This window comes from Alosa pseudoharengus, unplaced genomic scaffold (assembly GCF_046254945.1).
Source record: "Alosa pseudoharengus isolate Yale_2024_CS ecotype anadromous, Long Island Sound unplaced genomic scaffold, YU_APseudo_1.1 YU_APseudo_1.1_scf_12, whole genome shotgun sequence".
Classification (NCBI taxonomy): Eukaryota; Metazoa; Chordata; class Actinopteri; order Clupeiformes; family Clupeidae; genus Alosa; species Alosa pseudoharengus.
Genome location: NW_027468587.1, coordinates 9,461,764 through 9,532,495, shown reverse-complemented (window position 1 = coordinate 9,532,495; position 70,732 = coordinate 9,461,764). Strand labels below are relative to the sequence as shown.

The window sequence follows — 70,732 nt, the reverse complement described above, 5'->3', positions numbered from 1 at the left end:
CCCAGTTCCGCTCATCTGTGAAGTTAGGATTGAGACTTTCAGACACTATGTGACACCACTGTACTGTAGCTCCCCTTTCATCTTAGAACAAATGTGTTCACTGTGCTTCTCTAAACAAAATGGACAAGAACTCATCACAAAGAAATGCTCCCTCCCTGAAACCCCTGAACTGTGTCTTTGTGACTACCCGGTGCGCTGACCTGCTCCCATCGTGTCCACAGAATGCCATGCTCCCCGCCGGATACCGTCAGCGCGACCAGACCAAGAAGTCCCCGACGGGCAATTTTGACCGGGATGCTCTGCTGGACCACCTTGAGAAGCAGGCCCTGGATCACAAGGACCGCGACGACCTGGTACCCTTCACAGGAGAGAAGAAAGGTGTTTATTGATAAAAAAAAGAGCATTGAGGGCCTCCTGTATGAAAAATAAAAAGCCTTTATTAAATACTGGCTACATAGCATAGCATGCTACATAGCATAGCCAGTATCTAATGAAGGCTTTTTCTTTTTCATTCAGGCCTGCCTCAATTCTTTTTTTTTCCCATTGATGACCTGTTTTAATGAGCACCTCGCAACAAATATTACTGACCCAGGGGAATTGTTCCCCTTTCTTTAAAGGTGTTTACTAGCTTAATTTATCATCAAGCTTATTTGGCAAAGGAGTAGGGCAGAACTTCCACACATACAGTACATGATAGTCCTGCCCTTTTGCCCTCATTCCACCTACCTGACAGTGTGTAGATGGGCATCTGGGGTATTTGGGACACTAGCGGAGCCATCGCAGAGATGCAGAACAACTCAGGGTCCACTAGCCATGAAAACACAGAGGGTGGACAATAAAAGAGTAACTGATGGCTGCTGTTGACACGCTGTGGGTCACATGGTTTTTGCGAGCCCAGAATTGACGCTGGGGTGGCGATGTATCACTCATCTGCTGTTCAGGTGCCAGCGTGCTGTCAGCTCGCGTCTGAAAGGGCTTGGCACATTAGTCTCGTCTCATTCAGAATAGATATAGGGACACATAACTGACTAATTCAGCTGCGATCAAAAGATTACTTTCAATGTAATACCTTTCAGTTCAGCTAGTTACCCACCAGGATCCTTGACTACATGACCTACCTGTGACTACATGAACATTGTTTAGAGGAAGAGGAAGAGAAGTTACATTTTGATATCCTGATCATTTATTTTATTTAACAGTATCTGTATGGTATTTATTAGGGGTGTAACGGTTCATGTATTCGTATTGAACCGAAACGGTACGGGCGTCACGGTTCGGTGCATGAATTTACACGGAGAATACACGGTATAAAAATACATAAAACTCGTGTGCGGATTAATTAATGTCATGCGCAATTACTGTTAAGTAGCGAGAGTTACGGGAGTTCTTTAGCGACACCTAACGCTAATCTGTAGCCTCGCCTTAGCTCTGAAGCTCTGATTGGCGCCTATGTTTTTTTTGTCAGGTCGTCGGTCGAGTCCGTCAGTCATTAGCAGCACTAAGGTTAGACCCACAAGAGTTAGAGGATCCGCTGGTCTCTTTAAGATCGCAAGTTTGAGAACTTCAGTTACAGTAACGTTAGTACAGGCGAAAGAGTGGTGGATAAGATGAAACTGTGTGTCGACGTTGTTCAGCAGTTGTTGGGTATGTGAGTGGAAAAAATGCTACACATATTCGAAGCCATCACCCAGATGATGTAGGCTACCAATCACTGAAACGAGGGGAAAACACTTTCCCTGCGCTTCAGCAGCCTTTGGATACACATACAAATAGGGCCAAAACCTATGGCTTAAATTAAATGATTTCGTAATGACAGAAAGCTATGTAAATCGCGTGGTAATTACCTTTATGTTGGGGTAACTTGTAACTTCTCACATGAGGAGCTGGTAGTGTTAAGTGCATAGACAGCAAAATAAAGTGACAACGCTATAACCAGGCTAATAAACAAACCATGCTACGGTGAGTTAACGTCAAAGGGCAAAGTCACGTGACTTCTAGTTGTAGTCTGTTTATGAAATGAAAGGAGCAATTTCGTTTTTAAAAAAAAAAGGCAAAATAGTGTGATATTTTCACAGTTAGTAGGCTAGATTATTACTTTACACACAATAAAAAAAATATTGAGGCAAATTGTAGACCCTTCCATATACAACTAAACACAGATGTTGAAGGTCTTGCTTAAGTGGATTTTTAAAAATAATTTTTCTATGTAATTTGCACTTTCAGAAATAAGAGATGCTGTAGGCCTATTTTCAGTTTTATAGCTGATTGTCTTATTTTGTTTACAAGTTACAGATGGAGTCTTAGTACTTATTGTACTGTTTAGCCTACATCTTACACACTTCAGGCTGTTGCAGATAGCTCAGGGAAGAGACTGTATGACACTATAGGTAGTACAGCCTGAGACATGTACAAAAAAAAAATGCTTTCTGCATTTTTGTTTTGCTTTTCCCTCCATTGTACCGAACTCGTACCGAACCGTGATGTCCGAACCGAGGTATGAACCGAACCGTGACTTCTGTGTACCGTTACACCCCTAGTATTTATTGTTAAAGACCTGAACAAAAATGACCATTTCAGAAGGCCTCAAGCTCCCCCTGTCCATGTCAATGTATCAGTGCTTTCAAGTGTTCACTAGTGGCCTCTCTGGGTGTTGGCCATTTAGCAAACTCTTTTAGCAATGCATGCTGGGTGTTGTTTTGCAGCGTTGTTTTGGCTTGACCCTGGATTTAGCAGGCATGCAATACTCAATTACCAGTCCAGGTGCTGAACTCTTGCCATGGGGACTGCCAGTTGTTTACTTTCATCTCTCATCTGTACTCTTGACTGACATCCCTCCTTGTTGGCTTGTGTTGTCGTCTCCAGGGAAGACATTTGTTCCTAAGGAGGGGTCAGGAAAGATCCCCGATCACGAGCAGATTACCCTAGAGCCCGAACTGGAGGAGGCCCTGAGGAACGCAACAGATGCTGAGATGTGTGACATTGCAGGTAACACTTGATAGATTTGACACACATACACGCACACACACACACACAGGCAGACAGACACAGACACACAAACACACACATTAACTCAGGGGAAGCTTTTACAGATCTAAATTGATGGAATTATGAATTATGTTACACGCTTAGACCGGTCTGACCAAACAGAATGCTTAGTGCTATTCATCCTTTCTGCACTAGTGGTTATGGGTACACATGACATCATCTGTACTAGTGGTTATGGGTAGACATGGCATCGTCATCTCCAAATGGATACACTACCTACTATTGCAGAAATGGAGCAGTACTTTGCTAGTCTTTTTGCATTTGGCTTGCTTAGTCGACACACACACACACACACACACACACACACACACACACACACACACACACACACACACACACATACATGCACACTCACAAACATTTGTGTACACACACAGTGCAAATATATGTGTACTTATACATGCTCCCTCCAGAGGCTTATTCAAGCAGAGTTTGTAAACAAACAATGGCAGCCAAGCACAAAATAAACATGTACCGGTACTGCAGATTCTCTTCCTTATTAGATAGGTATTTTTTAAGTTAAACATGAAATCGTCACTTACAAAACATAATTACAGAAATCATTGAAATTGTAAGGATGTTCTTATGTTCTACGTCCATATATTCTGCGTTCTTCTAAAATATAAGCTCATGCACTGAATCGTATGGGAATTGCAAGGCTCACAGATGTACAGCATGAGAGCCAAATACATGATACAGGGTCTCCGATTCCCAAGCCTCAGCAACTCACTAAAATAAGCTGGCCAAGGGCCACGGCTCTGACAGGAGCGGGGGGGGGGGGAGGGGGAGGAGAGAGTCGGATAGCATGGCATGGGTTAAACATGTCTGCTGGACCATGATACTGTATCGATTTACACCAGAGAGGCAAGCAACCACTTACAGGAAACATTCGCAGGGAGCTCAAAGCAAAGGCTCATGGAAAAGATAGTCGATTATGAATTGACTATATTATCCATATGATATGAGATCTGTGAAGCATTCATTAGGTTAATCCACCAACAAATTGAACCTGTGTAAACATGTCAACGAAATAAGATATTTCACAAAATCACAACCAACTTAAATTTGTTTTACGAACCAAGAATACAGTGCTTGTGTCAGGTTGATACAATTATTTCACAAAATTTGAAATGAAAGAATCACACATAGGTGTCTCGCAGAGCAAAGGGAGTAGAACTTTTGGTTTGGTGGAATTAACATTCACAGGAATCTCAGAACATTAGTGTCAAGTCTTTGGGCACAGTTGGATCCAGTCCACTACCAAGGCAACAGCACCCTTTTCCCTGTCTCTCTGGTTCCCTTCTCCTCTCTCTCTTTCTCTCTTTCTCTCTCTCTCTCTCTCTCTCGCTCACACACACACACACACACACACAGAGAGAGAGAGAGAGAGAGAGAGAGAGAGAGAGAGAGAGAGAGAGAGATAGGACAGCATAATGTGAGTTTCCGGATGGTCTCACCAAGTTTGTTATTGGAGTCAAGCTCACAGGGCAGATTAGTGTGTCACAGCCCCCTCATTGAAAATACAGTTTTAACTCTGGAAGGGGTCCAGATGAGGATTAAAGCTTCATTAGCCTCTGCTATTCTCTCTGCTTTGTTTTTACGGCTGAACCCACTCACACCGAGTTGGCAGGCAGACAGTATACATAGAATGACAAGCATAACATTCACTAGAATTATTCAAAAGTGCATTTCCTGCTTCCTGCTGAAGCCCAATGCTTGTGTTTGGGAGGTCAATAAAGGAGGCTGCGCTGTGGATTTACTCCTGAGTACATTTGTGTGATGTTATCTGGTGCCCCCTCTTCTGACCAGCTGTCCTCTTCCCTTCTGCTGTCCAGAGCCACCAGAGAGAGCCTTCGGGGCTCTGCTGTCACAGCAGTTGCTGTCACACAGTTCAGTGGACCCTAGGCTTTAGGAGGACCGCAGGGCAAGCCACGTGCTGCCCTCTGGTGTTCATTGGTCAAACAAACCTACCTCATCTTCACATCCACAGGGATAAAAGTCTTTTCGGAGCTCACTGTCATTGTGAATCATTGTGCTATAAAAACTCCAAACATGACATACATCAGTGAAATTTCGTAGTGTGTCTCGAGGGATGACTTCAGTGCAAAGCAACGCGCAAAGTTAAAATAGGTTCAAAGCTAAAGTGAGATGAAAGATATCCATAAGTTGGGTGCTGGAATTAGAAATGTAATTAGAAATCCATCACATTTCACTAAGACTTTGTCGATATACTGGGACAGTGATATCACGCCTCAGTATTTGGGTCATGAAACACATGCTTTCCATGCTCTGTCATGCCATTAATTATTAGCATTTAAGCCACCCACCTCACAATCATGGAAAAAAAATCAACTAACAGATCCCCGTCCTATTAATTCAGTGAAATGTGTTTTGTCTCTTTGCAGCTATTTTGGGAATGTACACACTCATGAGCAACAAGCAGTACTATGATGCCCTTGGGGCAACTGGGAAGATTGCCAACACAGAAGGCATCAACAGTAAGTAAATACACACAAGAGCACTTATATGTACATAGTATGTGCAACCGGTAAAATTGAAAAAAAAAATGTCTTACTTGGATGCAAAATTGTGTATTCATTATTTTAGGTGTAGTGAAGCCAGATGAGTTCAAACTGTTCCCAGAGGAGCCCCCAAATACCACCAATGTTGAGGACACTCTGTCAAGAATTCAGAAGAATGACAGCGGTCTGCAGGAAGTCAATTTGAACAACATACCGGTGAATCTGAATATATGTAATAATCATATCTTGAAGTAGACACAGGCCAGTTTTGCGATCTCCCACTTTCAACAAACTAACCCTGTATTTGTGTGTTGCTTTCATGACAGAACACAAAGCTAATTCTTGCCTCTGTACAGTCTTAAAGACAAATCAAAGATGAATGGCATGCTACACATTCAGTTACTTGTCAAAGATATCTCTGAGACACAAAGCTATCTCAAAAAGTGAGCTCATATATTGGTATTCCTTTAATCAGAACTCATGCATCAAAGTTATAGTCTACCATTTCAGTTAGGTGCTGTGTATGTGCAATAGAAGCATGCCTGTTTACTGTTGAGGGTTTACTGATAATATTTGAATGCTTTATAACACTCACCATCTGCTTATAGGACATTCCCATCCCAACGCTGAAAGCGATTTTTGAGGCCATGAAGTCCAACTCTCATGTACAGGTCCTGAGCGTTGCCGCTACCCGTAGCAATGACCCTGTTGCATACGTGAGTGCTCACCTGCTTACCTAGTGGCTTATTCACCTGTTCTTACGCACCCTTACTTACATTTCACTCATTTATACTGACTCCATATTGTAGAGGCTCAGTAATGTACAAGTAAAACAAATGAATGGAATTTCACAATAAGGCATGTTTATGTTTATGTTTACATATGATCGTACCGTAGTACTCTATTTTGTTTGTCACATAGATTGTAGGTAACTAAATGTTCCTTTTGTGTCTATTCTCCAGGCCATTGCCGAGATGCTTGCCGTTAATAAGCACTTGTATAGTCTTAACATCGAGTCCAATTTCATCACCAATGAGGGCATGATGGCCATTGTCAAAGCCTTGGGCTCAAACTCAACACTTGGAGAATTAAAGATTGACAACCAGGTCAGTGATTAAAACTGCACTGGAATTGAAAATTGAATTGAAAAACATTCAGCAAAGCAAAACCTTACTCAAGAGAATGTATTTAGCAGTGGCTCATGCAATATCTGCCTCACCTTTTAATACCATCTTCCATCTTTCCACAGAGGCAGAAACTGGGAGACTCAGTGGAGATGGAAATTGCTACCATGCTGGAGAACAATTCCAGCATTATCAAGTTTGGATACCATTTCACCCAGCAAGGCCCACGAGCCAGGGCAGGGATAGCCATCACCAGGAACAATGATTTCAGTGAGCACCAGCACTTTTCATCCGATAACTTCATCCTTACATTAACACTTTCATACATTATTTGAGGCAGGAAATTGATATCTCTTTCAACTTACTGATGGACTCCTCTCTGTGTCAGAAGAGAGCCAATATACAGTAGATATCTCAATGCAGCTGATGACAATTTGTTTTGGTCTCTGCAGTTCGTCAACAGAGAGTAGGATGAGGGGAAGCAGAGGTCGTCTCCTTCCAACGGTCGTCGAAAAAGCCTCCGAGGCGTCCCTCTGACATGACTGTGACTGGCCCGCGCCGCTCAATGTAACCAAGGACTCCAACACCTCTTATTCTACCAGCATTGGTAGTCCACTGTGAAAAAATGCCATTTAACAAAATGTCTTCTGTGAATATGAATACCATCATCATGCTTTGCTGTCTGTAGCCCTTGGGATTCATACAGCCAGTGGAATGGATGCAATAAAGGCGCTGTGCTTGTTATGCTGTGAGAGAAAGCTTATGCATATTAGCCGTGTAGAAACAACAGGGAAAATGTTTGTTGTACGTCAACTCATTTCACCCATCCATGCCAATTCTTCAGTACGGTGCTTCTAACAAACGTTCTTGTAAATACTTTAAATAAAAGACGCTTTTAAGTTTTGTATTCCCATTAGGCTTCATAATGTCTGTGAGAATCTGGAGACCTTCAAATGACTGAAGACAGTAGATTTGTTTCTTTGCAGTTGCTGTTTAAAGTTACACAGACCTTAACCCCCCACCCCACCACCAACCCCATTCTTCCCGCTGTGATGCACTAAGACAGTCTAGTTAACCTCATTCCCTGGTCATTGTCAGCTGGGTGGCCATGGATTTATCCCACAGTTTCTGCAGCTGGCCCCTCTATGTGTCCTGAGGCGGAACTCTTCAATCCTGTTCCAGTGGGTCCAGCAAATCCTCACGTACCTTATCTATTTTTACCCATCTGTCTGTGGGTCAGGCAACCCAGCCCCCGTGGGATTGGGTTTCAAATGCTCCAAATAGACCCTCATTTAGAAGTTTATGGACAGCAGTGCTTGCGGGGAGGGGGTTAGTCATGTGAACATAAGATTATTTATGCTCTCAGAACAGCTGTTAACCTCTTTGGTCTTTTTGCAGTTTGGAAGTGGATGTGGAACGCACCTTGGTATAAATGCATGCTATTTCAGAAATGACCAAAGGTACAGAGAAATATTTGCCCTCATCTGCAATGACTTGCTAGAGGTCCTAATAAGGACAGAAACGTGCTCACTGTAATTGTGCTCTACTGTAATGTGGAACACTGCCTAGTAGGTTGGTTCAAAATGGAACACCATCAATAAGGCATGTTTCACAGTAGATGAGAACATTTTTTTTGTTGGTATTTTACTTGGTAATTTACACAAACTTACCCCAACACACAAATATTAGCAAATATTTTACAAAAGTGTATTAACAAATATATAGAGAAATATAAGACTGAGTTTCCAGCACTCGTTGGTATAGCATTAATACATCACTCATGAAAAGAGTCAACAGCATGAAAAGAGTTCAACAGCAGCCTTTGAGGTCCAGAGGATTTGCATGGCAAATTGAATTGATTGCATCAAACTGGATCTGTGAACTCTGGTATCACAGAGGAATGCACAATGTTTATGTTTGGGAAACAGGAGGCGGTTCATCTTCATCTGAATCAAACTCCACATTTTCGTCCTTAATCCAATTGCCACTCCGGTCCCGCAGCCAGCCATCGCTGTAAGAACCAAAAAGCACACAGACACACACTTAATAAGACGTGGGATAACACTGACCCTTAGAGGAGGACTATTACAACTGCAATTCATCTGGGGTTCTGGATAATTGGTGTATATTAGAAGTTGTATGTATATTATAGTATTATAACAAAAACGTTAAGCAGAGTCAAAAAAACAATTACGGTAGTAAAAAAAAAGAAAGAAAAAAAAACAGTAGAAACAAATTTGACTAAGATCTATCTGAGAGAGTTAGAGTAGAACCATACCTTTTCAGTTTGAGGTAGTGTTCCAATTCCTTCCGGTGCTGTTCTGTCATTGGCTCTTCATCTGGGGGGTCATTCTGCTGTGGCCCTCTCTTCTTTACCTCTCCCTTTCTCTCACCATGCTGATGACCTAAGCAGATTAAGAAGGACGTCAGGCCCACTAATCAAGCATGTGGTGAAATCATAACGAGTGAAATCCTTCAGGAAAGGAAGCAGTACTTTGAGATTATAATGATGATGATGAGGAAAAGGAGGAGGAGAATGAAGGCAGAGCAGTCACCTGCAGCAGCACTTGTGTCAGAAGCTGTGGATGACTTGGCATTTGAGCTGGCACCATGTGTTTGGTGTGATGAATGCCTGCTGCCATCCTGGATAGGCTGGCACATGGAGGAAACATTGCTCTGTTCCTGTTCCTGTTCCTGTTCCGTCCTGGTGCTAACACCACACAAAAAAGTGTGACACAGGAAGTGAAGCACACATACATTTACACTGCAAACTAAGAAGCACTTAGCACAGATGAGTTTACATATCGTTTCTTCATGTAATCAAGCTACAAAAATTTTTAGGATTAGTGATCAACACCTGCTTCTTTTGTGACAACTGCTGTACGGAGTTGCTTTCAGCAATGCATGATGGGTAATTTTTCTAGTTTGGGTCAAAAGAGGGGCAGAACTGGAAGCCTCCTATGAACAGACAACCAGAAAAAATTTTATGTGCTACAAGTACCACACATTCATCAAAACAAAGTTTTTGCTTCTGCATCTTCCTCACCTGCTGTTCTTCCTCTTTGGCAACATAACTGTGGTGATGATGCTTTTCAATATCTCTCTGCAACTGTGTTTTCTTTCGATAGAACCACTTCATTCCTAAAGTTAAAATGGTCACAAATTTGAACTATTATAGATATTTATTTAAATGACAAACAATTCCCCCACCTGTCCTGACCAACCCACCTTCCAAGTGCTTTTTCCCCTTTCGATGAACTGTCAGCATGTCGACAGTATCAAAAATGGGACGATGGGAACACACTAAACAAGTGTACCTGTACAGAGAAAACAGAGGGGACACTTAAAGAGACTGATTTGTGTCAGCAGGCCTACATTACATAAAAAAAGGCTGTCTACACATTATCTTGGAACAGTCCCTTACAGAAAATAAAAGTGTCAAAACTGCAGTTTTCTGAGGTTCAAAACTTTCCGGGGGATTATTTGCAGTCCTTATGCAGGAAATGCAATATTTTGGATATGGAACTATTATTGTACTGTATTGTAGTATAACTGCACTATACTTCGAAAAAACTGCAGTATATCTGCAGTTATTTTTTTGTAAGGGGTTAAAAACTATTTCAAAATCAATACAGGCACAGGGCAGCGGTTCTTTGAGACCTCACTTCTGTCAACGAAAACTGACAGAGAACACATTGTCAGTCAGTGATAGAGAACAAGGTTGACTTATTTGAATAACTGTTGTCAAAAAGAACCTAGCACAAGTAGGCTAACGTGATGTAACTTTAAACATCACCTTCCATTCTTCATTAAAGCAGCTTCGTCTTCTGGAATGAAATTCGCGAGAAGGTCAGCGACACGTCGTTTCTAGAGAGGGACAGATTGGGACGTGGAATAAAACACCAGAAAGCGTAACAACATTGGCCTATCTGTGGCTGGCTGGCTGGCTTAGGCGAGGTTAGCATTATGCCCACTAGTTAATTCATAGACTTTCTGTATGGTACATGTTTCTTGACATGACGAAACCGTTATTCCTGTTACCTTAAGGACATTCAGTTGACTTTGATCGTTCCCTTCTCGTTTAAATGACATTTTGTAAGCGTAAAACAGTCAAATCCCAGACAGTAAAAGAAAATCCACAGCCAACTTTGTTGTGTTGTGTTTCCTTCTACATCTACCTTACGTATCAGCTGACTACCATACTTACTACTGCCATCTATTGTAGTGGAGTATAAATTGCAGGCCTTATGCAGTTTGGGTAGGTCTGACAAAGAAGCTTCTGGCAGCCTGTGACGTTGTATGTCAGACCTCAACAACTTGTCTGAAGAGAAATTGGGTCGGCAATCGGCATGACCATTCTACAATCTGCCCCGCTTCTTATTTAAGTCTTCCTGTGGCTATCCTATCAACAACTGTCCTCAAGCAATCAAATAAATGTCTAGAAAGCTTTTGATTTTAATGTTCAACAAAGAGCATTTGACTTCTTGAAGAATACACACTACAAGATGAAACACTAAGTTCTCCTTTATTAAATACTGTGTAAAAAACACATACCCCCATACTGAGATATCAAAGGGCACTAATCAAATTAAAATGTTTAACGTTTCCATGAAAAATTAAGACTTTGTTTGTTATAGCTATATCACAACAAGAGTATCATCAGCAACCACAGGAAGACCTGAAGAATCCATCTCATTTGTGAAAGCCATTTGACCGATTCTAAAAAAACAAACAAAACCAAAAACCTATATAAATGTTACTGTTGGTGTGAGAAAACATAACAAAATTAATACTTTTGGTGTAAAAGACCATTTTTGCTCTTGCATTCAGTAGCGATATTGCCAGCTTTAAACTCTAACATCTCTGAGATAATCAGCATTGCTCATTTTGTTAAAGCAACAATTATAATCAAATGAGAGAAATACATTAAAACACTTATTCAATTGTTTAAATAATACACTCCATGCTATTCTTCAAACAGAGAATGAAAATATAGAAAGCTATAGAATTTCTCCCCCATCCCATAATTTGTCAGTGAAATTATTCCTCAGCTTTCACACAACAAATCAGCAAATCAATCACGGGACACTGGCGCATGTTGTCTGTAGTACTTTTACAGAGTGTAGATTTCAATCGAAGAGAGAAGTGTCCATATTCCAAGCATTTCATAGCTCAGAGGAAATGTGGAAGTGTGGAGACCTACTTCAAGTGGCTCAATTGAAAGATGGAATGTCTACATGTGTAAAACAACACTTATTATTCTGATAAATATAGCAATTCTCCTCAAGGCTAAATTAGAGAAACACATTCATAACACATCATTGGAAAACTAGACAGGCCAATCTTATAATCTTCATATCATTGCCATAAATCAACGTTTTGTGAAAGAAAAAAAAAACAGAGGAAAGGTGTGCAATATTTCTGTGACTCAGATTTCATGTCATTCATTTATTACATATTCATAAATTAACCAACGACGGCACACTTTCACCTACTTATGACATCAGAAAAATATATGGCATATGTATGGTTTAAAGTATGTTCTGCCTACATTTGGCTCCGAAAAAACTGATGGCATGACAGGGGGGAAATGAGGAAAATACTTTATCAAAAATGCTGTGAATGTGGGATCACAGATTTGCCTTGTGTTGTCCAGATGCTCACATCCATCTCTGGGTCAAAAGGGTTTCAGCTTATGATTCCTCTCTCATGAAATTGGATGGTGCTACAAGTAATCTCGGAGCACCAGAGGGATCGATGGTCAAGGCGGTCAGTGCCCACAACAAGAGCAGACTTCGCCCCGGAATGTCATCTAACCCCCCGCCGCTTGACCACGATAGTGCCAGCCACTATGTCGTAAACAGTTCTGTTATGCTGGAAGAAGAGGAGGGTGACGAAGGCAGGGAAGAGGAAAGCAATGGAGAAGTTTTTGCTCAGCGCTCGTATGGTAGACCTGATGAGAGGAAAGATACAAAAGCTCAGGATGGGGTTTTTGCATTTCATTTGGACAGAAAACACAATAGCCCAGGATGCTTTAATTAGAGCTTTTCCTTGCACTTGCACAGATACTGAATACTGAAACCATACTGGTAGTGGGCCCCATTTTCTTTTCCTATTTTTAAGTACCGGCAGAGATCTACCTAAGTATAAGTAAGTATAATAGTAAGTATATATACTCTTTTGATCCTGTGAGGGAAATTTGGTCTCTGCATTTATCCCAATCCATGAATTAGTGAAACACTCAGCACACAGTGAACACACAGTGAGGTGAAGCACACACTAATCCCGGCGCAGTGAGCTGCCTGCAACAACAGCGGTGCTCGGGGAGCAGTGAGGGGTTAGGTGCCTTGCTCAAGGGCACTTCAGCCATGCCTACTGGTTGGGGTTCGAACCAGCAACCCTCCGGTTACAAGTCCGAAGCGCTAACCAGTAGGCCACGGCTGCCACGCCTACCTGAGTCTGTCGTGATTACCCATACAATGGGCCTCATTTACCAGTCGTTTTGTACAACTTGCCGTCAATCTATGTGTATGTATAATCCCATGATTTGTGTACAGAAGAAACACAACATATGCAAGCATATTTTACAAAGTACTACTACTCACCTTCAAAGCCCTCCACAACCTTGCTCCCCCCTACATCTGCGACCTCCTGACCCCTTACACTCCTTCCCGCTCACTCAGATCCTCTGACCAAAACCTCTTGGCTATCCCCCGCTCCAGACTCTCCACCCTGGGTGGCAGGTCCTTCACAGTGCCTTGGCCCCCAAACTCTGGAACTCCCTCCCCCAACCCCTTTGTGCCTGTCCTTCTCTTCCTTTCTTCAAAGCACTTCTCAAGACCTTTCTGTTTAATGATCACTTGTCCTCCAGACCCAACACATAGTTCCTACAGATAACTTGTTTTTGTTGTATTGTTTTGTTTGTTTGTTATTGTATTTCCCTGCCTTTGTCTCTGTTGTATTGTTTGTTTGTTTGTTATTGTGTTTCCCTGCCTTCCTACTATGTAAAGCGACCTTGGGTTTGAGAAAGGCGCTATATAAAATAAACTTATTATTATTATTATTATTATTATGCAAGACACACCTTAATCTGGCTGGATTGCATCATGCATATCTTCTCAGGGCAAGTTCAAAGTCAAACGCTTCCCTGATTAAACATGTTTGGTCACAACGGAGTGCAACATGGGCAACAGGTTTTCTCTCATTTGATGGGTGTCAGATCCGCAACAAAACGTGTAACTGTTGTATTTTGCTTAGTAGCTGCTTTGCTTCAATTTAAGCAATTGAAGTTAGCTAACAGAAATTCTCCTGAAAGTAAGGCACCTTACAGGGCAACAAGCCTATATGGAGCTGGATGGTTTCAGTTCACCAGAGGGGTATTTCACAAAACCTAGATAACAGGTTAAGCTGTGATGTTTTTTCATACTGACTGAATTTAGCTTTGACTTGGTTTCACAAAGAGATGGCACATAGATTACCGTGGGGATTTATTCTGTCCTGCCATAGGTGTAAGTCCGCATATTCTGTGGATGTCAAATGGTTGGGCCATATATCTGAACAACATAACGGGACATTTGGAACTCCTCACTTAGCCAGCTCTTACACTCCCCTCCTAGTATTTCCGACGGATGTAAATGAGCTTGTGTCTGAACGAAGCGAAGAACATGCAGAGATTCTGTTCATGTGCACGTTCAACCACGTTCAACCTGTTCAACCACGCGGAGATTCTGTTCATGTGTGTCGGTGTCGTTCACACATAATGTCCGCATGTTAGCATTATATCTGGATCACCCAAAGGGTCGAACCTCCGTTTGACAAAGATCCGCATATACTGCGGAGAACGTGTCTGAAAGCAGTTAGACTGAATCTGTTTATAGTGGCATGCTCTTTAGACGTTGTGTGCCTAGATGAGGAAGCACTTATACATGGGTGCATATGTAGATGTGCATTCAGTTGGTCTACCACGCCAACCATGAGTTCTTTGAGAAACGCCCACATATCCTGAATTACTTGACCTAGTTGCTCCTATCAATCCTGGCTTGGCATCTTTTATACAGTCTATGCTTGGTCTTTATGAAATATGTTGAGCTAGGATGACCAGACAATTCTAGGTCAAGCCTCGCTTTGTCTCTTATCTTGGATTTCTTAATTAAGCTTTTGTAAAATGCTCCTCTGTTTATCACCATTTGTTATCATTACACAATCCTCTGGGGGTCGTTTCTAGAAAGCATCGTTTGCTAACTTGCGTCGCAACCTTGGTAGTTCGCTCCATCGTTTTTGGATTTGGTGTTTCTAGAAAGGGTAGTTCGAACTCTCAATCGCAAACAAGGACGCAGTCGCACTTGTGTCGTTCCTTGGTGGTTCCTGTTGGTGTCCGGAGCGCCTAACCAAAAATCACAACTGCCTAACCAAAATTTGCAAAGTGGATGTTTATCTCGTGACTCAATGATTGATCTATCCTGTAGCTTAATTTTGATTAAGACACTGCTCCCCTACTTGGCTCATTCTTGCTATTTATGTTAATTAAAGTATTGCCTTGCTTTTAGTATTATAATCTTCACAGTCCCTAACAACAGCAGTGTTAAATGGTGTAGTGGCTAAAGCAGATGACTTATTATCCCAACGTTGTAGGTTCAATTTTCTTATGATGTGAGATTGTCCTCTTGCTTCTCGCTACCTGCAGGTGAACTAGTGTGACACGTAGATTCAATTGTTTTTGACTGATGTATTGTACCTATGGTCTCTCGATGTAGAGTAACTATATACATAAATATGTATGGTCAAAACCTATTGTTGTGTCTCGTAGGCCTATTCTTACTCAGAGATGAAAAGAAGAGATAGGATGCGAACTCCGGCCGAGCGCGCAGTGCACCAACGTGCTGCCGTTAAGCCACGAGACAGTTGATAACCTATGGGATATCCAGATATTTGTCCAGGCTATATATTTTTTCCAACACATAGATATTTAACACAAATAATGACTCATATTGGTCTGCTTAAGTTAACTGTTTTATATGCTTGCAATAGGTTTAGGTTTTGGCTGATGGCAATGACAATACCAGCATTAATCACTCGGTTTAGATTAGAAACATGTCGACATAGGCCGTGACAGAACATTTCTAGGGGGTGGGGTATTACACGTTGCCACTGTTTCCACCAATGATATGTATCGCTGCATCATCAACAACGTTGTTGGAACTATGGTGTTCGAACGTCGGAGGTAGCGAATTGCGACACAGGTACGATGCTTTCTGGAAACAGGTGTAACAGTGTCATTGTTTAGTCGCAAGTTGCGTCGTACCATGGTGGTTGAGCAACGTCGTTGCTAACTTTTCTAGAAACGACCCCCAGGTTGACACAATAAATGTAGCAACTGGTATTTTAACAGGGAAACAGGAGTTGTCTACATAATATGACACAAAACTACATATTTTGGATGATGACATGTAATATCAACAGCATACTCACGCAGAGAGAGATACATTTGATGCAGGGACAACCCGCACTCGGTTCGGTTGTACCAGGACGGAGCTGTCACAGGTGACCACCCGCAGACCGATAAGGAACTTGCCTGGGGTGGCTCCACCGGCGCCCCAGATGCATATTATCTAGGATTGAGATGGGATGGTACAAATAGTTAATTCCTCCAGGACACCCAGTGCACATTTCACATTAGTGTTCATGGTGATGGAGAAAAAACACGGATGGATGGATGGATGGATGGATGTACAGCTAGATAGATAGATACTTCATTTATCAGGGAAATGTAGGCATCCAGAATCGTACATGATATACAAAAAAAGAAAAAAACACAAAAACACAAAGATAAAACTACACTTGTGAGATGATCGTCTATCCACCACATTTCAAATTCACTGTGATGCAGTATGCAAGTTAAAGTCTGTGATCTCTTCCTAAACTGACACAGCAGTCTGATTATGGTTGACTTTTGTTTGGATTTTCTCCCCTGCCATTTCATAGAGCAAACATTCTTTTCCCTTTGAAATTATTCTTTCCATGATAATCTGCCTTTGAACGTGATGATAACATCACTTCAGCAACATTACTTAATCAAGCTCCATCTATTGCCAAGTTGGATTGGCTGCATTTTCAGAGGGACACAATTGATTGGTGGAGACTAACTAGTTTAAATGCAAGGCAATGCAAATTTCAAAGTCTAAGTCTAACCAAGCCTGGCTTAATAACTATACAAAACGTACATACCACCAACCAGCATATCATCAGCAATGTGTAGCCTACTGACCTCATAAAAACAGACTAGTATGCGGTAGACAAGTGCCACAAGCATCATCTTCTGAAGTTCCTCCATGGATGCATTTTCATCAATCTCCTCCACAATAAAATGCATGGCAAATTTGGATATGTCCCTGAAATAGAAGTTAAAAGGTTAAAAAAGAAACCTCATGATCATCAGACCTCATAAGTAGGTTACATCTTACTACATTAAGGAATTCAACATAGATAGTTGTAATAATTAACTCACTTCATTCCACTCAAATGCATGATGCTGATAATAATGGTTGCCTTTATGAAGAACAAAATTATGAAATCCACCATCTCTGCCATAAATCTCTGGAGGGGGGAAGGTATGGTGTATTCCCGACCTAAGCAAACACAATTTGCATCAAAATAACAGCAGTTCAAAGGTTGTTAAATATGCATTGACTAGACTGATAGTTTAGGCCACTAGTAACAGTTTGGTTACTTGGGGTTCAATTGATTCTGAGTTCTCTACCTTCTAGTTAGACCGTCCTGACTACGAGACAAAATATAGCTTACCAGGTTGTTGTGCATTCCCATTTGGCTGCTGTTGTTGTTGTTGCTGCTGCGGCTGCTGTACTGGTCCTGGAACCGTTGACTGGGTAACGTTAGTGTCACCCGCTTGGTTAGCATTACCTGCTGCAGGTGGGGCAGGGAAAACATGGGGTGGCACAGGAAAAGCAAGTGGATTGTACCAGGTGCGAGGGTCTGAGGCAGATACATCGGTTCTGGAGGAGGACGAAGACTGGGCTTCACTTGACGAGGAGGGTACAGGAAAGCAAGGAGGGCAAGAGAGCGTAAAAACTGACATCCAGCTATGCCAATTCACGTATACACTGTAGTATTGCCACATCCATTCCTGCAGTTTTTCGCAATATTCTGTGGTGGTCATGCTGTTATTAACGTCCTTGTTGTTGTTTAAAGTGTTGTCCTCATTGGCCTTTCTATTAATGCCAGCATTTCTAGTCCGAACACTGTTGTTTACAGGTATTTTTTCTTTGACACTCGGTCCATTTCCTGAGTCCGCCATGTCTGATTGGGTACCCGTCACCTCTTCATCGAACGAAGAAAGACGTGCAGTTATTTGTTTCAAAGGATGAACGTTGCCATCTCCTGGTCTGGAATGAAAATCTTTGTTAATTCTGGTGTACGTCAGTAACCTCCAGTGCATTCAGTGCATTTAGTAACGGGGCCTATGTGTCTAATTTGGGGGCTTGTGGGATTCGAATGTTCATTTTTGGAGAGTATTATATCTTTGTTCTAGGGGTTCTTAAGAGTATAAAAACATGTCTCCATTTTTTTGAAGGTTTCGAAGGACCCAAATCAAAGTCAAATTCGGAAAAGGTCAAATGAAAAGGTCAAATTTGGTGTTTTGTCCATAAACCTCACATTGCTGGTATTATAGCATATGGTTTGGTGCCAAAAAGCAAAGATATTCTACAAGGTAGTGTGCAAAAGTGGACCACATAAACAATACAACATTATAAAACATGTTTAGGCTGATGATTGATATCTTTAACAAGAAATTGTGCCGCTTAAAAAAAATAATACTTCAATATCAATACTATAATACTATCAATTCATACCTATTAGTGTGCTTGAGTGTAGGCCTAGTCTGCTCTGCCAGTTCTTGTCTACACCCATTCAGAGCACAAAGTGCAGAGATCTCTGTTAAATCAAGTTTAATATACTTTTACATAGCTAGTACCAGCTGAAGTCTGTAAGGCCTTCCGTAGCCTATGTAAGTGTGAAGAAAAGAAAGGGTAAAAGGATCAGATAGACAAACAGACAGGTGAGTGTGTGTGTGTGTGTAAGAGAGAGAGAGAAAGAGAGACACTAGCAGTGACAGTTGGCTGTTAATAGTTGGTGATATTAGTGACCTTCTAGCCTTCTACATTTGAGCAAGCATATTTTCATAGTTCATGGTGGCACAGTCTAGTTAGGTTATATTCTGAGGTGTGTTTTTGGGGCTATGTATCCAGTGGCAGATATGTGTGGACTGGTGAAAGACCCATCACTAGAGACACATTTCTTGTTTTTGTCCATGAGAGAGTATGGAGATGGTGATCACAAATCAGCCAACGATTACAATGTTACAGTGCAGTTATTTTACAACAGAACAAAGCAGTTTGGCTCCATTAACTGCTACAAATCCACCTGTAACAGTGAGCATCTGCAGCATGCTAAGATTTGCTACTAGAAAACATGTGAAGCAGGCAGGACTCAGTGTCTTCAGAAAAGACGTGGTAGACCATCTTCTGAACCTGCAGCAACAACTGCATCAAGTCTTTGTACACTTGTTCAGCAGCAGCTGCTGCCAGCATAGATAAGTGCTTCTTCTGTCAGAAGCAGACATAAGAGTATTATTATAGTTTGACCAACATTCTAATCTGTTCCCTTTTATATTTTAAATATTACGTTGTTTTTTGTATTTGTGTGTCGCTTTGGACAAAGGCGTCTGCAAAGTCCCATAACCATAACCATAAGAGCGTCTTCATGAGGTGTCCTCTTTCAATGCAGGCAACCAACCAAGAGATATAAGTAATATTTGGAAGTCAATGACTTTTAACACGTAGCCAGTGTAAAGATGCTAGGATGGGGGAAATATGTTTATATCATATTTTTTGTGTGTGTGAGCAGCTGCATTTTGTATAAGCTGTAAGCTCTTTAGACAGGTATTATTACAGCCAGCGTAATAGCATTGCAATAGCATTGCAATAGTCTATCCTTGAGGTGACAAAAGCATGGATTAATTTCTCGGCATCTGGTAAGGATAAGGACTTCCTTATCTTTGAAATGTTCCTTAAATGGTAAAATGAAGTTTTGGTGATCTGTTTTATGTGATTATTTAGTGATAGGTCCTGGTCAATTATAACTCCTAGGTTTTTAACACTTGTCGATGAGGTCATTGCAATGGAAGATCACTATATGTAACCTGTGATGAGGATATATCTCTCATCTTTTTAAAACCATGACTTCTGTTTTATCTGAGTTCAAAAGCAGGAAATTATTCATCATCCATGTCTTTATATCTCTTATACATGTGTCAAGTTTGGCTAACGGGGTTAATTCATCAGGTTTTATGGAGAGGTATAGTTGTGTATCATCTGCTAAACAACAGTGGCCGCAGTACTGAGCCTTTTGAGGCACTCCATATTTTACCATAATCTGGGAAGATGGTTTATTATGGACCTGTACAAATTGTTGACGGTTAGGAAGGTATGATCTAAACCAAGCGAGTGCTGAGTCTTTGATGCCTATCAAATTTTCAAGCCTAAGTAGTATGTCATGGTCTATGGTGTCAAAGGCAGTGCTGAGGTCTAGGAGGACCAGTATTGATACAAGGCTAGGTTTTTTGAGAGAGGGCTTAATAACACATGTCTTAAACGACTGCGGTACATGCCCTGATAGCATTGAATTATTTATAATCTAGAGCAAAACATTATCCAGGAAGGGGAGAGCAGTCTTAAGAAGGTGAGTAGGAATAGGGTCTAGTAGGCTAGTTGTAGATTTTGATGAGGAAATTGTGGAGGTGAGATCTAATATGTTGTGTATATGAATTATGTTGTTCAAGGTCTCATCTGTGATTCTGTTATGTTTTTGCTATCTTTCAGCAATGGAGTATGTGTATTTGGTGAAACTGATTGGTTATTGATCTTATCTCTAATTGTTTGACATACAATCATAATACTACAATCATACTGTTGAAAATAACTGTTTTGTGAACTTTATTCAACATAGCCAGTGATTAGGCGAAATGTATGGTGTTAATTACAGTGAAATATACAATTTCAAAAAAATAGGGTTGAAACAGGTTAAAAAAATGGAGACATCATTTTTCTCCATGTTCAATTACCTCTAAAGACAGTCGAACCACTCTCCAAAAATTAACATTTCAAACCCACAGAAACCACATAGGCCCCCTGACTAATTCAGCGTTTTCAGTATTCAGTAGCCTAGCATTGCTCTTGTCAATATTTGTCCTTCTAACTGTGAGAAGAATAGTCCTACGTTTTTGTTAGACTTGTGATGTGACGTTTTTATTAGACAGTGGAGAGAATGCAAATATTTTAGCTACTCTGAAACATTTTTATATAGTCTATAATCTAAGGATCCCAGCAGTTTCTAATGTTTGCTTGTAGTTTTAAATATATTTTGATATTTTGTATGAGTTTTGAGTATGCCAACAGTTCTTAAGCCTTTCACTAATGTCTAGGATGCGTTGGGTTGCAGATACTGATGTGCACCATATGTTCCCTTCCCTCCTCCAGATGCAGTCATGAGGTTGATGCTGTATCTGAAATCTATCTATCTATCTATCTATCTATCTATCTATCTATCTATCTCTATCTATCTGTCTGTCTGTCTGTCTGTCTGTCTGTCTGTCTATGTGTGTCCATGCATCCGTCTGCATCCTTGGAGCTGCTGTCATTGTTAATGTATGAGTGTGTGGATGCATCCAACAGTAACATAAAGCCACTCATCTGAGGGGCTCACATGTCCGACACTCCACTCTGTTTCTGCAGACCCTCAACACACCTCATTGTGCAGGTGCAGGGCTTTACTGGAGCCAAGGCCTCGAGAATAATGAGACCCGGCCCTCTCCTCCGTGGACCGCTGGACTCAGCCGGAGGGCTTGTGTTCGCCTGACCAGCACTACACTACAGCAGTTTTCACACAAATCAGCCTGCCGATTCCCCTCGCTAATTTGCTACACTCACAGCACACAAGGACACAAGCATCTGAGAGCTTCGCAGCTTGCCTACTCACTCACAAAAAAAAAACAAAAAAAACAATTAGGACATTTATGTGGAGCTTATATACGCAATCACCCAGAGGGGGTAAAGCCTCATGAACATCTAACAATATTGAGCCGTAAACATTCCCAGTGTGACCAATTAGGCTTAATTACAAGATAATTTCTTGAGAAACGCTCCAACACCCCAAACTGCATACAAACACAGAATGTGGTAATTCCAGCTACAATGATGTGTTTTAAAATTGAGACAGAGAGGCATTTACAGTGCAATGTCACTGAATGTCATAACCGCTGCTGATGAGCCATTGCTGTACTTCCAGTATAACTGAAATTTGTAATTTTAGTACAATATTTGTGATGCACCTATTAGGGAAGCAATAACATTTATCATCCATCAATTGCCTGTTTGGTTGTGCTGAAAGTGGTGTGAACATGTTTTGCCAAATGAAAGCATTTCTCCCACATTCTCTCTATCTGCTTGTCCTCTCTCTCTCACACACACACATATACACACACAGGCACACACACACACAGGCACACTCACACAGAGACACACACACACACATACAGACACACACACACACAGACACACACACACACAGGCACACACAGACACACACACACACACACACACACACACACATACAAACAGGCACACACACACACAGGCACAGACATGCAAGTGGTTGCCTATCCTTCAGGCCTACAACATTATGACACTAGAATAGAGCAACCATGTATATTTTATTTGGTTCTCTGTCCCTCCTCATAAATCATTTGCATAGTGCAGAGACATATTCTGTGTACAGTTTTCTATGGTATCTTTGACATGGTAAAATGGAATCAACATGTATTATTCATGCAGAGAAAGTATATAGGTGGCACTCTCTCAGGTAACAACATTAGTTTTCACACATAGTCAGAGGGGTAGTGTTACAGTAAGTAATGCAGAAAAGTCTGTGCTTGGATCCTTGACCTCTACCCGAACCTTCTGGTCAGCACCGAGCTGCAGTGGTTTCCTCAGGGACCCGAGATTTATTGCTTCGCCTGACTGATTCCAGGGTCGCACACTCCTTATAACAGGTCCGGCTAGCGGAAGGCACGCGGGGGGCGGGGGGGGGGGGGGGATTGCAGTGGGGCATCTCTAAATTAGTTTTCCCATCTTACCTGTGGAATGTATTAACCCCCACCAAATCCTCGCCGACCTTGAGATCACTCGCTTGTTTTATAAGCCATAGTAGATGCTATTTGCATACTGAAATGAGAATGTCGATCGGTCACAATAGCTTTTTTCTTTGACAATTGCATGGAGTGTCTGTGACTGTGAAAGAAATGAAGATGTAACACTGACTCGTTGACTAATGAATCAGCCTCGGTCACGCCACAGTGCATGCAGCGTGGTGAACACTTGTTTCAGCTGCAAGTAATGAATGATAAAATATTAACCCGTCAGAGCAGCAGTGGGCTTGAACTATTTATGGGGCTTCTTATTAGCACATAGTCATTAGTAATTGATAGATTCTTGTGTGTGCGGCTGCAGGCTCTGTTTGCCCTCTATTAGGGCTGATTTAGTTCTTTTACCAAAAGCAAGTCATTAAGCCAGAGTCCTTCTGAAGGTGTCGACGACGACTGCAGAGCTGATTTGATCTTGGTGGTGTGATGAAAGCTTGTGTTCTGATCAGTTCTTCGGGGATTGATCTGTTGGGTCTTTGATATAGAGGAGCAAGAGCTTGTTTGTGTCTTGTCAGTGTACAGTTTTGAAATTCGCCCCATTCCATAAAAAGGAATCAGTTTCATATTTTTCAATGCCACATGTTGATCACTGTGCAGGAGAAACATATATTCTGTGATTTATTATATGCGCACTCTTAAAACGAATGTGTTGAAAACAACACAACTTGCATTGTTTTTAACATGTCTCTGTGTCCAGATAGGGACAGCACAGTTTGTGTTGTTTCCTTTTTTTATGTTTCCTTTTTTTTATTTGTTACACAATATGTGTTGAAAATAATACAACTTGTGTTGAAAACAACACAAATGTTGTTGTTTTTTAACACATCTCTGTGTCTAGAAAGGGACAACACATTAGTTTAAAGAGTGCATGTACACAGCTTGTTTTTATGTGAGCTGGAAGAGTCCCAGGTTCTTATTAAAAACAAGACATGGAGAACCAGAAGAGGGGCCATGCACCTCTGTCGGGGGTTTGTATGGTAGTGCGGGCTTTGCACGCATCCTTTCACCCCTGCATGTTGCACAACCACCTACCGCTGGGCTGGGGAGATGCGTGAGGGGAATAGTAACGGAGCTGCTGTCTTCCCACCGTGGACTGAATTTCAAGGAACGAACGGACCTGAGTAATGGGACTCATCTGAATGTGCAAATTGCAGCGACTTCGGTATCGTTACATTGCTATTCCAATCAGGCCTGGGTTCATCTGCAATTTTGACCTATTGTGCCAAGCGGACCAAAAAAAAGGCAATGAGAGAGGGCCCAGTGCACGCACGCACACACACATGCACACACACACACACACACACACACACAGGGTATCTCAAGTTGAGAATGCAGCATCATGTCTTGGTTATCTACCTAGACTCAACCACCAAGCCCCCTATCGTCTACCCCTGGCAGTAAAGTCATGACAGATACCTCAGAGACTTTCTTTTATCATAGAATCTCAACGTCAGCTCACCTGTAAATCTAGTAATTTTAATCAGAAGAGAGCAAACATACAGCCCTTTTTTTTGTCCGTGCAGGCAGAGATAAAAACAAAGAAGTGTTTGCAGGCAAGGACCCATAGCAAGCGAGACATACAGTCATGGCTGCTATCTGATCTTGATAACTGTGGATGAAGCCAAACAACCTGGAGCATCCATCTCAGCACGAAGTTTCTAAAAAAACAAAACAAAACAAAAAAAAACTCCACACTGCAAATAGAATCTCTTGCACTTTTTAAATTAAGTTTAATTAAAGCCTGGCAACATGCTTTATGCATTATTTGAATTATTCTAGAGTGTCAATTAAAACTGTCATTAGAAAATATATGAAATGTATCAAATGTTGCCTTTGCTTATGATAAAACTGAATGTCTGAATGAGACTCAAATACTTGACTCAACTAAAACATTCTCTAAAATAGATGATCCATTCATTAATAGGACATCTTAGTGAGAGAGGGAAAGTCTCTCGGATTATTGGCTCTTTTAATCAGCAGCTAAAGATTAAGAAATGAGTCAACCATTGGGAGGTAAACCTCGGCTGGCATTCGTGCTTGTTTGGTGGATATGTGTCACATTGATGGGAGGGTGCGGATATCATATGGGTTTGAATTCTACCTCCCCTCTCCCCTATCTAGCCCTCTCCCTATAATCTCCCTCTCCCTCACCCTGCATATAGCACACTACATCACACCTGTATTTCTCTTGTGCTCATATGGTCATGTGAGCTTTTTCTGTTCCAGTAATCGGAAATTGCTATATGAAATCTGGCTTTTTATTGTTTTTTTAACTATTGCCCTTTTGTGCTTTTATTTACAATTATTCTTTGCTTTTGTTTATGTAAAGCACATTAAAATACCCCTGTGTATTAAATGCACTATATAAATAAACGTACCTTGCTTTGCATGTTAGCTTATGCCAACTACTGTAGCTTAACTGCATTGGTGTGCGCCTTATGCACCTGAGAAGACTGACAGAAAATGGTGTCACATATGATTTTGGACTTTTTGATCCAAAAGTGTGCTTAAAGGTTTAAGGAATATTTTGTTAGTCAGAACACTGTAAATGTATATGATCTGCATCATCAAATAAAATGCCTCTAAAACAAAAAAGAGAGAAATTATACATGCGTTTCTCATGAAAATACAATGGATATCAGTCTTTTTATATAGATCTTTAGAGATGATGTATCAGTCAAGGCCGGTTTTGTACCAGATAGATTTAAACGAGATTCATGAGGTGACCCTAAGTCTTCACAGACATCATAGGTCATTTTGATAATGGTAAATCCTGACAGTGACGGGGGCAGTCTTGTGTTTTAAAGTGCAAGGAAAGGCCACAAGATAAATATGCTTGATGAAGGTGAACCTGGCTGGCATGAAAGGAATGCTTCCCTCTGTGTTTTCCAGCATCCCCGGGTGATAAGAGACCTCCATGAGTCATTCGTTAGCCAGGCGGAATTCATTCAAATGATTGATTTACCTCTGTTTCGGATACACAAGGGGGAAAAAAAACAAAAACATTTTCTTTCACATGCTTGAATTCCAACATCACCACCCCCTTGTTTGATTTGATGGTTTCCTGGCTTGGCAAAGAGTTTGGAGGGCCTGACAGATCCGACAGCAGCAGATTCTTCTCTCTATCTGTTTCTCCATCAGTCATGTCAATGCACTCGCTACAAGTACAAGCCTGTTCTCCCTCCACCTCGCTCTACACCAGATTACAAATGCTGAGGAGACACAGTTGCCAGGAATTTCGATTTCTCTGATATGACCCCTTCCTACGATGCCAGCATGTATAGCAGACGAGGTAATTAATTCACTACCTGGAACCAAAAATAATTTCATGGTATAATAAGTGCCCTTTGACATTTCTGCACAGCAATGTCTTTTATCTTTGAAGCAGCAGTGGAGAAAGCATCACCACTGCAGAGCTGTGCTCCCTTAAACTCTTAAATTCTCTTTTTCAGTTATATTTCACACACATTTTTCCTTAAGGCATGGAACTATGAAAGCCAAAAGAAAATAAGGCTGACGTTGTTTTTCTGTGCTAGAATTGTTCCGTGCCCTGGATCTGCAGTAAACGAGACAGACGACACAGCAGGTTGAGAAAGAGAGTATTAATCTAAATTTAAATAAACAATGCCCAGGGGAAAAAATCACAAGCAGTTTGCTTCATCGTCAGCATCCTGCCACTTTCGGCTTCTCGGCTGAATATCTTTTCCTTGGCCGCTATGAATATCATTGAATTCTAAATTGAACAATTTGGTGTGAGCGTATACCTACTGCTGTGCTTTTACACCATTGCTTTATCTTTGTCATGCTAAATCAGAATCAACTAGGTGAGGAAATGGAAAAGGAGTCCGGTAAGTGAAGAGCAAAAGTTCCCCTCCTTGTTACCGTCAAGTGTTTGTGGAAGAGAATAGAAAATCAACAAATGTGTACTGCCAAACCCACAGAAGCAAGTCAGGCAAGACTCAACTGGTAGTCATGGCTTTACTTATTTCCAACCTCCCTGTGTGTTCCTAAGTAATTAGGGCGAATTTGGTTTATGATTAAAAATGTTCAAAGCATATTTTCAGTGGTTATATCCCTATTAGCTAGAGCAACTGTCCTCTTGTGAACATCATCTCTGGTATACAGAGCTTGCCAATCCGTTTGGTCATAAAAGTCAGATGTAGTTGAAGACAGACTAGAATAATGGAAGAAGTCACCTTTAATTTGTCAGTTGCAGCATCAAACTCAAGGCAATATATTCAGTCATTTGCCATATGTCAAATTATGCCTATAGTGCGCTGTCAGAATGATGATATGGCAGTTGGAATGCGGCCTGCTTTCAGGATATTGTGCCTGTGCCAGAGCTTCTCAGGTTGCTGTTAACATCTATTGAAGACATTCCTAGAATAGCACAGTATCAGCTCATAGAAAGTCCAATAATGTGACATAAGAAAACATCACTTTTTTTTATCCTGTCTTAGAATCTAATTTTACTGATGTTATTGGTGCAAGACACAATGAGACAAAGACACCATTGCTCTAAAATTAGCTCTAAAACACAGACTTAGATAATAAAAAAGCTACAAATACAAAAAAACATGTTTTTCACACATCTAACACCACCCTGGTGAGGTTCTGTAGGCCTGAATTGATTGATCCCAAATAGCATCATTAATTATGTATGATAATTGCTACTTACTGAATCAGTGTTTTGCTCTGACAAAATGTGATTGACGTGTTTGCTCCTTCAAAATCTAATTGACTTAATTCTGAGATGAAAAGCAATTACTGCAATTACTATGAGATCAAATTGTCGATGAAGTTTGAATACTGCAGAGATGCTTCTGCATGTTTTCAGTTATTTTCATCCCTTCCAGTGTCTTGAGTATAAACTTAAACGCTGATGGTGTGCATGGTGTCTAAGTGGACAGACAAGCACAACCAATCACTGATATTGTTTTAAACCTTTTGTTTATAAACACGGGTCATACTGGAATGCCCATTATCTCATTGTCTCCAATAGTTGTGTTCATATTATTTATCCTAAAATATAACAGCAGTTTGCCACTAAACTCCCATGCATTTGATCAGTTTGATCAGTCTTCCTTCATCTCCCTGACCCATATAGTATATGTGCACTTGCACATATACTGTACTGGCTGACTAAAATAAATTAACTATCGGACTGTATATCCATCAAATCTTTTTATGGTAAATATTTTAGGCTTATTTGAATACTACCTCTAAAATTCAGAAAGAAAGAAAGAAAGAAAGAGAAAGAAAGAAAGAAAGAGATAGATAGAGAGAGAGAGAGAGAGAGAGAGAGAGAGAGAGAGAGAGAGAGATGAATAAGGGGAGGGAGGGAGGACATAAGGAATGTTGGACCGAAAGTTGAGGAGGAGAGGCCCAGGCTTTGATCGCTGGCCCGTAGTGGCCGCTGTGTAGAGATATGGCTGAACAGCTTCCGAGGAACGTCGCCTGAAATTCCTTCTTGCCTGCGCTCCAATCCTGTCCTGTAAAATCACTTCTAGTCACTGAGATGCCGGCAGCTGTGAAAACAATTCTGAAGACGGGGCCTTTGGAGCTACGGCTGCAGCATTTCTCTCTGGCCTACTGGGTCCTAATATCTTAAGCACTGTCTAAGTGGCGCGTTCCAAGCAAACCTGAGATGCACTCATCTGTTGGTAATGAGAAGTCTCCCAGACTCAAATTTAGCATTCTATATAAGAATGACTATAGTGTTAAAATGGAAGATTTGCTTCTTTTTACACAAACATATAGGTCTAATTAGTATAATAAGATGCTATTTGCGATATAAAAAAGGCAAAGCATTGTTATGTAACATGTGCTATTTCATTGGGAAAAATGCATTTTAAAACAAGTTTCTTCATAACATGAGCCTTATTCTTAAGCCTGGCAAAGCACACATCTTATGTGAGTTTTTTCATAGATTAATCAGAGATCAAAGTTAACTTGGACTCACATGCGGAGTAAACAGGCATCACTAGATTTCTCATTTGCAATCATGTGTAGGTCTATTCCTTTCAAATTCAGTCTGGACAGCTTCATCAAAGGCATTTGGAGATTGGATTGTGAATGTTTGGCCTACATGTGATGACAGTTAAACTATTTCAAATCAGTTCATGGCAGGTCATAGGCAGGTTCATATGCAGTCATATTTTTTAAACTTTAATGTAAATGATAAAATAATTAGCCCTAAGCCTATGAAAAAAATCATGCTCATATATTATAGAAGTCAGTGTTCAATCGTGGTGCATTGTTGCTTTAAATCACATGTGACCAGCGGTGATTGTGAATGGGTGCAGCGGAAACCCCGCCTTTTACGGATATGACGAAAACCAATGGCAAAGCCTGATACGCCAAGGAAGAACGTCATTTCAGTAGCCGTCGTGTGGGGATTGGAATGCCAGAGTGAAACAATCGGAGCAAGCAGACAGACTCTCCAAATTAGTCTTTGGAGTCGAGATTGTCCCTGTCAAATACTATATCTTGTCATTGCCTAATAATTTGCGTGTCAAACAACGGATTTTGACGTCTTATGTGACTGTAAGATTCTTTACTTTTAACAGACATAGAGCCTAACGCGAGGAGTAGGAATGGAACTAAAGGTGCGTTTGTCTAGATAAAGGGGATATGATAAGATGTTTAGAAATGCAGGGATTTGTCCGGCTAGATCATTGTAGTTAGTCCAACCTGGCCGCCTTTGCGAAAGCTAACTTGGAGCACTGGGCTGAACATGACCTGGATAGTAAACTCTACAGCTATTGCAGTTAGAAATGCGTTGAAGTCTTGACTGATTTGTTTAAGTTTCCTTTAATCTGCTACTGTGGTAGCCCACTGGGCAGCAACTCTTCACGATAGCTAGTGAGAGTAGCCTACTGGTGTAACGTTAGCTACCATTGCAACTCACCAGGTGAGTGAAATGGAACGTCAGTACTCAACACGTATTACTTGTAAACATTTTGGGGGACAGTCAGGATTACCTTGACTTGCAAGCCTATGAAGATTGTCTAACTGCACGCAGCTAGATACAACAAAGAACAAACCGAGGAGCGAAGGTGTAGATGATCCACAGAAGTCGCCCACATGCGCTGGATTTTGGAACGGAATAAGAAGGTGGAAGACGTGAAATCAAAATCCTTGCAGCCTGGTGGAAGATGGCGGAGCTCTGTAGTTGGAGGTGGTGAGAGAGAAACTTCAGGGCGCTTTGGATTCATTAGTGCACACCGTGACCCGGATCAAAGGACCCATGCAAGCCAAAAAACGGTATTTAATTCTATTCTCTGCCTGCGCATGTGTCGTTTTACTGTTTTACTTTGGAGTGGTGCAGCTCCCGGCTTCCAGGAGAAACCAGAACCGGCGTGATGATCGCAGCCGCAGTGGATATCATGCGAGTCCGCACTGGCCTCACTTTTCGGACCCGCTGCAGCCTTTCATTCCTTGGGATCAGTCGGAGACCGAGGACTACAACGTTCACATATCGCCAAGGCAGAAGAGAGATGCCAATTCCGGGGTGTACAGGGGCAGACGGTGTCGAATGGACTCCTGCTTTGATTTTTCTCTTTGTAAAAAGAATGGCTTTAAAGTTTACGTTTACCCGCAGCAAAAGGGTGAGAAAATCTCAGAAAGTTACCAAAACATTCTCTCTTCCATTGAAGGATCCCGGTTCTACACATCGGACCCTGGGCAAGCTTGCTTATTTGTTTTGAACTTGGACACCTTGGATAGGGACCAGCTGTCTCCTCAGTATGTGCACAACCTGAAATCAAAGATCCAAAACTTGCATATTTGGAATAATGGTCGGAACCATCTTATATTTAACTTGTACTCGGGGACATGGCCGGACTACACAGAGGATTTGGGTTTCGATATTGGTGAGGCCATGCTTGCCAAGGCAAGCATAAGCACCGAGAACTTCAGGCCCAACTTCGACGTGTCCATTCCTCTGTTCTCTAAAGATCACCCAAGGACCGGTGGGGATAGGGGCTATTTAAAGTACAATAACATACCTCCTTTGAGGAAATATGTGCTGGTGTTTAAGGGTAAAAGGTACCTCACAGGCATAGGCTCGGACACCAGGAATGCCCTGTATCATGTCCACAACTCTGAGGATGTGGTGCTTCTCACCACATGCAAACATGGCAAAGACTGGCAGAAGCACAAAGATGCACGCTGTGACAAGGACAACGCAGAGTATGACAAGTAAGTGAAAGTCTTGTAACACCAACCACCACTGGTGACCTGTGAAGTTGCTATGGCCATTTCTTCTCTATATCAGTCTTACTACCAATGGAGCAGATGCCACCCATAGCACATGATTGGCCTCAGTAAAGTGACTCATGGTTTATTTGTGGGTGTGTACGTATGTATGTATTTGTGTGACAGTCTAATGTTAGCGTCTCTGCATAGCCTCTACTCTGATCATTTCACTGTCAAAAAGGGCTGGGTAACCCAGGGCCTTGTCTCCAAGCGCTATATGACCAACTGCCAAGTGCAGACACAAGACACTAAGGGAAGTTTACTGTAATGTGATTTGGAAGATGGAAACTAGTGGCACTGTCGGGGCATGTAATTCCACCTCAAATGAATGAAACTCATTCACTTTCAGGAAGCCCTTTCTAGAGAAAACAGTTCAAGTCCCGTGTTTTAAAGGTTGTGGTGTTCTGGCCAACTTGTTGCAGTAAACATCAGTTATCCATGCTTTTAAAAAGCTGAACTCTTGTCTAAATTTTGGGGGCAACAAACCATGACCCTTTCATCAATACTCTCAGATTACAGTTGTCTAATCCAAAATTTGTGGTGGTGTTTACCTCATCATCATTGTCATCATCATCGTCATCATCATGACCTCACTGACCTCTGTGTTCTTGCCTGCGTGCTCACGAGGTGAATTGCCTTTGCTGTGGGGTTTGATATAAAAGGATTGAGAAGAATAGCTATTAGGGGGATTAGGGGGCCAGGGGAAAGCGGTGATAGAAACTCCATGAACTTGTTTGTAGCTGTGACGTCAGTGCTGAAGAAGACATGTGTATGTTTTGCATGATTTGGAATCTGTTGGTCGCTGGGTAATTTGTTGCTCTCACACATACAACTTTCTGTGGTCCACAAACTGTAACTTTCTGCCTTCTGGCATCAGGTGATGTACGGTTGTTAGGCTGTGACCCACTCAGTTGGCATGAGAGTTCTATCTAAAAAAAAAAATTGTTCAGTCCTCAGGGGGGAAATTAAGCTCTCATGTTTAAAGCCATGGGTCAAATATTTTCCGTATTTGAGGGAAATGGGCTAAAGTGACATTGAAGTGCATGTTGGGAGTGATGACATTGGATTAAAGCAAAGGCCATGGTGCACATTGATTTAGTTCAGGGGTACCTGGACATGCCTCCACTGCGGGAACCCCCCCAATCCCCTCATCCGTCTCCTTTTTGGAAGCGGACGTAGTGACAGGCCAGGGTGGGTGAGAGAGGGCCGGCACCCCCCCCCCCCAAATGCATCGGCCGTCTCGTGTTTCCACCGACTGAGTTCAGTGGCCCGGGGGCCGCATGCCTGTTGTCACTGGCGACTGCGGGGCGCTGTGTGTGTTGCACAGGAGCTCTGCGAGGGATTAGACGGAACAAAGGTCCTGGTGCCAGCGGGGGGAAAGGAGGCCTAACGAGGCCTTCCCCCTGTTTGCACAGGCATTTCCCAGACCCTGCCACAGTGCCCCTCGCTGCGCCGGTGTCCTGCGTGAACTTTTGCGGCGCGCTGGCTTGACCTTTTGACCTCTCCGTCTGCCCTTTGCACATGACGAGAGAGAAGCCTGCGAGTCATGGGAGACATTGCGTGCCATCGTCATGGTGATGCGGTTTGGTGTTTTTGGCTGTTTTGGTGTTTGGCAGGGTTCCTGTGCTGTGTGACCTGGGGTTACCAGATTTGTTATTAATTTTTTCCCCCTTCAGTACAAAGACGGATCTGTGCAGAGGGACCAGCCAGTTGCCACAAGGCATCATGGTTGTTCTGGAAATCCAGGGTTTCCATGGGGCTCACTAGAAAGCTGATGATTCATAAGCCAACTTCTTGAGCAATGTTGCTGGGTAGTGTTACAGAGTATTGTTGTTTGGGTACGTTCCTATTGAAATTGGGCATCTTTTTTTTTCCCTGTAATCATCCGTAAGCAAATCATCATAATCAACCAATCAGAACACATGTGACTGATCAGGTGGTTGCCCAGCAACATGGCTCAAAAAACTTCATAAGTATCATGCTAGAACTGTGAATCAAATGACTGGTTGCAGGAAGTCAGCACTTTGGATTGGAATTTGCTGGACAGTAGTGAGGGTCCATTTAGGCCAGCTCAGAATAAGTAAAAATGGCGTCAGTAGACCTACACCTTGCTTGTGCCGAACAGAGGTGCTCAAGTGACAACCTGAAATTTAGAGGAAAAAGGAAAGGCTGTAATTTGCTGTGTGTGAGCTGCAGAGCTTTGCAGAAGCAGCAGTGTGTCTTCAAAGGCAGAGATTCCAGTGTTTGTTCTTGGATGCTGACCCTGTTTGTCTGTATGGTGGGTAGAAGTGTGTGCGTGGGGGTCTGTGTGTGTGTGGGATGTGTGCGTGTGTGGGATGTGTGCGTGTGGGTTGGTGAGTGGGTGAGGCTATTTTATGATCCTGTCTGAGTATGCAGCAGAATCTTTTCTTTTCTAATGCTCTTCTGCCCCGTCCTCCCTCCTCTCCCCATTCCTCTAAAGTGCAGGAGATATGCACTCTTGCTTCTTCCCACTTTTATCTTCAGACAACTCTGTGTTTATGCTCCTGCAGACAGGCAGCAATAGCTGTTTTTGTAAGTGGATGTTTCTACCAAGAGCTGAAAAATATATCCCATTGCTTTATAGTTTCGGTGTGCTGGAGAATAATACATTGACAAAAGATGACGCAGGTGTGCCAGTTGAGGAACACGGCCCAAATGCACTCACATCATGGCTTTACAAGCTATGGGACCAGAGTTCTGCTCTCGTTCTCCACCTGATTGGTTGCAGGAAGTTGTTAAACATGACATGCTTGTGGCTTTTGAGAGTAATGAATTAATTATCAGCAGTATTTTAATCATGTTTTCTTCTCCTTTATGTCACACTGAATTTTAAACTCTGTTCGTGCCTAATTTATGCTTCCACCACTGCTATCTCCTCACCCACGTCCCTGGACCGCGTTTGCAATGCTGCATATTCATTAAGGGAAATTTCCAAAGGACATTAACTGGTGCAATCAGAATTAAGGCAGCTCAGCTGACCATTGAAAAGCAGCCCAGATTTGAGTTGATTCTGTCGACTGACCACAATGGGAGCTGCAAAATGCCAGTGTGGGGCAGTGATGGGCGAACTTACAAACGAGTGGCTCGGGGAGACAATGGAGTGAAGCAGAGCTCACACACACACACACACACACTGCTTTGTGTCTGATCCAAGGATGTGCTGTTGTGTCTGCTTTGTGCATGCGTTTCATTTTCAGTCTGCGCTTCACCCCTGGTTAGCGTTGATGTGCTAGCTTTTGACTTGTTTTGACTGTCGAGACAGCAGCTGAACAGGTCAGCAGCATTGCCTTGTACGGTAAGCGGTAAAATAGAGGAGTGAAGGGAGGAGATGACTGCATTTATTTGGAAGGAGGAACAACTGATGAGTGGCAGGCAGTAAAATTGCTCTTTAATGTTTTTTGATCCTTTCTAACCTAGTTTCCATTTGTCCAAGACCGCTTTACTTTGATTCATTTATCACTCTCTTATATTTTTTGTCACACAAAAATTTGTATAGGCTCTTGAAGATCAGCCAAAATATATATTGTGGCTAAATGTCGCTGAAGAATTGCATCAGAATGAATTGATGGCATTGACTTGATTTAATAACGATAAGCTACACACTTTAATGTCGAATCAAAACATAAACATTGCCCCTGAAGAGCAAGTGGCTTATTAGCTGGCATAGGCCAGCCTTCTGTCTTTCCACAGATCTGCACTTTATAGTGGTGGTGGCATGCTTCTACAAAGACTGTAACTGGGTCATGTAGCCAATTCAAATGAACTTGAGATACATTAGTAATTCTATTTCAATTTTTGTGCAGTTGCTGAAGTGTGCCAATTATTTGTACCCTGAATATGCTGGTCAAAGACATTGGTGTCTTATGCTGCAGCCTAAACTTTTTATCTTAATTTGTTTTCTCAGTAGACAGCCCATGCAGCACTTGGTTAAGAGCTGCAAGTGGTGTGCGGCCGGTCACCGTGTAAGTCATTGCCTGTTGCATTATGTAACGGTGGATTTGCACTTGAGTTTGGCCTATTAACGAGCCTAATCACATTAACTGCTCCCCAATCCTTTGCGATGAGGTTTCCTAACCAGCACACAGAGTTAACTGGCCTTGCTTTGACTTTGTGGCCATGAGAATACTAAGTGCTGCAAAGCTTTAGCTGTCTATCGGATAACAAACACTAGATGAAGAAGGCAAAATGTAAATATTATAAAGGGAGAATGTAGTGGATCTCCACAATAGTTGGATAAGCTGAATCTGTAGAGGCATGGGCTAGACAGTGCAGTCTGTGGTTTAACTAGGTGGAAGTAATTGTTTTTTTCCCCTCTCCACAACCCATTGTGTGTTGAAATCCCCCTTTGCTCTGTCACTAACAACAAGGAAGTTGTGATGGTCCACATTCAGGCTCTGAAAACATCAGCCGCCCTAAAACTAACAGCCTCTCCTCCCAAAGCGCAAGTGCAAAACATCTTGCATACCTGGTGGTGTTCTGTGATTGGATTGTGAGATTACAGATCGAAAGGCAATCAGTGGCCAGATCTATCTTCATTTTTAAAAGCCCAAGTTACAACGCTATAATGTGTCATGGATGGGTGATCTGAGCTAGTCTGCAAGTTACTTATGGCCACCTTACACCAAACAACTTTGACAAGATTTGGGTAAGCGTTTTGAAAGATTGTAGTCTTTTATCTAATGCCCCTCATTCAAGCTTTACTCAAAAGACTCCAATCTTTCAAGAATCTTTCCCAAATCTTGTCAAAGTTGTTTGGTGTAAGGAGGCCATTAGTCGAAACATCACCTAAAATAATTGCCAGTAGAACAGTAATGTTGGCAACATGGACATAACCACATATGCGCTAGCCTTAAATCACTTTAACTTGTGTTTGGCCAGAAACCCAAATCCGTATATGTCTGGCCAGGGTGTTCCACACTTTAGTCTGAATCGAGATCATCATCAAGCTGATCTCTCTCTGATCAGTATGTTGTCTTAGTTGTGTGCAGAGAACCCTGAGAAAATGAGGATTTGTCCATCCCTCACTGCCTCATTATCAGAGCCATACCACGCTGACTCAGGTACTCTCCTGGGTATAGGCCTAGCGAAAGCTTGAAAGCACAACACTCTTTACGAATGCAGCATTCGTAAATCCTGCTGTGGACACTCAAAGAGGCAGGTGTTTGTTTATCTTGGTTTCAACATGTTAGAGCCCCCCCCCCCCACACACACACACACACACAAACACACCCACCTCCCGCCTCTGCTATGCTAGGCTATGTTTTCAGCCTTCAGTCACAGATACAAGTCGATTTGGATTTCTGTTTCAAGCCTGAGCCCATGCCAGAGAATTCTCGTTTGGAAATTCCCGCATGGCCCCTCGACGGCTCCGAGCTTCAGAGTGGGCTCCATCTCATTTAGCTTCCGGCAGATTCACGCTCCCTCCCTGGAAAACCGAACACTCCTGCGCCTCTTGAGCTGGACTAGTCTGCATTGGACCCGATGGCCGGGGGCATTTTGCAATCACACGTTTTAAACCAGTGGAGCAACTCTCATTCATTCAGTATTTCTAAAGCTAAACCTTTAGGGGTGGAGGGAAAGAAAATCATTTGAGTAAGGCCTCTCGTTTGGAATGCACAAGCAATGAATTGCACTGCATGCGGAGGAGGCTAATGAAAACACTACTACTAAAGATGAGTCTGGTTTCCCAGCGCTCGCTGAGTGAATTTGTGATGATGTTATCTCTGTGCTCTGTGTTCATCTTCTCTCAGTAATGAGGTAACCACAGGGAAACTGCCCGACTTCCCATGGTGTTTGGCAATGGGCTTTCTTATCATCATTATGCTGTTGCTAATTAGGTATGTTACATACAGGGAAACGGTTTCACAAGGATTCTTGTAAAAATGTAACAGTGACTGGTTGCTAGGTGCATTACTCAAGCACATAAAATTAGTTACCCACCGTTTAACTTTAGCACTGGAGTTAAAGGGACTGTTGTCATACTTTAAAGTGTTGTGTTGTATAAATAACCTCAGGTTCCACATGATTGGATTGCACCTTGAGGAAGAACTGCGTTGGTGTGTGTATTTAGTTGTGTGCGTTAACAGATGTTGCTATGTGTTTCATAACTGCCCACCGTTTCAACTGTATGGCCAATGGTAAAGAATTAGCTTGAAAGGCCCCACTATTCAAACTAAGATAGTGAATCCATAAGATTGTTAATCAGACTCAACTCGTCTTGACATTTGTTTTAGTCAAGGTGTGAATGCAGCGGATCCTTAGTTTGCGGATCTTGGGGCTTATGTGTTTGTGTAGTTCTACCATTGAAGTAATGGGACCCAAGAGCCGTGAATCTGGAAACCAGATGGCTGGAGCCGTGGGAAGGGTGGGAAAGCACCAGCCTTGGCGTGCCGTCCCCTCCGAGTGACAGCGGGATGTGAGGAGGAAGTCGGAAGAGTTTGCCCAATAAACAACTTCGTAATTCCCAATAAATCCGTCAGTCCCTATGTTCTCTCTGCGTTCACCGGAAGATGTGATCTCGTGGTCTTGTGATGTGGCGGAGTTTATATTTAGCGGTTCTGCAGAGAGAGGGGTGCACAGGCCTCGGGGTGGGGTGTAGCCTTTCACTGTACATGTGCCCACTGGAAATGAATTCCTTGACCTTGATGTGCATGGCGCCAGGTTCTGCCAACTGAGCCACTCGCAGGTTGCCAGATCATGAGGGGGTGGAATTTACTCTCAAAACAGAGCTGGTGTTTACCTGTTACTGATGCCATTGTGGTCAGTTGGTGCCAGACGATTTGCAATCCAGTCTTACGAGTTTGGACGCGGTCGGGTGCGGCGGGAGCACTGGTGTGCAGTAAAGCTGTTTAAAAACTGATGAGGGGATTCCAAAGTGTCTGTCGTTTCATCCGAAGCAGCATGTTGTTGGAACAGTTCACTGGAACTGTTCATTAAAACCTAAACCATATAGACTCTCTCGCCGTCTGTTTCTGACTGAGTGGAGCGGGAGGTAACCAAGCATGGCAGGCGGCGCAGGTTCGCCCTGGCAATGGGGAAGGCAGCGGGTGGACAGCAGGCAGTTAACATGCGGGACACGACGTCGGAGCAGCACGTTAAACAGCCACGGCGGCTCCAGTCACGAGTTTGCTCAGGGTCCGGTAGAGTTTAAACCTCTAGACTAGAGGATGGGAGAGCCATTATTGTTTTGCTTTGGATGTGTCAGCTCCTGTGACTGTCACACTGTGTTAGCAAAGTCTTTAATATGGATAAATATAGGGTATTCAGGATTGTACATATCGTATGTAATAAAACTATATTCACTTTGGGAGTGACTGACAAGATATTACTTATCAGTTTGTTTCAACTGATACAAAGAGGTGTGTGTGTGAGCGCGTGTGTCTGTGTGTGCGCGCGTGTTTATGTTCAGCTTATGGCATGCCTTTCCTTTACTCCACTGTCTTACTTTCACTGCTCCCCACAATTACCCAGCGCTAGCTGTGAGCAGCGGGTGGAACGAGAGCTGGTGACGGCCTGGCTCTCCTCTCACTACAGCTTAGCCAGCGCCTGGGATTAAATCCACCGCTATAAATACATCTCGCGAGCTCACGTCAGCTTGCCTTCACGCCGTACAGCTCCTGTCTGTGTCTCTCTCTCTCTCTCTCTCTCTCTCTCTCTCTCTCTCTCTCTCTCTCTCTCTCTCCATCCATCTCTGTTTTTCTCTTGCTTTCTCTCTTCAGCTCTCCTCAGTGGCAGCGGCTCTTTAATTAGGAACACGCTGTGCGCTCTCGGTTTTGGGCCTGGCATTTGATCCCCGCTGGCTCCTACCGATTGCCTCTCCTTTTCTTCTTGGCTGCGAGCGCAGAAGCGGAGACCAGGGGCTTGTCGCGGATACGGCCCAGGAAGTGGAACCTGAAGGCGTTGACGCTGAGCATTTGCTCAGCCAAAGGCGTGTTGGAGGTTCACCACACACAAGTGTGTAGTGTACACCTACACACACACACACACGTCTCACGACGCACGACTCCACCCTCAAGCTGGCCACAGTCAGCAAACAGTAGACCCAATGCCAATAGGTGTTATTACATTCCTGACGATGATTAATAAAGGTGTTCTTAAGCCACATGTTACGATGCAAGGGCATGGCATGATGATGGTGGAACAGTGGGAGTCCCAGACCAACACAGGATGGATCTCATCAGACAACATGTCTGCGCCATCCTTGTTTTTCTCTCCAGAAATGGCTCTAGTCGACATTTAGATAAATTACAGGCCAAGCAGATGTTTCCTAATAAAAAAAAAAAAATTCATCTCCTGTTCTCACAACGTTTGGACTTCCCCTATGCCTATGGCTCTGTGCTGCTGTGCTGAAACCCTTCACTTCCACAATGTTTAGGTAGCAAACGGGCTGTCGATATAAGGGTTTAATTAAATGAAATAACCTAGCCTTGCCTTGTCATGGGGTCAAGTCTTCTGGTCCACTGCAAATTAGTTGCATAACGGTAAGTTATGTAAACATTGTCAACTATCCTAGGTTTTATATTGAAGAAGGCTGGCCTAGAATTTAATTACCAACCCGAAACATGGATGCTTGATCAGCATTTTCTGCAGTAATCTGGAAATTTGTTTCCTTCGAACACTTTCAACGTGCCCACACGCTGCATCCCTCTTGCCAAAGATGATGTTTACCAAGCATTGCTGGACGAGATGAGCCTCTCTCCACAAGATCATGCCAGTTCAGATCTATTTATGGACTTGGTTAGTGCTTTGATAATCTCTCTGCTACATTCTACACGGTCATAAACACATGCAGCTTGATATTGTACTGACCTGAGTGGCTATAGTGGTAGAATTGAGTTATGGTTTATGTTGACTGGAGTTAAAGGTACAGTCAGGGATTGTGCATAAAGTCATGTTTGTTTGTGTTGTGTTTGTTTGTATTTAAATTTATTAGCAGACACTTTTGTGCAAAAATTTTATGCAAACACTTTGCACTGACTGTACATTTTAACTCCAAGGTCCAAACTAAACATGCCAGATGAATCTCAATCTCCTACCCACTATAGTCCACTCAGGTTTGTTTGGGGGGACAGGCTGCCCCCACTTTGTTTATGTCCAGGTAGCAGTAGTGAGGAGAGGATTGCAGAATATGACAAAAAATGTAATGGGCTTTAAAAAATCCCTGACTGGACCTTTAATAATAGAATTTTTAGAACTAGTTATGATCCTTGCCTTGCAAATATCCTCCCTTTTTGTCATTTTAGGCATCTTTTTCTTATATATATATAACAGCTAATAAGGAATTTAAGCAAAAAAACAAACAAAAACATGAATGCTCTGCAAAAGCCTGGACTAATTTGTAGTTGTGGAATGATTTATCCTGTTTGGAACATCTCAGTCGTTTCACAGCCCTGGAATATCCATCAGTGTAATTGATTCAAAGGTCAAGCAAGGAGAGCGGCAAAGGCATGTTGTTGTGGCATGTTAGCTTTTAGAACAATTTATCCTATGGCTTAAGAAGGTTTATGGATGGGGAATTAAACAGGCTTCTCAGAATCAATTGTTCAGCTGCCTGATATTACGTCTGGCATGTCTTGAGAAAATATGATCTGTCAATGCCTTGACCTTGGCTTTCTTTATAATGGGGTCCTATCCTTTACACTCATGATTCAGAAAGCTGCATCTCAGCCGTGCGTGCCATGGGATCCCCAACCTGTTCTCCCTGCGCTCTCATTGTTGAAATAATGCCACTGGTTTGGAATTGTTATCTGGAATTCTGCTCGAGACATGGCTGAAGGAAAGGGAGCACTAGGGACTTTTCTTCCTGAACCTGTTCACAGCAGGTACCGCGTGGGTATGTCTTTTTTTCCCCTCTCCTGCCACCTTGGGAATGGGGGAAGTTGGCAAAGCCTCTTAGAGCCACGCTTCACAGCACAGAATGATCTTGGTCTGATGCAACAAGAACAGGATGCTAAGAAGGATGCCTAAGAGTGGTTTACACAGTCCTCCCACGCCACACACGTGTCGGGATCGGGAATCGACTGAGGCTCCAACCAGGCCTGGACATGCCTGATGAAGAATGGGTGCTCTGAAGAGGCCTGGGTAAGCAAAGCAAAAAGGTCAGTGCCTCTTGCGTCACCTAAACGCTCGGCCTCACAATAGGCATTAAGCCTCCACTGAGTTAAGTGCTGAGTGGAGAGTTGTCAGTAATGCTTTGCCATTACCAGCCGGGTTTCAGCTGTTTGGTGACTTTGTTCTCTTTCTGGCTGAACTGAGGTCATTCTCTACTCTATGTATTGCCTGGTTTTGTTGGTTTAACCTTTTGAAGCATAACGAATAATGAGTTTATGAGTTAAAAATGAGAATAAAGAATTGCACATCTGATATGTACACAATTCTGCCATCTATTTCTGTTCATTTGTATGGATGCCTTTGGTGGAACATAGAGACGGCAAATTGTGATTTAGAATTTAGAATTCTAATGAAAAGAACTTATGATCTTGAGTCCCAAAACTTTATTCATATCAGTGTGTACTGTTAAGAAGCTGAGTATACCTTTGTCTGCCTCAGGATTCCATGTCCGGTCATCCAATGGTTTAAACCCCATCCACTCTAATTTCAGTGAGCTTTGGTTTGGAGATATTAGCTGCTTTCAGACATGTCCTCCGTGCTACATGCGGATCTTTGTCAAAGGGATGTCCGACCCTCCGGGTGATTCAGATATGATGATTACATGCGGACATTATGCAGTCATATGTGTGAACGCCACTGGCGCACATGAACAGAATTTCCACGTGGTTGAACAGGTGGAATGTTGTTGAACACGCACGTGAACAGAGTTTCTGCATGTTCTTCGCTTTGTTCAGACATGAGCTCATTTACATAATGTGCGTCGGAAATACTAAGAGGGGAGTAGTGTAACAGCCGGCTATGATCGGAGTTCCAAATGTCCGGTTATGTTGTTATATGACTCAACCGCTTGATATCCGCAGAACAAGCGGACTTACACCCATGTCTGAAATCCGCTATCGCTGTGAAATGCATGGGGCGCATGCTCTTCATCCATCAGAGCGACTGAGAAAAGAGCCTATCAGCACCTCTCTCTCTCATGTCTCTTATTGGATAGCAGCTCCTTAACATTTAGATCGGCTCAGTTTTGGTTCAGTTCCTCAAATATTCCCTTTTTTTCTCTGAATCGAGCCTCGTCTATTTATGTTTTCTTTTGTCTAATTGGACACCCTCTAGCTCAAGGTCCTCACTGAGACTGTGGAATGTGAAACGCATCAGCTCCTTGCGTTTCCCAGAAGTCTTGCCGCGGCCTGGTGCCCACGTCTCCCATTGATTTTTCTCTCATTTTTCATGGTGGGGATTTATTGGGAGGCGGGGGGGGGGTTTTGGGTTGTGGCTGGAGGTATATAGGAAGTGCAAGGGGTCTTAACAGCTGGGTTCAAAGGGCCAGTCATTCATCAGTCGTGGAAGTAGTAAATCTCGAGGCCAGAAACCCGATACACGCACAAGGCTAAAACGAGACATCAAGAGTTTCAAAGGGCACCACAAGCCTTTTGGTTTTGTTTTGGTATTCCTCTTATGTGTGGATCCTCAATTCATTACAAACAGCTGCACTGAGCCTCTTGTAAAGCCTCAAGATTTGCCCGACGATACTCGGGGCTTATTTTTCCAATGTCTATATTGACTGTTCGCCAGGGATATAACATTCATTACCCGTTTGTGTTGGATTCTGGTGTAATCTGAGTACTTCTGTGCATTCAAATGCATCATTGTTGTCATTAATGCAGTCCTAGGGAAAAAAAATAAATAATTTTTGAGGTGAATTAAAGGTAACAATCTTAAATAATGCAACTAGGCAAACCATGTGTAAGCGTTTGCTCTCCTGGCTTCCCCGCTAAAGATCCATTCATTCAAAATAGGGAAGCGCTCTAATCATATCTATTCACTCTTGATATCCTTCAAGGTTTAACAGTTGCTCGCGGTCGCTGCGACCTGTCAGTCCTCCTTCGCCCGACTTTGCAGCGTTCAGCTGAATTATTCACCCTCAGTGCTGGATGGGCACTGAGGCGTTTTGTGTTGTGTGGTTTTTGGGGGCCGCTGATAAAGTAGCTTTGGACTCGGTGTGTTCTCCTCTTTCTGGGTGGAACGCATGCAGTATTGGTAACGAACGGCTGTAGAGTCGACCGTAGGATGAGGACACCAGCCATTGTCCCGTTTTGTTTTGCTGAGCCTCTCCCCAGCGCAGCCTGGCAGGATGATGTATGTGTGGTCCTTGGCAGGTCCGCACAGGTGATGGCACGCTCCCAGGGAAGTTGGGAGGTGATATTTCCAAGTGTGCACAGAGTGGCGTGATGATCCTGTGGCGTGGCGTGCCTCACGAATCATCTGCCTGAGCCTGTGCGTGACCAGTATGTGGTATCCCCCCCACCCCCCAACCCTGTCCACCACTGCTAAAACTCAACTGTGAAGCTCTGCTATCTTGCTTCCTCGCTGTGACAAGGCTTTTTGGAATTATCCCTCGTGTACAATGAAATATGTTTCAAACGCTACAAGGAGAATTAAAGCAGAGCTAAGACCACAGGCACATCCCGAGTTTATGTATCTATTTTGTACATTCATAATCCGTCGGTGGCCCCATGCACTCTGCCTGCCTCTCACTGCCTCTGGACTGGCTTGGGCAAGAGGGATTACATGGGTCAATGTTAATCGGCCCTGGGGTAGTACTCTGCCCGTAAGTGTTCAAGGCTAACTGCTGCATCTGCCCACCTACAGTACCACTGAGTGCTGAAGTGCTGTAGCATGACTCACGCCAAGAATGCTGGGATGTTAATGATATCCGTCTTCTCCGAGCACATCTCCTGTTCCCCAGTCGAGTTTAATCCTTAGACGTGAAGTCATATGCTTATTATTTATCTGTTTGTTTGTTTGTTTGTTTGTTTGTTTATTTATTTATTTATTTATTTATTTATTTATTTATTTATTTACTTTGCCTAAATTATTTATTTGTTAGCTAGGTTTAGCTCTCCCCAGGTTTTAAAAAAAATGCATTATTATTTATTAATTATGAGAAACTTTTTTCCATACCTGATTGCGTGATTTTTATTTATTTTTTAATTTTTTTAAGAAAACTGTTTGACTTGACCGCATCTATGATGAAACCCTTCAAGTTCAACAACACCATACTTTACCTAGTAACTAGAGACCTTTTCTTTTATCTTTTTGTTTAAATGTTGCTAATTACTCTAACATATTGGTGTTACTACTTTGGAAACTGTTTCTGTCACTGTAGGAATGGCAGTGACAAAAAGCTTTTCTTGCTTTTTTTCTAGCTTTTCTTTGGTGAGCCAAATGACATTAGGATTATGGAGCTTGTATGCAGCCAGGCTTCAAGTGCTTTTAACAAAGCACAAACCCAAGCTCAGCTGACCATTTTCCAGGAAGCTCAAAAATCTAAAAAATTTAATTTATGGCGTTTCCCACCACTTGCACTGACTCACTTGCTAGCCTTCCACTGCTTGAATCTCGCCAGTTTCATTTGTGCTGTAAGCACAGGCGTGAGAACCTTAGCTCTTACCAGCTAGTCAGCAAGCTGATGGCTCTTATGTGGTTGAGAATGAGCTTATCATTTGAAATCTATTCACACTGCACTAGCTGCTGTCAAAGAGGCTCACATAGACGCTGCTTAGTGTCTTTACCAAAGGCTATATGAATGCAATTAACATCAGTAGCATAGGCATTTTTAAAGTGAGCCAGAACTGCGGCATTTGTTTTTGCTGTTCACCTAGGCCCTGATTGTTTTAGTCTGGGCCAGGCCTTCTTTATCTGTCAATAACCCTCACAGAACCATCACATGATTTCAGATAGCCGGGAAATTCCCTGCGATCGTGATGTACAAGTTTGCCATCATGGCAAAATCAACATATTTGGCATGCTTATCGTGCCAGAACACTTGAGGTGGTGTTTTTCTTTCCACTGACCTATACAGATCTCCTCTGTAGATTGGAATAGGTCTGACTCTCCAGATTCTCGCTGATGACAGTCTTTGTGTGTGGCTTCTTGTTGTTGTTGGCCACTGTGAGGTGAGATTTGGAGGCAAGAGGCAAGAGTTGGTGGCAAGAGTTGGTGCCCTTGCAAGTGCCATTGTACACGTGTCTGTGGTGGAACGGGAGGAGGAGGGGGGGGGGGGGGGTTCTTGTACGGCAGCACGCTAGACGCCATCTCTGACCCCAAGCCAGCTGATGGTAGATAGGTGGCCCTTGCAGCAGAGCGACACCCTAGACACCATCTCTTACCTCACCCCGCATTTCATCACGTCCACTCCACCAGCGGAGATAAGGGCCGCCTCAGCATGACTTTATCAGGGCAAACTGTTGCCACACAGACGGCTGTGTAGTCTCCCACCTCCCTGAGTTCCCAGAGCACTGTGCCAGTCTTACCCACTCACACATTCTGTCTCTTTTTGTTTATCGTGTAGCATTATGTAGTGTAGACCTCCAAAGCAAGTATGTAAGGGATACTATATGGAACGCCGGTCATTATCGGGAAAATACGTCCTGGCAGGGCGAACCGGTCTTGCTTCGCCCTGAAGGGACTTATTTTACCGATAATGATCGGCGTTCCATACATTATCCTGCTTATTATACGGCTACTTGCCAAAACAAAAAAATAAACTCCACATGATATGTCTCTTTACATTTATTTTTAACCGCTTCGTCGTGGCTTTTGCTGAGAAAGAAATAGTTTGCAACTCACGCTGAACATCAAACATTCTTTAGAACACAGCTGATCAACCGTCTGCTTTCACATTTGAAAGTTCCATTGCAAGAAGTGACCGGACTACTTGCGGAATGATATGAAAGATGTAAATCAGAAGCACAAAACCCGTTGCCATTGACAGCAGTAATTATATGTTTCAGCGGTAATTAGTAATTACATTAATTTATTTTACCTTAGAACGTTGGGAAGTCCTTTTCAAGTCAATGGCCTATAGAATGTCTGATGTGAAGATCTGATAGTATTGCTTTTTCAGTTTTTTTTTATTTGCATTTGTTTTTAACATTTCACACACAGAATTGTGTTTTCTGTGTTTTGCTTTGTTTTCGTTTCTTGGAGATCCAATTTGCATGTTAAGTGTCTCCCGAAGCATGCCCTGATGTGGCATATGTTATACGTTCCGAATGTTTTGAGGATGAGGTCATGATTTGTGCTTCCTCGGATGTTGCCATGTTGTTGCAGCATGGCACGCAACTCCCCTGAATCTTCCAAACGCCATATCCTCCCCACCCTTTCCTCAGTGGTTCCTGGTTGTTTTTGTTTTTAAGTTTAGATAGTTTCAATGGCGTCTGTCGCCTTCCCTGTCTGCCACATGCTTGGGCTGTGTGCTGAGCTCCTGCTTGAGTGGACTTGTGCTTTGGCCTCTGTCCACTCGCAGGGAATGCTGGAGATGGTGGGAGATTGGGTTGCATTTCCCCAGAGAGCACTGATGTCTTACCTGCCTTACCTGTCTGGACTTTTCGACTCAGTCTCGCTGTCTCTCTGTCTCTCTGTCTGTCAGTCTGTCTGTCTGTCTCTCTGTCTGTCTCTCTCTCACATGCCTCAATCTATCTCTCAGCCTCTCTCTATATGTGTGTGTGACTGTTTGTGACCATGAGCGCATGAATGGTTGTTAAGCATAGTTTCCCCTTGTGTTTTTATCGTCATTTGTTCTTTCCAATGGTTCAGTTTTGCACCTCTGATGATGTACCTTTGTATACACATGCTTCCCAGAGGATTGCATTATTACTGTGATAACCACGCCGGCACTCTCTCCACAAAAACAGCCTACCATAATGAACACTCTGTACTCGGCAGACACTAACAGCCTCCCTTTCCTTTTCGCCGCCTTGTTTTTCTTCGCACGACTGTCCCACTTTGTCATTTAGGAGGAAAGATAAATATGAAAGATGAAGCTAGCTTTCTTTTTTTCCCCCCTTTCTTTTTCCCTCCGGCCCAAAGGCCCAAAGGCTGGCGGTGCGGCGCTGGAAATGAGGCCGCTGGCTGGCGCCGGGGTCTGCGACACCTGGCCCTCCCCGCAGGACTCGCCGGCTCCCCCGCTGGCCAGCCTGGCTCGGCCCTGGCTTCATAAAAGCGCCGCGGCGAGTCCTGCCACCTGGGTGAAACTTTTGACTTCCTCGCGTTACTCCGTAACCCGCCGGAGCCGACCTGCAGCCCCCCCCCACTGCGCCTTTCATCTGCCCCGCTGCTAAACTAATTACCCCCCCACAGCGCTGGCGTGGGCAGGCATTAACCAGGCGTATGTGGTGTGACGCGCTGGGTAATATCGACTCCTGGGGCTTCTTCTTTTTCTTTTGCCTGTGTGCATGCGAGCGAGCGAGCGCGAGCTAGCAGGGGAGAAGGAGAGTGCAGATGGAATTCGCTACCTGCTGCGCAGCCTGCGCTCATAGAGGTCTCGTTGAGCCATCGCCATTGGTAACTCTTTGCGAATCGCACCCTTGGTCAATTTTAAAGGCTTTTTTTTTGTGTCTTGTTTGCATACTACAGGCATTCGCATAGGCGCAACAGCAGTTAGACGCTTCCCTCTCCCACACAGTCCCTCTCCTAAGGATTTGGCACGTGGGTGCGAGTCCAGGCTCTTCCTCGTCCACGGCCGTGTTGGGAACGTCTCTCAGGGATCATTGCGTCTCACTCGGCAGGAACCCATTGTTCCCTCATCGTGCCTCACTTCCCCCTGATGCCCTCCCAGGGACCCCTCCCCACCCCCCAACCCCAGGGATTATGGACACTGCATGTGAATGCATTCCTGGAAATCCTTTTGCCCTTTTCCGATGGGTTGTCTCAAATATCCCGCTCTCTATTTGTCATCAGCTAGATCGCAAGAGCTCTAGACACTGTACCTAGTGTTGTTGTCTCAGGTAGTCTTTCTCTTAGGCTACTGGCTTGCACTTTGAATTTTTGAAGGCCTTATAAACTTTAATGTGAGCATCCTAGGTGAACTGGCAAAATTGCTGGCTTTTAGCACTTCTCGGGGCCACCTAAAAATAACCCATCTTCTATTCCGTTGCAGTGATTTTCTTTTTGTAGTTCTTGCAAGTATTATATGCAAAGTGAATGCACAAGCTGGGAGATGCTAGCCAGCCATGCCTTGTCAAGGCATTTGAAATGACAAGAGCATTGATCAGCTCTTGATCTGTGTCTTGTCTCCTTGTTCGCCTGTCTTCTCTGTCCTCGTTGCTTCCCCTGTGATGAATAATGCATGCGGGAGTACTGCTTTCAGCGACTAAAATAACAGGAGTTGCTCGGGCCCGTCAATGGCAGGCTCTCTGGTTGTGGTGAGGACACTAAAAGGAGGAGAGAGCGAGGGAGGGAGAAAAAGAGAGGGAAAGGGAGAGGTTTACCTCATGATCTCTCAACCACGCCAGCCCTTCTACTCTATCCTTGTGGTTTCATCAGACTTACCGAGCTTGTGGCTTTCCTTTCCTTTTGCTGTGCGCACTTGACCCCACACATCAACTGGAACTGTTTGGGCAATTGAGAAGCCCCGAGGGTGTTGGTTTTACTTGGGGTTTCCATAGGGCCAATACACTTTTGCATGTACAAAAAAAAAAAAAATTCAAGGCAAACATTGGCACATTGGCTCCACAATCCTTAGTTAAGTTTGCCAAGCATTGCCATAACGTTGCCCCTCGAACGGCATGGCATGGTGAGAGCGCTGCCAATTTCTTTTGGCCCTCGAGTGAGCTTGCCTCTGGGTCTCGGGGCCGAAAGGGCTCTGGGTGCTGCTATCTCTCCAAGGGCTTCCCACTGTTCTCTGGCTCGCGCTCGCACTCCTTGACCTCCTCTGGCTGGGGAACTGAGGCATTCCAGCAGTGTAATTATCTGTCCAGTGTAACATATCCCTCTCAGGAAGCAGCGTAGCACATTCACACAGTCCAGTGGATGTGGATTTAAGACGTTTTTTTGTTGTCGTTGTTGAAGATTTGACTTTCTCTGCTTATTTTGCATATGATGATATTTATTCTTTTCATATTTTCATACTGTTAACTGCAAATAAAACAATTGCCTCTTATCAAGAAATTAATTGCTTCACACAAAAGGACCAGAATTTATTTGATATACATTGATACAGTAAAATACATAGCAGGGTTGGACTGATAAGCAAACTAAAAACAGCCTTTTTCATCTCATAGTGCAAGCTGTGCTGTGCCGTGCCACGTTCACCTCAGGAGAGCAAACAGTTTTTTTTTTTTTTTAGTCTTTTTTTTTTTTTTTTTTTGTCCACGACTCCACATGTTTAAAAATGAACTCCACGAAAGCCATCCCCTGGGTGTCGTTCACGTTCCCTCTCTGTTACTCGGATCACCTGTCGGTGAGGAGAGGCAAAGAGCACGGGCAAGAGATGGAAAAGAGCTAGAGAGAGAGAAAGAGAGAGAGAGAGAGCACAGAGTGCGAATCCTTTGTGCTGTAATTAGATAAATTAACCTGAGGTCACGGGGAGCGGAGTTGGCCGAGGGAGCCTCCACTCAGAGCCGCTGTAAATGTTTTATGAAGCCTGCTTTGAACTTCGCCAGCAAACAAGAGACCTGGGACTTGCAACAGGGCCTTGGAAAAAAAAAGCCCCTTTGATGCAGGGGTCTTATTTTTTTACGGCATCTGGAAAGCAAATTAAACCGCTTGCCCAGTCATTCACTTGTTAATGAATGTTGCCTTTTACAGATGTTTGCTTTGAGTTGTGTTGGATCTGTTGTAAACTTTTTTTTAAAGTTTCTTTTGTCATCATAGCAGTTTTAAACTGATTTCAAAGTCATTCCCTTCATGACAACAAATTTGACTGCCTGTGGATCTATCTGACATGCCATATGTCATTGGTAGAGCAACAGCTTTTTGTACCTCATCTTTACTTTGCTGACAATTCATGCTTTAACATTGTTCTCTTGTAATGTTTCATTTTATTTTTGGAGTTTGGCTTTGGATATTGCACAGGAAATATTTGTCAGTGTTAAAGGGAAGGCACTGTTTTTGTCAGTAATGGGGATTTGAGGGGTATAAACAAGAGCGTCCAGACTCCAGGAAGTTTGTCCTATGGTTGTGACGAAAGATTTCCATGGCACTGAAGGTCAGAGCAGCTATTAGCAAAGTTGCCATAATTTCTTGCTAACTTCTATCAGGCCAAGCCGATCCATTGACACCCAACCCTTTCCTTTGCTTCGTAGTCATGTTTTCCAGGTTGGGTTTGCTTCAGACAAGAAGTGTCTTGACGGAAAAAAAAATCAAATTACATTCAGGTTTGAAATGTCATTTTAAGTTAGTATACTCAAATAAAGTTCTGCCAAGAATGAAGGAGGAGATGATGCTTGCAGAATAGGTTGACACGTCCATTGAAAGTCCCCGTTGCTGTACATTGATTGATTGACCGATTTAGTTGACCTATCTGGTATGTCGGATTAGGTAGCTACGACTGCAGAGTGCTGCAGCCCAATTTGCTATGCTTTTTAGATTCAGGCATTTTGTGAGCATATTATTGTAGTGCATGGGCAGGCTCAGTCAAGGTTTGCAGCAAGGATAAAGTTTTCTTCATGGCTTTCAGCAAATTCTGAGAGAAAAGCGGGTTTAGAATTCAGACGTTTGTTGAAAGGGGTGTGTGTGTGTTGGTCTGTGCGTGTGTGTGTGTGTGTGTGTCTGACTCTTTTTACCCTTTCCACATTTGATGACATTCACTTTCACTGACTGCCTTTGAGGCTGACATTCCTTTGGCTCAAACTCATGTTCTTAGCAACACTAAACTCTCCATATGGGACTAAAAGAGACCAGGCTCTTGACACAGGCTCAGAGCAAAATGCAACGGAGAACCTTCAAAGGAGGGGAAAGGGGACACATTAATTTACAAAGCTTCTCACCCTTTCACTCGTACTTTCATTCTTTCATTCACTCTGTATTTCTGCAAAACCACATTGGTGGCAGGAATTAAAAACAATTACAGGACAATCTCTCGCTTTTCCACACTTTTTGGTGTGTGTTTTCGCTGTCGGCCCTCTTTGTGTGGGCATTATTCTGATTGCCTCGGCTTCTGAAGTGGCCCCTATTTCCCAGCCGTCCGTCCTGTACCATATTTTTATTGTTTGCCCATCACTTGAGTGGGGAAGTGTGTGTGTGTGTGTGTGGGGGGGTGGGGGGGGTGGGGTGGGGGTGTTGCTTGCAATCACAGCAGGTTTGCCCCAGTTTTGTATCCCTTGGAGAGCTTCCATCGGCTTCATTTATCCAGAAGCATCTTTCTGTTCTTGTGTGGAACCAAATGGCTTTGGGAAGATTTTAGGAATGCAAAAACAGATTATAAAACTCACATGATGGGCTGCAAAAGCAAAATGTTATCTTCAAGTGCACATTCAAGTTGGCTTTCTCCTGAGCTAACCTTAAAGAGAAAGTGCAACAGACTGATAGTTTGTCTCTTTTTACATTCCACCTCTTCAAAGCTGCACCACAAAACATCCAGTGAGTGAGCTGATGTAAAAACCTCTCTATTTTGTGAAATAAACATCTTCGAATTGAGCTTTAGTGAAGACTATCTCCTTAATATGAAGGCTCACATATATCAGTATGGAACTTTAATTAGCAGGGATCTTTGTCCAGTACTTCTGAATCTTTGCCACTTTACTTCTGCTAAGCTGAAATGATGTGCAGATAAACTGAAACGTCATGGCTGGACTGGGTTGGGCTGGACAAAGCTGTCGTGGTCCAGAGGGGCCATAAGACTAGTGAGGGCATGTGGCTCTCATTGAGGCGTCAGGAGAGCACTCCTGAGGAGCCAGATGGCAGGGCTCGACCCTGTCCAGAGCACGTCTTGTCTTGTCAGCGAGCAAGAATGTTTTTTTTTTTTCTGCATCTTGGTTCTCTGTCTCTGTCACACAAACACACCTTGATGCCCTTGAGGACGACAGTGAAAAAGGACACACACACCAACTTACCAACTTTTTTATTTGTGATGGCTATAGCCTAGGTGTCTGCAGACAGACAAATACACATAAAGAAGCACATTCAACTATTCTGTGAGGCAGAGATCTAATTTAGGCTTCTCTCTCTCGTTCTGTGTGTGTGTGTGTGTGTGTGTGTGTGTGTGTGTGTGTGTGTGTGTGTGTGTGTGTGTGTGTGTGTGTGTGTGTGTGTGTGTGTGTGTGTGTGTGTGTGTGTGTGTGTGTCTGTGTCTGTGCCTGTGCCTGTGTGTGTGTGTGTGTGCGTGCTTGTGTGTGTTTCTGTCTCTGCTGTTGTTGGTGTGCTGATTGATCAGACACTCATTTTCAGCTCTGGCGGTCTCCGTGAGCTTGTTAAGATGTTTGGGTGTTGGCTGCCAGCTGCCCCAGGGCACACCCTCTACCCCTCCGCTTCAGGGGTCACTGCTCTGCCCCCGACCCCCCCCTGACCCCCCCCCCCCCCCCCAACAAATCTCGTCCCTCACTCCTGCCCTTTGTCTCTCTGATTGGGCTCCAGCGAAGACGAGTCTACACGGGCTTTCAAAGAAGTCGGGAAAATTGCACCAGAATGATGACCTCAATAGATTCAAAGTCCGAGTGAAACTCCGTAGCATTCTCAGTCTACACATTTCTCCAATGCCTTAAAGACGAGGCGTTTAGGAGTTGCAAAAGCCAATTGGTGTGGCGCCTCCAGACAAAAGCCGGTTGGTGTTGTGCCCGTGTGCAAGAGCTGGGCAATTTATCTCTTGTTTAGTGTGTGCATGCTCACACACTCAATTATGCCTTTATTTTGTTATCCTGTCTCTGCCAGCCCCGAGCAAATGAAGTCGTCAGCGTGAACGCAATCAATGGGGCTGTTATCAGCCAACTCGGCTTCCTTAAATAGATCGTCCTTCTGGGCCTCTGGATCTCTTCCATTCTTCCTGGCAGGCCAGCGCATTGATTGGTGGTTCAGGACCAGCTTCTCTCTGTGCCATTCACTTGTTTTGGAGACTGTTTGTCATCCGTGGATGCGGTGTGTGCGTGAGCGAGAGGCAGAGAGAGAGAGAGAGAGAGAGAGAGAGAGAGAGAGATGTTATTAATATGTGGATCACAATAGAGCTGTGATTAATGACTACCATAACGAGAGCTGATTTATAGCCCACGGTCACCCCGGAGGTCCGGCGTCCGCGTCCGACCATCTGTTTCACCCAGTGTGGACCTCACATTCTATCTGCAGGACTCCATTCTTCCATTCTTTCATGTCTTTCATTCTCTCTTCTTCCTTCTTCCCTCTCTTTTTGTCTTCCTTTTCACCTTTTTCTCTCTCCCTCATTTCTTCTCGGTCATCCTTTCTCTCCTTTTGTATAGATTCTTTCTCTTGCCTCTGATTGTCTTTGTCGGTCAGGTCGTTCATTTTTCTCCTGTTACTCCATTCTTTCTGTTTCATGTCAAAATGACAATCTCTCTGTGTAGCCAGAACTCGTCACCCTTTTGCTCTCAGAGTAAAAAGTCTCAAAGTCTGTGTTGCTTAGGGCCTCAAAGTGTGTCAGGACTTTGTACTTTATGCTCAACTTTAGCCTCCTCCCATGGTCCATCACCTTGAGTTATATCTAATCTCACCAAGGAGCTTTGTAAGAGACATTGGACAATGGCCCTGTGTCCTTTTGAAGCTCACACTTTCTGTTCTTGTTCAATTATAGAAGAAGAGAACTGTAGGTTTGCGCTCTGGAGACCGATGAGGGGCTGACGTGAGGTGTTTTTTTTTTTTTTTCTTTCTTATTGTACCTCTCTGCCTTCATGGCTGTCGGCTGTTTTTGCGCTGTGGTAGAGGAGCAAAAGGAACGTGCCGTTGAGACTGACGGGCGGTCAAGTTAAAGACGCACTGTGGCCGGCTTGATTGGACGCTGTGCCGGATCTGCGGCCCTGCCTGAATATGGGTGCCCCGCTCAAACTCGAAATATCATCTTGGCTGAGAAAATTGGCCGAGAAGCACGCTGGTGGTCTCAAAGTGCATCCGTGGCCTCTGACCATAATGGTTTCTGTTTTGATTTATTCGCAGGCCTACTAGCTGTTGACAGTGTGGCGCTGCAGTTTTTGTCATGGCAGCCAAAATTTCCCAGCTTGCTTGCAGAGCCTGGAGTGGCTCCTCACCCTGTGTTTACAGCCACCACCCCGTTGCTTCGTAGCTAGTGCTGAACACGACCGCATCGAGCTGACTAGCCTCCCACTGTGGACGTCTTGGCACTCAGCGTTGACTTTGCGTGTGGTGGGGATGTACAATCAGGTGTCAAGGGCGCGAGGCGCGTGCTTTTGTTCTTTGACGTAAAAGGCCTTCTATTTTAAGCTTTGTAGAAAGCATCTTTGCTGGGGTGACAGAGAGATTACATGTTGCGGACGCAGAGAGCGCTCACACACAGAGTGAGAACATCACTGCCTGCCCACGTTGAAATTATGACGTCCGACGCTTAAAAGGAACAAACAGAAGCCGAATGGAGCATCAAGACAAAAGACCTGCTGTTTGAAAGGGGGAGAAAGATGGAGAGAGAGAAATGGAGTGGAAAGTGGTGATCTCTCAGGCTTCCATCAAATGTCACATTACCCACAGAGTGCCTTGTGAGTCTCCTTTGGCATCAGTGAAATAAAAAACAGACAAAAGAAAATAATAAAAAATAGGAAGCCAAAAATAATTATCACAGCACTCCCCTATCCATTACATATGTATATAAACACACATACATATACACATACCCATATCTCCTCTATCCACTTATTCCCCACATCCATTCTAAGAGTTCGAAGTGCACCTTTTTTATTATAAAAGAAATAGAAAGACAATTAGCCACTCAAGAGAGCAACCTTTAAACCCCCCGGGGTGTTTTAATTACCCCATTTCTCTCCACTCCCAACCTCTGAATGTAATAAGGACACCGGTTATGATTAGTGTTATTTAGTGTAGCACAAGGAATTGTGGATGATTCAGAAGCTTAAAGATTTGGATTGATTCAATTTCCGCATCGTATTTTGTCCCCCTTCCTTCCTGATTTTTGTAAATTTGTTTCCCTTGCGTCTCGGGACGCCGCTGGAGGTGTGGGAATGTCCCCGTGCTGAATGAGAGGGTGAGGACGTAGACGCCGCGTGGAGTGGCGGCGCTGCTGGCGGCACTGCTGGCGCTCCTGAGCCTCTGGAGAGACTCTCCCGCCTCCATGAGAAAGGGAGATAAGTGTGGGGTTCAGTCCTGTCCTAATTACACCCTCATTACAAACAGGTTGGCAGCTTGGCGGCAACCGATGGTCGCCATGTGAGCTCTCATTTCCTTTTTAATCTGATTTATCGCAGCCGCGCCACCCTCCTGGGCGCCGTCGCCGTGGTAACCACGCTCAGTGTAAAACACGCCATCCGCGAGTCTGTTGAGCGAGAGACTCTCCAGTGGAATAAATTAGGCCCTGTGTTTTTTATTTTCCTTTGAAAATGTTGTTTTCCTTTAAATCTTTTGGTCATTCGGTCTGAGGGTGGTGGTTCTCTCAGACACATTTTTTGTCTCTCTCTTGCATACACCAATGTACACACACACACACACACACACACACACACAAACACACACTATACATAAATTCCCAGTCGAATAATCCCCTCCTTGAACAATGGGCTGATTAACATTCTCCTGAGGGGAATTAGCCTGGAATATCGGCTAACTCAAGGAAGGGTGGTCCTGAGCCTGCTGAGAACATGAGGGGAGGGGACACTTGGTCGGCCAGTGGGTGGATGGGGGTGCTGTGTCCTCCTGGCCCCTGCCCCTGTGCTAGAGCCCCAGAGGTGCTAGCCTGCAGCCTGCGGGCTGATCTAGAGAGGAATGGAGAGAGACTGGGTAAGAAGCCCCCCTGGGGGGGGGCTAAAGGGAGGAATGCACAGTTTAGCTGATTACTCATCACCCTGCGAGGGAGAAGACCGTAGGTAGAAGAGCGAGAGAGAGAGAGAGGGGGGTGGGGGTGGGTGGGAGATTTAGGTAAAAGAGAGAATGGGGGGTGAGTGGAATGTCATGTCAGGAATTCCAAACAGGCCCTTAATCAAAGTGCTGACTGAAACTTTGCTCGGAGCGTTTGGCTGTTCAGCGGTTTTCTCTCTCTCTCTCTCTCTCTCTCTTTCTCTCTTTTTCTGAGTAATCCCCACATTTATATCTCCTGTGTCTTGAGGTTAAGACACAGCACTGGAGAAGAGTGGTCTGACATGTTTAAAAAGGAGGGATTTCTAAGAGCATTCTTTTGGTTCTCAAGGTTCAGCGCAGGAGCTAAATTCCCTCTAGGAACTCGTGTGCACACAGGAACACTCTCTTGCCCCATTTTAACAGCCTGATTGACAACACAGAGGTCATGATGAGTTGAGTTTTAATAGGATTGTTTGAATCTGATGTGTTCTCGTACATGGTCGTTGGCAGATTCTCGGGAACTGTGGGTAATTGAGGAGGTTGTGCCTCTCCAGAGGGGGTATTCCAAGTACGTGGTTTAGTGACAAACCTGGGTAAGTTAACTCAGAGTAAGAGGGGTAAACCTCCTAATAGAAGAGCTGTATGGCTTCATTCTCCTAACAAAACAATGCTCTTGCAAGGGCTCTAGTTGTAGGAGGTTTACCACTTACTCTGAGTTAACTTAAACAGGTTTGTCACAAAACCACATACTTGGAATACCACCCAGATCTTTTCGTGAGTATGTTGTGACTGCATGGGCTCTGACATAGTAGATGGATGCTTTTATTTTGAAATGATCATGTACTATGTGCTGTTGAAGTGATGAATTCTGAAATAATATGATGAGGAAATTTTCTAAGTCGACAGTTAAGTAGAAGCAGAGACAGTGAATCCTCCATAGAAATTAGTTAGTTCGTAACGCCAATGTGCCATTTGTCTACACATATCCCACCCCAAAAAACAAAAAACAACAGGATGTTGAATGAATGCCATCTTGCCTTGGCTCATCCTGTGTGTCTTTTGTCTTTTTTCTACCTCTCTCTCTCTCTCCCCCCCCCCCCCCTCTCTCTCTCTGCAGGTATGATTATAAAGAGATGCTGCATAACTCCACGTTCTGTCTGGTGCCTAGAGGACGACGCCTGGGCTCCTTCCGCTTCTTGGAGGCACTGCAGGTGAGCAGGACATGCACGTGCAGCCACATGTGGCTATACATGCAACACACACACACACACACACACACACATACAAAACATGCATACACTCACACACACACACACACATACAAAACATGCATACACTCACACATAAAACATATATACACCACACATACAGAGGAGGTCACAAATACCTGACCTGTTACATACTATATCCAACATTACTTCACTCTAACATAAAATACACTGGTAATTTTTCTGACATGCATACACCTGAACCAGTAGGAAGCGCAAGCAGTGTAACAACAGCAAAGAGCACAGTCCAAAAAAGCTAGCCTAGAAATCTAGACGCGCCCCTAGCGGCAGCCAGGGCTAGTCTAGCAACTCTCCGTTGGCTTGTGAGATCCAGATATCGAAACTTCTCCGGGCCAATGAAATCGTGTATAGAGTCGTTAGGTGGGCTTAACATAATGATTGATGGCAGAGTTGCAACGGTTTGGCTTGAATTCCCTGCTACTTGAAAACAAATAAGATGGATGTTGCTGTTGGCGAACAGTGTGACACGAGTTAAGCTTTTATTAAGTTGGCAAACGTTTGAACTAGCCAACTAGCTCCGCTGGTGGGAAACGCATGGGACTCATAGCGCTGCCGCTGTCCTATTGCGTGCAGAGGGAATTTGAAAGACAACTGATTATCCCGCCCCTCGGACTGAGCACTGCGAACGGTGAGTGTCCAGACCCTACATGTTAATGTGGGTCTGGCTCGTCAGGCTACAAAAAAGCCATTCCCACAGGAAGACCGTAGGGGTTCTGTCCGCCCACCCGTGTCTCTCACTCAGGTACACACACCTGCCTTAACACACACTCGCGCTCTGACAAGAGCGACGCAGGCCGCTTTGATAAGGCGTTTGATATCCCGTGCGCAGGTGTGGGGCTGTTTTTAAGTGGCTCTGAGGTGCTGCTCTCGCTCACCTCACTCTCTCTCTTCTCCACTCAGGCGGGGCTGTGTGCAGGTTTGCAGCCGTGAGGGGTGTGGGCGTCGCTCTGAAGCCGTGCCAGCTACTTAAGTCAGAGCGGTGTCAGCGAGAGTCAGAAGTCTTTTTCCTGCGGGGCGCAATCAGCCGGGGGCAGGAAATGAGAGCACAGTTGGGACGCGTTTGGAAAATGGCCAGGGGTCGCCAGCCTTTTGTCTTTTACCTCTGTACTGTGTGTGTGTGTGCCACTATGGCCGATGAGCTCAGCCACTAACAGGATGCGTCCATGTGGCCCCGAGTGAGGGTGAGAAAAGGCCCTCGCGTTCTCAGTGCCTCATTAGCTTTAGCGTTGGGCTTACCCAAACCACTATTGGATCATGCACTTTGTAGAGGCACGACTTAGCAGGTGTTTTTTTCCATTGTGTGTGTGAGAGAATCTTTCATAATGGCCTTGTATGTAGAGTGTGGTTCTGTGGCTTAACACTGTGTGTGTGTGTGTGTGTCTCCAGATAATGCATTGTGTGGGCTATAGCTTAGCTCTGCCAGGCTGTATTTCAGCAGATTGGAGCTTGGGTTAATGACACTGAAAGGATTACTGGCGTGGGACAACACGGTGGGGTTGGGGGGGTGGGGGGTGGGTAGGTGCTGTGGTAGAGTGGCACCCAGATTACCAGATTAGAGACAACGTAAGGGGCAAGTTAAAAACATGCACACAGTCCAACACAGACACACACACATGCACACACACACACGCACACTCTCGAACTCACACTGCATTAAAGTCCTAACACATTAAAGATTTGCTCATGTAATATCAGGTGGCAATTTCACATTTTGAAATGTCCATTTGGAAGAGTGTCCATGATCCGTCAGGCTGGAATGAGGATTATGTCAATCTAATGAAAGGCGAATGACATGAATGGTCTTTTTTAAAACTGCATGGATATTTTTTGCCTGGCTTGTCGTCCGTTTCAAACCCACAAACCATTTAATAAATCTGAGCATGCATTTCATTTTCCACCTCTTTGCATCAGTCCTGCCAGATGGATTTCAGACAATTGTGCTCTCTGTTGACAACTGCATTTTAATATCCCACCCATACGCGTATGGACATAATATTTTTTTTTTATGTGGACTTGGCTGCAGCACATTTGTAATGCAAGTCAATGGAGCCCTCTGGGGTCTTCATATCTGATAATCTTTCAAGAGGCGCTGTCAGTACTGGACAGATGGCAGATTGATTTGGCGGTCTAATGGCCAGGCTGTATCTCAGCAGCTGACTGGGTGGGGGGGGGTCTGCCCGGATCTGGGCCACATCAGGGCCACATCAATGCCAGGTCTGGGCCAGAGTAGTCTCGCTGCTAGCTGCTCACCGGCGTTGATGGTTGAAGAGCTGGCTGCAGCTGCGTAAGGAGTCATTAGTGTAGATGGTTGAAAGCATCTGCTAAGGGCAGATCTAGCGGAGAGGCTGGTATTTCATGTGCCAGTTTAGAGTAATGGACAAGTGTTTCTCACCACAATATCAGCATTGACCACCACGCAATGATTTTCCAGGTTGTACTAAATTGTGCTTAAATCTAGTTAGCATCATAACCACACTGTGCCAAATTGTTGTTAAACTGTTGCATTCAAGTCAATTATGCAAACCAACCACCACAAATAGAATTCAATTCTCTGGGAAACACTGAATGGACACTGGAGCCTCATGTTTGTGGTCCAACTTTAGTCACTACAACTTCCCGTTAGTAACAATAACAGGAAAAATATTGTAAAGGCAAAACTTATACCAGCAGCATTTTCTGTAGCCATGACATTGGTCAGTGTAAAGCATGCGCCTGACTTCCCTGTGAGGTCTTGTCTTGACTGGTTTTGGATCCATTGTATGAGAAACATATTAACTTAGTGGAACTTAAACTATTGGTTTTCTCCTATGAGAAATTAAATTAAAGGTGTACTAACTGTAGGCAGTCTATTGGTTTCAAGATATAGTAGTTTCATTTGTTTTCTAGGAAGGAGAGTCACTACTTAGATGTTTACTTGTCACTTACTTGTTTACGTTTCGCTGGAAGCACATTGCCTCAGTAGGCTATCAGACATTTCTACAGGCCTTGTTATACCTCAGAAATTGTGTGTCTTGGATTCATGCTGTGACCTGTGACATGCTGTCTCGGTCCACTTTACCATGTACCTCACCCTTGCATAGATGGGATCTCCATGCCTGAAGTTGAGTTGAACAGAGACCTGACTGAGCCTGAGGTGAGCTAATGTGTCCCTGTCTGTGGTGTGTGCTAGGCCGCCTGCGTGCCGGTTATGCTCAGTAACGGCTGGGAGCTGCCCTTCTCCGAGGTCATTGACTGGAGCACTGCCGCCGTCATCGGGGACGAAAGGCTGCTACTACAGGTGCGTGTCTCCTATTCCAGTCTCCTGTGGTCTCTCTCTCTCTCTCTCTCTCTCTCTCTCTCTCTCCCCCTCTCCCCCCACCCCCTCTGTTTGCGTTCTTTCTCTCCTTAATTTCCTCTCACTTTTTATTTCCCTCTCAATTTCTCTTTCACACCTTCTTTTTCCTGCTTCACTCTAGCTTTCTCTCTCTCTCTCTCTCTCTCTGCACCCCAATCCAGGTGACCTAATCTCACCTGTGTGTCTTACCTGCCATATCATCATCACCCCCCCCCCACCACCTGACGATCTCTCGTCTCGTCTTCGCTACACAACTGCTACAGCTGTCAGACGAGCACGCCACATTCAGCTGCTGTGGTCTGACGAGAGAGCCCATATACTGTAGCTTGGGGTGGTCATTACCAATGATTGTCTGTCTTCTGTTCAGCCTGCGTCCTTCTCCCCCTCCTCATTAAGAAGCCTGAATGGCAAACGTCTCAAAAAACGTTGATGCGAGCAGATAATGGCACGAGGGAAATCGGTCTCAGGAGGAGCTAATGCTAAGCATTCCGTCATCTAGCTCTCACTGTGTATACGCTAAAGACAACCATAGGGTCTAATGCCACTGACAGCTGCTGCCTTGAGTAGAATAACTGCTCTAACTGCATGTCATAGACACTCCTCCCTGCGGAGGTAATTAGTACAATGATGGAGTGGGCAGGGCAGAGCGTCAGCTGCTGACGGGGTTTTAATGGAAGGGCTCTCTCCGACCATCTCCCAGTTTATGCTAATTTCATTAGATCCTCCAGACTTTCTGCTGATTTTCATATGAGGTTCGGTCCTAGTTTTAAACCCACTGCATAGTAATGAGTTGGAGGCAGTGAAATTCTCATAAAATACAATCACTTTACGCAACCGCATTGCACTGGCCAGTTGAACAGTACTGCTGATGGTAAGAAGAACATTGCACCACGAGAGCTTAGCCTTTATTTCTGCTAACTTAAAATTCAGTGTGCACTGCCTGTATGTTTTTCTTGTGCTCACATACATGATCTGACTTCTTTTTTTTAACCTCCTCTTCTGAGCGACACGCTTATCCCCCTTTCACTCTTTTCTGTCCCCTGTCGGATATTCTTTTCTTTTCTCCCGACTCTTCCTCCTCCCCCCCCCCCTCTTCCTCTCTCTATCTGCCTCGTGTAAATGCTCAGTTTCAGAAATGTTCCACGCGTCCAGAGGTTAATTGCTTGAGTAATGCTTCATCCTCTCGGGCTCTCGGCCCTTCTCCTCCCTGGGCAGATCCCCTCCACGGTGCGCTCCATCCATCAGGATAAGATCCTCGCGCTCCGCCAGCAAACGCAGTTCCTCTGGGAGGCCTACTTCTCGTCCGTGGAGAAGATCGTCCTCACCACTCTGGAGGTGAGTGAGTGGGGGAAATCGGCCCCATCAATCAGCCTTGTACACACACACACACACACACACACACACACACACACACACACACATACACACACACAAATACACGGTACAGTGGACAGTACACCCCCCCCCACCCTACTCTGTTGGTGAACCCAGCACAGGATGTTCGTGCCTTGCTGCTCCACCTGGAGATCAAAGCAAAGGTGCTCTTTCTGGCATTTTCGTGCCACATCCCTGGCTCAGTGCTGTGAATGTAATGGCAGAGGGCCAGAGGGACAGATGCAAGTCCACCTCCATATTTCTGCCCCTCACTCAGCCTCCTGCCCATCCGTCCCTCCACCTCCCAGACCCCCACCACCCTCAGTGGGGTGCGTGCTTTGCCCTGGCATATTTGAGTCACACCCTGGCCTTAAGTTAAAGCAGGAGAAGAGGACGTTAGAAGGGTGAGCATCTGCCGCGGCTGTCATGGCACATGTTGTCACCAGGCCCGGTCCTACATCTGGAGAGCCAATCATATCAGGGGGGTTATTCCTGAAAGAGCAGCGTTCCATAACTGCCCCCCCCCCCCACAAACCCCACCCTCACACCCAAAACCCCCACCCCCACCACCACCACCTTAAAACCCAGACTCGCGTTTCACCCGTCTCTCCCGAGAGGAAGTGCTTTCGCCGGGAGTCCTAGGAAGATGACTGCCTGGTGGTAAGGGGACACCACGGGCAGTCTCACGCCCCCGGATCAGTGTCTGCTAACGGGAACAGGTGTCCCTGGAGACCAGGCTCATTTCGCTTGCTGTGTTTGGGTTTCTGTGCCTTTGGCATAGCTGGCGTGCTCCACAGCTGTTTAGCTTTGGTCTTTTCACAGCCTCCGGTCTAAGTTTAGTCTTTAAGAGTGCCGAAGTTATTTTCACCATCAATCAGAGAAGTGAGTGTGTGTCTGTGTGTGTGCTTGCAAAATATCCAGTGAAGAATAGTTATCTGCTATTAGTAGCAATTAGAGGCCTGAAATGGTTGCTGGCAGTTTCTGTCATGTTTGCTGTTAGTGAGAGATTATTTTTCAATTTGACAGAGGATGATGGATTTTGCTGAGATTAAGTGTTTCTATCGATATTATTATTATATTGATTATTATGTATTTTCCAATGTCTTTAGGAACTGATTAACAACAAAGTTCACTTTTTGGAACATCAGTGATGGCCTTGAAATATGATCATCGTGTGTGCGTTTGTGTGTGAGTGGGCTCTGAGTAACTGCTTCGTTCCTCCGTCTCAGATCATCCAGGACCGGGTGCTTCAGCATGAGGCCAGGAGCAACCTGATGTGGAACCGGCTGCCTGGAGGCCTCTTCACCCTGCCCCAATACTCCCCCAGCCTGGGCGCCTTCCCCTTCTTCTACTCCAGCCTGGGTGAGTGGACCTCCTCGCATCGCTCACAACTCCGTATCAAATAACCCCAGGGATGTACAATCCCACAGAGAGATCTGCTTTATCCGATACGTGGATTTCATGTATCTGATGGAGGGGATCTACTATATCTGATGGAGGTCTAATTTATCCACTGCAGGGAGCAAAAGTCCTCCACTACAGGGATGTAATACATCCTCTACAATGATCGTAGACATTACAGTACAGAGATCTAGGGACAACAGGGATTAAATATATGAAAGTGCTGTGTCGGTCTACTAAAAGATATTAAACAGCAGATTATGTAGTGGTGGAACATTTTAGCTGTAGCTGGCTGGTTAATATGTAGCCGGTAGGTTGTTTACTATGAGTGTTCACATTTCTATATCTGATCTTTCTCACATATTTGAACGCCATAAAATATATGATTCATTATATCTTTACTCCTTTGGTTTTCATCTTGGAAATGGAACATTTCATGTTTATGTCCAACATTGGATATTTACTGAAAGTCGATCAATTACAAAACCGCTCATTTAAATGTAAAAATGATGGGTCAGAACGGCTTTAGCATTGCTCTAGTCATTATGGATGCAAAAGCTTTGTCCTCTGAATCAGCATGAAGGCTATAATAATACCCCTCCACCTGTCCTGTTCAGTTAACTGCGGTTTGACTTCATATTAGTTAAAACGGTCTAATTTCACACTCGTCTCCCTCGGTGTTGGTGTGTGTGGGCAAAGGTAAACACCGGCCGTAATTCACATTGACACCTCTGTGAATTATTCAGGGTAGGCTTTCATCCATTAATTTATGTGTCATAGAGACTGCAATTAAAGGTGACCACTGTGTGTGAGAGGGAGTGTGTGTATCTGGTTTGATGAATTTAGCTTGACGCTAAAGCGCTATTCCATCATTGCTCCGGTAACTGAACCTTTTATTGTGTATATTTTTTTTCCTGGCCAATCTTCCAATTAAATTCAACACAATTCAAGTCACAGTACTTCAATGGCAGCTCTTATGTTTTTGTGAGTGGCATAAAAATATAGTTTATTAAAAATAAAAAACTTTCCCAGCTTGACTATCCACTGAAAGAGGTGGCTGGACTTTCTTGCAGCCGGATCACAAAAGGGATGAAAGCCATTAAGGTACAAGCTGAAATCAGACGCAGGTAATTGTCTGAAGGCGTAATGGGTTTGCAGGCGATCCTCCGCGTGCTCTCAAATTTTCGCACGCGCCAGGGAGCCTTTGAGCCTCGTGGTCTTGATTTTTCAAAAAGGCGCTAGTATCAAAGTGGGGTCCTAAGGGTCCCTCTGTGTGCCTCTTTCTTTCTTTTTGCCTTTCTTCTGTTCTTCTCCTTGCTCCTTGTAGTTGTAGGGCCTTTCATCCGTCCTCTTTATTCCGTCTTCATTTCAATACGGCTTCGGCACCATGCAGCCACCACTTCTAATAACCAAACCAGGAACCCGTGGAAGACATAAACAATAGGCCTTGTCATCCTGTCAATTTTTTTCATAATGCATAATGGTTTAGCACAGGACAATGTATTTTGCACGCACTTTGTTTTTGAAATTTTTGAAAAAGGGTGCCCCCCCCCCCCCCCCCCCTTTATTCATATGTTTTTGTTTTCTGATTTGGGTCCACAGGCATCAAACCACTTCCTAAGTTCACCGCAGTCATCCACGCCGTCACGCCGCTGGTGTCGCAGTCCCAGCCCATCCTCAAGCTCCTGGTGGCGGTGGCCAAGTCTCAGCACTGTGCCCAGGTACGCACCCTGACCCCCCTCCCCCACCCCCCGTGGTTTGTCCTCTCTGTGGTGGACAGACGCCTCAGGGGTGCTTTGTCTCCACTTAAACACAAACACAGGATTAAGCCAAGGCTGTGCCTGTGTGTGTGTATGTGTGTGTGTGTGAGTGTCTTGTGTTTTATTTAATGCGTTGGTGTCAAACGGCTTCCCCAGTTCTCAAACTGATGAAAACTGACTCTTATCCCTCTGTGATGAGAGATGCTGCCAATTACATCAGCTTATGCTTTCATGAGAACGGCTTAAATCATAGAAATGGGAAATAATTCAACGCTGTGCATAATTCATCTGTGTGGAGGTAAATAAAGCAGAAAGTCAATAGGAATATCTATCAGGAGGGAAATCTGAACCAGCTGTCGAGGCTTACTGTTATGGCTGCTGTCACTGTAGTAGGCTTGTTCCTGGGGGTATGGATTTCTGTCAAGTATCTTTTTGGGATGACCTTGCTCCAAACACACTAGAAACGGGGAGGAATCAACATTTTTCTGCCTTATCCCAGTCACTTGACCTGTACTGAGATTGTGCTGGGATTAAAATGGAATGCAGTTAGAATATGGAGACTGAATTGACATTGATTAGCCATGGAGTGCTAATCCGAAGCCAGACTCAGAATTTCAGACAATCCTAATTGACAGTGGGCCAAAGGCTACAATCTGCTTTAGTTTTTGAGACAATCAGTTCTTAACGATAGATAAGCTGTTTTTTTTACATGTTGTTTTTTTTTTTTTTTTCAAATGCGTTTCCATTTTGTTGGCAGTCTCCAATTAATAATATTTTTATAAACACTAAACACTTTATTCTTTTTATTTGTGTTTGTTTCAAAATAACCATGACCATGTGTGTTCCCCCTCCACGCATGGGCCACAGATCATCGTCCTCTGGAACTGTGACAAGCCCCTGCCTGCTAAACACCGCTGGCCAGCCACTGGCGTCCCTGTCATCGTGATCGAGGGGGAGAGCAAGGTGAGTTGCCCTCCACCTCCCACTCCCCGCAGGGCAAATACCTGCTGGGCTCTGGCACATCATTAAGACCCCGAACAGAATTAGCTTTATTTAACGTCAGCCATGACTGATGGTGGCAGGGCTACCCACAGTGTTGGCAAGGTTTCAGAGAGAAAGAAAGACTTGGAAGAGGCTAATTTCAGAATTCACAGGAGGGCTTTGCCCTGTTGCATTGTGGGTAAAGTTTTTTTTTTTCTTTCCAGATGATGAGCAGTCGCTTCCTTCCCTATGACAGTATTATATCGGACGCAGTGCTGAGTCTCGATGAAGATACTGTTTTATCGACCACAGAGGTATGGTATTATCATTATTACACAGTAGTCAAGAGAATGTTTTTAAAAAATTTTATTTTGCTTGATGCTTAGACATAGAGTGTATGGTGAATCTGATTCATCTGAAGGAAAACCAAAATAGTGCTAGACAGTAGAATAATACATGTTATATCAGGAGTTATTTATTCATTTGTTTTTTTGTTTGTTTTGTGCAGGTGGACTTTGCTTTCACCGTGTGGCAGAGTTTCCCAGAGAGGATTGTGGGATATCCAGCTCGCAGTCATTTTTGGGATCAGAACAAAGAGCGTTGGGGCTACACCTCCAAGTGGACCAATGACTACTCTATGGTGCTGACAGGAGCTGCCTTCTATCACAGGTATATGGACGTTACCTCGACAGAAAACATTCATTATTATTCCCTGACCTTGCATGCATATCCGAGCACATGTGCAGAACCATAAATAATCCCCTCCTTAGCACTATTGAGAGGGCGTTGCGCTGCCGAGCACATGAGGAATTGTGCCAGTAGCATCGCTGGTTCGAATCCCTCACGGGATCAAAAGAGTATATATTCTTATAAAGCTCAGAGAGGTGACTGAGACTTCAACTGAGTCTTGGGACAATATGGACTGAAATGACTGAGGCTTATCAGTGATATTTTAGTCAGTGATCCTATATTTGGAGTACCCTCTCTTGGTGTAGCATTCTCGTATTCTTTATTTGGATCCTAACTTTTCTATTCTATTTTAATCTGTGTTCATGAGTGTTTTTGCTCTAAACTCACCAGTCACCCTAGTTTGGCTTATACTCCATCCCCTCACAAGTATTCCTCCTCTCGCCAGATACTACAACTACTTATACACCAGCTACTTGCCAAGCAGCCTGAAAGGCATGGTTGACCAGCTCTCCAACTGTGAAGACATCCTCATGAACTTCCTGGTGTCGGCCGTCACCAGGATGCCCCCCATCAAAGTCACGCAGAAGAAGCAGTACAAGGAGACGATGATGGGACAGGTGACTCTCTTTCTTTCTTTCTTTCTTTCTCTCTCTCGCTCTTTCTTTCTTTCTTTCTTTCTTTCTTTCTTTCTTTCTCTCTCTCTCTCTCTCTCTTCAACAGTTCTGCTTTTCTGTCTCTCCCCGCTCTGGCAGGCGTCTGTGCGGGCATCTGAGTTTGAGCATGTAATCCTACCCGTGGTGTTCTGCTCTAATCCAAAATCTAACAAATGGCAAAAAAAAAGCGCTCAGAATCATTTCCATAGAGCCAGTTCCCTGGAACTGTTCAGCAAATTGAGTCATTTTGAACGGTCTTTAGCCGGCAGTGGTGTCATGGACTTTCATTTTCATAACAGCTCAGGTAAAATGCATAAGCCTCGGCAGGGAGATGAACTCCGCATAAATCCGTGAATCAGATTTTTTTTAATTTTTTTTTTATGAGCTTAATGTACACTTCCTTTGTGCCGATCTGAAGTTTGTATCTTTTGACTGCTGGATGAAATTGATTTGTTTGAGTTAATCTGTCCTTAATCTCTCGAGACACAGTCTAGTGTTTAGTTTGGAGCGGAGTTGATCTCTGTGTCCAATCCAACATGAACAGGACACAAGACATTGCGCCAGAAGTTCACAGCATTGTTTTCCTTTCTTGTGTTTTCCAATGGATTCAGCAGATGTGCCAGCTTCCGTTCCCTGCTGGAGATATTATTATTAAATGTTTATGTTGGACGGAAACCTTGCTGCCGGCAGACTGCTTTCCTCCCATCGACTCAGGGTCTCAAAGCCAGTTGCTTTACTCCTTGTAGATTTACTCGTCTACTGCTCGTCTACTGCACCCTCTCTGCCTAACAATCCTGTATCTTCTAATGGGAAATGTGTGTGTGTGTGTGTGTGTGTGTGTGTGTGTGTGTTCTCATGTGATCCCCCCCCCCCCCCCATCTCTCTGTGTGTCCCCCTGCAGACCTCCAGGACATCTCGCTGGGCGGATCCTGACCATTTTGCCCAGCGGCAGACCTGCATGAACAAATTTGCCAGCTGGTTTGGCAGCATGCCCCTGGTGCACTCCCAGATGAGACTGGACCCCGTTCTGTTCAAGGACCAGGTGTCCATACTGCGCAAGAAGTACAAGGACATCGAGCGACTCTAGCTCTAGTGCTCCAAGCCCCCAAGTCCCTGCTAGCCCGATTTGGGTCTGCTAGGGGTGGGACAGACGATGGCCAGCCCCAGCCACCCCCCCCCCCCCCCCACCCCATCAGTGTTCGAAGGGAGGGGAGGGGGGTTTTGAGTGAAACCGCTCACACACACTCTGCTGCACACTAAAAAGGGTTAGTGAGAGGGACTCTCTTTGGATTCGGTGTGCCTTTTTAAAGAGGTTCCCAAAGAGTGGCTGGCCAGGCAGGTTAGGGCAAACTTTTTTGTTTTGTTTTATTTTTTTGCTGGAAAAGGCAAGCAGTGTGTCACCCATCAGAGTGTTATGTATACAGAAGTGTCTCGGTTATCCATTAAATTATTGCTATCTAACTTGATGGATCAAACAGGAGAGGTGTTGATGTTGAGCCAAACCAAGCGGAATGCCTAGGAGGTAGTCTTTATCAGTATGCAAATAATTATGTTTGTATTTGTTGAGGTGTATTACGTGTTTTTTTGTTTCTCCGCACTGGTGCGTTACAAGTCATTTTCTCCTGTCTGGTGGTGCAGCGCAAGGAAAACAGAACTGTTGTCTGTCTTCCACCCCCACAAATCCATCGCCAATGACGACGGTGACTATGACAACCCAGGCAGTGGCGAGGAACAACACGGAGAACGGCAAAATTTGTTGAATTGGAAGGCTGATGATCAGAATGCATTTCACTCCACAGAGCATAGTTCTCAACAGTCTGGCCCCTCTCTGTACCTGAAACCACCTCTCCTGAGTCTTCTATGCAGAAATCAGAACTGTTAATGTTGAGAGATTTTAACTTTTTTATATTATTGTTTTTCTTTTTTTAACTGTATTGTGGTGTTCTTCATGAAGATCTTTGAGGATGACCATTGCACCGTGCCTGATGTTTTCACACGTAGTGGTTCTTGGAGACTAGATGGGGTCAGTGCGGGAAGGACAACAGAGGACACAAAAAAAGAGCCCATCATCCATGCTGCTTAAGTGTATTAGTTGCACCCTCCCAGATCTCCCCCAAGTCTCAAGTTTATACATCCTGTCATGATAGAACATAAACATCATATTTGACATAGACTGACTAATGTTTTTTTTTTCTTGTTTTGCCCCCCCCCCCCCCCCCCCCCCCCCCCCCCAACCAAATTGCAATTGATAACACTACCCATGCTTTAGTGAAATATCGGATCAGACAGACTTTAGGCTGTTTGCTCTAGTTGTGGTAATCCCTACAAGTCTCAAAAGTAGATGTTCCTGCAAAACTGACAAAAAGCACCAGTATCAATAATCCTTATAAATCCCACTCTTTTTCTGTCTGTACTAAAAGGGGGGGAAGAGTGCAGGTTTGGGCATTGGTATCTAAATTCAGGATTCAATAAGCATGGTTGTTTATTGTATTGAACATCTCAAGGTGAACTGTTCATTTCTTAGAAAGAAGATGGGCATTTGCATCACATGCATAATTAATTGATTCTACTGAGGCCTGTTTCTCAAGGCACCAGATCTTAAATATTGACCAGCACAGCGCCTTATCATGCAATGCCATCCATAGGAATATGTACACGTATCCATTAATATGAGCAAAAAGAAAGGTCCCCTCTATAATACGGTTTGCCATGGTCTGCCTGCGCCACAAAACCCCAATTCTCCCTTCCAATGTTTCAGATTGTTACAGCATTCAGTATTTTGTGATTTCTTTTTTTTTTTTTCTTGTATCCACTCAGTGTTGAGTTTAGCTGTCCTTTGGTCACTTTATTTATGACTGTGTCATGCCTTTATGACACACACAGTAGAAAAGAACAAAGTACGTCCAGACATGGTTAATAGTCTCAACCCCCACCCCCCTCAAAAACGTTTACCGAACAAATGTCAATTAAAAAAAAAAAAAATCCACCATTTTGTGTGTGTGTGTGCGCGTGTGTGTGTATATAACTATAAATAGATATATAAACTTGTAGCTATATTTATTTTTGCAAAAGCATAGATGTATATTACTGAAACGTTTTGTTATTTTTTTTCCCCAGGGGAATTGTTGTAAATTGTTGTAACATTACATCTTGT

General features: G+C 43.9%; 4 protein-coding genes and 1 long non-coding RNA gene across 5 annotated transcripts in view; 2 read left to right on the top strand and 3 right to left on the bottom strand.

Annotated features, from left to right (window-relative positions):
- LOC143118902 (uncharacterized) overlaps nt 1-290 on the bottom strand; it is a 23,321-nt gene extending 23,031 nt beyond the window's left edge. The window contains exons 1-2 of the long non-coding RNA XR_012986226.1: nt 201-290; nt 1-15 (exon numbers count right to left, since the gene is read on the bottom strand). The exon at nt 1-15 is cut by the window's left edge and continues 56 nt beyond it. This is a non-coding gene — a long non-coding RNA (uncharacterized LOC143118902). The remainder of the gene's footprint in view (nt 16-200) is intronic.
- The window catches only part of tmod4 (tropomodulin 4 (muscle)), a 19,788-nt gene extending 12,184 nt beyond the window's left edge, over nt 1-7,604 (top strand). Inside the window, exons 3-10 of the mRNA XM_076280037.1 lie at nt 222-378; nt 2,863-2,985; nt 5,451-5,543; nt 5,653-5,783; nt 6,176-6,283; nt 6,530-6,673; nt 6,817-6,961; nt 7,144-7,604. Of these exons, the coding sequence (XP_076136152.1) occupies nt 222-378; nt 2,863-2,985; nt 5,451-5,543; nt 5,653-5,783; nt 6,176-6,283; nt 6,530-6,673; nt 6,817-6,961; nt 7,144-7,166 (924 nt within the window). The 3' untranslated portion in view covers nt 7,167-7,604. The remainder of the gene's footprint in view (nt 1-221; nt 379-2,862; nt 2,986-5,450; nt 5,544-5,652; nt 5,784-6,175; nt 6,284-6,529; nt 6,674-6,816; nt 6,962-7,143) is intronic.
- A 772-nt stretch (nt 7,605-8,376) lies between these two features.
- On the bottom strand, nt 8,377-10,852 carry scnm1 (sodium channel modifier 1). Its single transcript, XM_076279384.1, has 8 exons — nt 10,733-10,852; nt 10,488-10,558; nt 9,920-10,008; nt 9,738-9,832; nt 9,549-9,649; nt 9,247-9,401; nt 8,970-9,096; nt 8,377-8,702 (listed from the first exon to the last, which is right to left on the bottom strand). Exons 1-8 carry the CDS (start codon nt 10,781-10,783, stop codon nt 8,603-8,605), a joined length of 789 nt encoding a protein of 262 aa, XP_076135499.1. The 5' UTR covers nt 10,784-10,852; the 3' UTR covers nt 8,377-8,602.
- A 347-nt stretch (nt 10,853-11,199) lies between these two features.
- Nucleotides 11,200-18,017, bottom strand: fam8a1b (family with sequence similarity 8 member A1b). The gene is made up of 5 exons (XM_076280035.1): nt 17,492-18,017; nt 17,196-17,316; nt 16,956-17,079; nt 16,160-16,299; nt 11,200-12,644 (listed from the first exon to the last, which is right to left on the bottom strand). Exons 1-5 carry the CDS (start codon nt 18,000-18,002, stop codon nt 12,500-12,502), a joined length of 1,041 nt encoding a protein of 346 aa, XP_076136150.1. The 5' UTR covers nt 18,003-18,017; the 3' UTR covers nt 11,200-12,499.
- An 11,349-nt stretch (nt 18,018-29,366) lies between these two features.
- Nucleotides 29,367-69,781, top strand: LOC143118898 (exostosin-1a). The gene is made up of 11 exons (XM_076280034.1): nt 29,367-31,166; nt 57,214-57,307; nt 60,555-60,662; nt 61,935-62,054; nt 63,323-63,455; nt 65,097-65,215; nt 66,122-66,217; nt 66,460-66,549; nt 66,744-66,904; nt 67,371-67,542; nt 68,480-69,781. Exons 1-11 carry the CDS (start codon nt 30,214-30,216, stop codon nt 68,663-68,665), a joined length of 2,232 nt encoding a protein of 743 aa, XP_076136149.1. The 5' UTR covers nt 29,367-30,213; the 3' UTR covers nt 68,666-69,781.
- Nucleotides 69,782-70,732: the final 951 nt, after the last annotated feature.

Excerpts from the sequence above, each read along its gene's own strand:
- scnm1 (XM_076279384.1), bottom strand. The coding sequence starts at position 10,783 with ATGTCATTTAAACGAGAAGGGAACGATCAAAGTCAACTGAATGTCCTT. Across the intron at positions 9,650-9,737 it reads CCAAAGAGGAAGAACAGCAG|GAGGCTTCCAGTTCTGCCCC; the intron begins GTGAGGAAGATG and ends GTCTGTTCATAG. Across the intron at positions 9,097-9,246 it reads TGACACAAGTGCTGCTGCAG|GTCATCAGCATGGTGAGAGA; the intron begins GTGACTGCTCTG and ends TAATCTGCTTAG.
- fam8a1b (XM_076280035.1), bottom strand. The coding sequence starts at position 18,002 with ATGGCGGACTCAGGAAATGGACCGAGTGTCAAAGAAAAAATACCTGTA. Across the intron at positions 17,080-17,195 it reads ATGCATTTGAGTGGAATGAA|GGACATATCCAAATTTGCCA; the intron begins GTGAGTTAATTA and ends CTTCTATTTCAG. Across the intron at positions 12,645-16,159 it reads TCAAATGTATCTCTCTCTGC|GTCTACCATACGAGCGCTGA; the intron begins GTGAGTATGCTG and ends TCCTCTCATCAG.
- LOC143118898 (XM_076280034.1), top strand. The coding sequence starts at position 30,214 with ATGCAAGCCAAAAAACGGTATTTAATTCTATTCTCTGCCTGCGCATGT. Across the intron at positions 60,663-61,934 it reads ACGAAAGGCTGCTACTACAG|ATCCCCTCCACGGTGCGCTC; the intron begins GTGCGTGTCTCC and ends CTCCCTGGGCAG. Across the intron at positions 62,055-63,322 it reads TCGTCCTCACCACTCTGGAG|ATCATCCAGGACCGGGTGCT; the intron begins GTGAGTGAGTGG and ends CCTCCGTCTCAG.